The sequence below is a fragment of the Coffea arabica genome, chromosome 1c (assembly GCF_036785885.1).
Source record: "Coffea arabica cultivar ET-39 chromosome 1c, Coffea Arabica ET-39 HiFi, whole genome shotgun sequence".
Lineage (NCBI taxonomy): Eukaryota > Viridiplantae > Streptophyta > Magnoliopsida > Gentianales > Rubiaceae > Coffea > Coffea arabica.
Genome location: NC_092310.1, coordinates 42,586,986 through 42,659,074, shown reverse-complemented (window position 1 = coordinate 42,659,074; position 72,089 = coordinate 42,586,986). Strand labels below are relative to the sequence as shown.

Below are 72,089 nucleotides of genomic sequence, written 5' to 3'. Positions count from 1 at the left end.
CTCTCATCCTACTTGCTTTTACATGTAATTGATTTATATAGTTGTTAAAATATTTTCTTCCTTATATCTTCATTTTTGAGGGGATCATTAAAAAAAAGCTCCAATAACATTCCAGTACCAAGTAACTGGGAGTTTTCATCTAAAAATGTCGACCTTCACGTAAAAAAAGTATTTGGAATTAAGGAGAAATAAGTGAAGTGTCGAATAACCCGGGAATCTTCATCTAAAAATGTCGATTTTCATGTCAAAAGACACCTTCACTTTTTTAAGAATGAATAAAAGAAAAATAAAGTGAATAGTTTCCTCTTAAATCTCGTAAGTTAACATGTCATTTAAAAGGAAGAAACTCTAAAGTGACTATATAGGTTAGTTATTTGTGAGGGTAGATAAGAGAGAGATTGACTTTGTTAGGTTAAATTTTGGGTATAATTATCTTCTTTTGCATGATATGATGAGTATTGAGAAAAATATGAAAGCTTGCATAATGAAAGCTTGCCGAGTTGAGAGAAGGATTGAATTTCAAATTCACTTGATTCGTTTCACCTCTTAAATCATTATTGGATTATTTTTCTTATTGCTTGAGGACAAGTAATGATTTAAGTGTGGGGGAATTTGATAAGTTTTTATTATTAGTATTATTAAGTAGTATTTTGTGCTTATTTTTGGTACATATTAGGATGATTTAATATGTAACTTGTTGCCTAAACTTCTAAATTTTGTGAATTTCATTTGAACAACTTAATGTGCAAATGTTGGTCATAGTTGCAGGAATTGAGAAGAGTATCAAATGTTGAATCAAGTAGGACACACTTCAAATCCATTAGAGCTCGATTCAACGATACTTTGGAAAAGAAATTGGTTATTCAAGGTAATTATTCTTGGAGTAATGCATGAACTCAACTGAAAACATCTTGTTTTAAACCCTATAATTGAATTGGAGCAGAAAAGAAGGAAGAAAATGTAGCAAAGGAGAAAACACGACGTCGAATACGCGAGTTGAGGTCGCGTATTGAGTCCTATTTTTCTGCAACTTGTTCTGTTTTCACATTACTTTGTTTTCACATTATTTTCCAGCACAGAATTTCGGCTGCACATGCTTAAGAAACCCTAGAGAAGTGGAATAGAAGCTTTATGTCTTGTCATTGGACACTTTTTGACTCTCTTAACATTATATACGTAAGAATCATTAGACAAGATAATAGTTAGTCATTAGGAAGAGTTTTTATTAGATTTTAGCTTTAGAGTTTAGTGTTAGTCTTTTCTTGTTCTTCTTAACAAGAAAATTGTGAGAACAATTGGAGATTTTATTGTACAATTTATTTTTGTTGAAGAAGTAGAAGATCACTGGGAGCTTGTTCATCATTGACGGGTTTTTGATATGAGTACAAATTTAATTCCGAAATATATCCATTTTAATTGCAAGTATACAGATCAATTTAGAAGTTTAGGGCAAATATCGGGTTGTTCCACAGAGAGCAACTTTATAAGTACTAAGACTTTGCTTACTCTATTATTTAAACTAATAATTAATTAAAGCAAGAGAAATGATAATTACTACTATCTAACTAGTCTTAACTTGATAACTTGCAAGATAACAAGAGAGAAAATTCACTAAATACTTGAGTCTAGGGATGTAGATTCCATTTATAGCATCAAAGATACAAATAAATAGATTCACCTCTTGTTACAACTCTTGTTTAACTAGAGATTCATTTCCAATATTACTAATTCTCATTCTCATGATGAAATGGCCTAAACTAGACTAGTTTTCCCTATTCTCATGATGAAAAACTAGATCTACTCTTATTTTCTTCGTGAAATGCAAGGTTAATCCACTTAAGTGTATCTCTTTTCTCATGAGTCTACTACTTAAGATCTATTTATGTTGTTCCATCATTATTACCAACTTTTATTGAATAATAACAACTCTAAACTTGTTATTGGTGATCAAACAACAACAGGTAATAAGTATGCATAAATAGACAAGTTACTACAAGATGTAACAAGTGTAAATCATATTCATTTCATATCAAGTAGCCATAAGCTTTATCTACTCCCTAAATCTAGAAACTGAGCTACTCATATGATAAATGACAAGAAAGAACATAGCTTCATTGCATGAACAGATATTGAATCACAAGTAAAAGATAGATAAAGAAAGCTTAGCCAAGAAGTGAAGAAGCTCCCAATGATCTTCTATTTCTTCAACAAATTGAGTTGTACAATGAAGTCTCCAATTGTTCTTACAAAATTCTAGCTAGAGAGAACTAAACAAGGCTAAAGCTAATTCTAATGCTAAAATCTAATGAGAATGCTAAAATCTAATGAGAACCCCTCTAATGTCCTAATCTCTCCTTTTTTTTATGATTAGTACATCTCTAGTGTTAAGAGAGGTCAAAAAGTGATTTCTTAGACAAGACATAAAGCTCTTTTTCTCTTCCAAAAGGTCTCTTGAACATATGCAGCCGAAATTCTTGTCTGGAGTAGAATTGGAAAGTAGTGTGAAAACAGAGTAAGTGGCTGAGCAAGTTGTAGAATTCTGGCTGCAATACATGACCTTGGAATACGTGGCTTCAGCTTGCATATTCATGAGGTCACGTTTTCACTTCTGTGAATTTAGCACCAATTCAACTTATTTTTTTGATGATGGAGGCCAAACTAACTCTTGTAAAAAACATGAGAGTTGTAGTTCTTTGAGTTAGATTTCCAATGCTCCAAGAATCATCCAATTTGGAGCTCTGTGGACAGATAATTGACCAAAATACCCTCAACTAGTCAGAGTTCTGTTTCAGCTTTCGACCATGCAAATGCACTTCTATATTTTGACTTTTTGACAAGGAAAACGACTGAACTGGACTTCGATGTCTTCTTACCAAATGTAGATATATCTCTTAACTTCAAAATGGCTTAAGAATTATCTCAATCCATTGTGTATAGCTCAAGATATAGCCGAAATACCATAATGTGTCAAAGCTGGAAAACTTGCATTTCTTCCTTTCATTATTTTGCACTTCATGTCTTCTTTTTATCACTTCTAAACATCACCAATCATCCAATTATCTTCTCAATTCATGTCATTTGATGATAATCATTAAACCCACAAAAAATATGAAGTTTTCACCATTAAAATCTATAGAAATGCTATTTTTACCACTCAAACCACAAAATTTATATTTTCACTAAAACCCTAGTTAATTAGCTATAAAAGTGACTAAAACACACCAAAACTAACTAATAAAACACAATTAAAAATACTAAAATATATACTTATCAATCATCTTGGCTAAGCTATTTTTATCTATCTTTTGACTTGTGATTCAATATGTATTTAATCAATGAAACTATATTCTTTCTTGTTATATATCATATGAGTAACTAAATTTCTAGATCTAGGGAGTAGATAAAACTTATGGTTACTTGATATGAGTTGAATATGATTTAAACTTACTACCTCTTGTATTAACTTTTTCATTTATTCATTTATGCATACTTATCACTTGTTGTTGCTTGATCACCAATAGCAAATCATTAGTTGTTATTAGCCAATAAATGTTGGTAATAATGATGGAACAACATAAATGGAGCTTGTAGACACCAAATTTTAAATAATTTGTATGTTGCATCTAATTCATGATTTTGTTTTAGATTGTCTGCATTTTAGTTGTTATTTTTTTCATTTTACCTTTTTATTTGTCTCTTATTTGCTAATTATTTTTAGTCTTATTTGTCATATTAATTTTGTTCACGTTTTAGCTTTTAGTTTTAGTTTTAAGTTTTAACGTAATATTTGTGAGAAAGAAGAAAGAAAAAAGAAAGAAGAAAAGAAAAAGAAAATGGTTCACAAAATACGTTCATTTCTCTTAAATTCAATCTTTTTGCATTTTTGTTAATTTATTTTTGAAAAAAAAAATAAAAATAAAAAAAAAATAATAAATAATAAAATAATAAAAAATATACCGCAGCATGCACGCTGCAATTTTTTGCAGCGTGCAAAGCCAATCACAGAGGACAGCCACGGATGGCTGGATGGCAAGGGAAGGACAAGCCCTTCATCCTCACTATTGGGGTGAGGGTTTAGGAGATTGGGAAGTGGGTATAAAAGGTAAGAGAAGGCATCAGCCGAAAAGGAGGGGAGTTTTTGGTTGACGGCTAAAAAACCAGAGAGAGCCGAGAGAGTTTTCTAGGAGGAGAGAAGGGTGACGAGAGGAGGATTCTGGGAAGGAAAGAAAGATAGAAGGGACGGTTAAAAGAGGGTTGAGAGGAGCAAAGTAACGGCGGCAGAAAAATTGGGGAAAAGAGAAGAGAGTAAAGTTGTCGGCGGGCATTTCAAAAGAACAAACCTGTGGGGATTGAGAGTGGGGCTAGAAGGATTGAGAGTCAAAGGGGGAGGGCTGAGTGAAAAGCTGAGATTAGAGAAAGACTTGGGTTGGAGGAAACTGCAAAGGAGTTCTCGGCTGTGTGAGTGAAGGAACCAGAGGAGGAAGAACGTCGGCAACTGGGAAGATTCAGCTTCTTGGGCTGTGCAAGGACACTTTGTTCATCATCCAAAATTCTGTTTTTTCCTCTGGAAAAGGATAAAGGTAATGCCTTTCGCTTGTCTTCTGCCGTTAGATTGTAAGATCATGTCTGAAATGTTGAAGCTTTGCTGCGATGCTGGTTGTGTTTTGCCGTGAGTTTTGCTTTCTTTGTCTGCATTTCTGTGATTGGCCATATGATTAGGTCCTCTGGATTTGAAGCAATATGATTGTGGATGGGCTGTTGTGAAGCTTGTCTGGATTTTCTTTTCCATCTTCGCATGAGCAGATTGGGTTTGGGATTGAAATAATTGCAGAAAATGGCTAAAAGTTTACATCTTTTGTTGCAGAAATGCTTTGCAAGCTTTGCATGAAGTTGTTTAAACTGTTCAGATTTTTCAAGTTTATTATCCGACTTTGGGTGTTTCAATCTACGAGGTTCATGTAGCAAAGTGAGAGGATTGTATGGGGGTTTTGTTTGGGTTTTGATGGCGTTTGAAAGCTGGGTTCTGTAAAGTTCCAATTGCAGAAAGCCTGCTGCATTTTTTCCCCTGTTTCTTTCTTTTGCTGCTTAGTTTCTTTATCCCTGATGGACAACTCCAATTCTTTGCTTCAATCCGCAACGAAGTTGTGTGTTTAGTTGATACTTGAGAGTTAAAATTCTGGTGTTTGGTGGACTGGTTTGCACGGTAAAATGGAAGGGAAAGGTGTGGCTGGTATATTGTAGCAAGGATGTTTGGCTGGAAATTGCATGAGCACAAGCTTCGTACCTTTGCATGGATTGCATGAAAAACAATTAAAAATTGCCTTTGGCCCCCCAAGTCTCCCCTTAAGCCACTAAGGCCCAGAAACTTTGAAAATTTAATCAATTGGGTCCCTTGGATTTCGCAGCAATGTACTATGGCCCGATTACTTGACTTATTTGATCAATCTTGTTACTCTATAGTCTTCATTGCTGCTGGTATGTTTTGGTTAGACTCTTGCAAGTTTTTTTTTAGGATGAGATCAAAGGGTTTCAAGAACTTTATGGGATAATTTGGGCTTTGTGTGGATTTTAGATGTTTTGATGATTCAATCGATAGTTGGGGGCTTTATTTCATGAATATGGAAATTTTAGGCATTTAAATGCTTCTAATTGTTCAATTCCATGTTTATGTGTTTGATTGCTTGACCCTTGCTTTGTTTTTGGACCTTTAAAGTTCTTAAATGTTCGATTTACTCGAATGTTTGGATAAGGGTTATGTTTGAGTCCTTAGTAGATGCTTTACTTGGAAATTGAATAGGTCATGCCTTCTCCTTGATCTTTAAGTACCTTTGACTACACTTAAGTGGTGATTGAGGAAGTTTCTTTTTGACGGTTTGATGGATGTCATTTGATTTATTTACACTTTTATCATTAAATTGGTGCCTTAATCTTTTGCTTTGAATGGTTTTAGCACATGTTATCCCGTTAGTTGGTGACTTAGCCCATTTTGAGTCTCGTCCATTTAACACTACAAGAGGGAGCGGTATAATTCCTTTTATCTTTTTTGTTTCTCTTATGTGACTCAACGTGCTAAGTGAATTGCATGTCTACTTTGCTTTCCTAGCTTTTCTTTAATTCCTTTTACTTATGTCATTTACTTTTTGTTTTCATTAAGTTATTCTTTTAATGGGGTATGTGTACACCTCTTGGCTTGTAATAGATAGGGCTTTGGCGAGCAATTTGGTCCATTTTTCCCTTCCCCTTTTGTTTTAGTTAGTGAATGTAATAAGTTCATTAGTTTGGTTGCATGCCTATGTGTTACGTGTTACTTGCTTTATTAGGTTTTGCATCTAGTCAAGCATGTTAAGTGCTACGTGCTACGTGTTTATGAGTGTTTGGGATGTCTACTAGCTTTCCGTAGTATAGATGAATGGAATGGATGAATGTACGTTTCCACTAGTCCAACGCTAGTCGGAATTCATAGAATGGGCTAGTCCAATGCTAGACCCTTAGGGATTTCTCCTCGTTAGTACATGTTTGCATGTTCATTACATGTCATGCATTCTTTTTAGTTTTATCATTTTTGCATGCTCCTCGATTCCCCTTTCCCCTCACTTTAGGTCTTACATCTCATGCTAGTTAGGGTACATTTGCCTGAAGAGTCCCCTTCTGATAAGGGAAACGAGCGAGTGTGGCTACTCGATAGCCTTAGCACGCTAGTTTTGCTTTCTAATCAAAGGGAAAATCGAAGTCGAAAAAGTTAGGAGTCATTCCCATACCCGACCTGATGCATTCCTTTAGGTTCATTCATTCTCATTTATCACTTACTCATTTTTTAATTCACATTTCCTCATCACTTTTCCTTTCCTTATTGTTCATTTTGATTTCTACTTCACAAAATTGCACTTAATTACACCTATATGCACTTATCACTATATTTCATACACTTGCACACAAACACTTGGATTTTTCATACAATTTCACACTTGCACCTTTTCATACACTTGCACACTTACACTTTAGCCATCATTTGCATTAATCGACCTCTATAAGGTTTTCCTTTATTGGCCGCCACAATTCATGTGGTTGGGACCAAAAACCTTACAAGAGACATTTTAGAATTTAGGTTTGCATTTTTTCTTTCTTTTGCATTCATGTAGTGCATCCAAATGTAATAAATTCTTTGGTTAAAATAAGAAAAACTTTGATTAAATCACGCAACTAGCCTTGGCTAGGTCGAAGGGGTGCCTTGGATTTTATCCTTACCTTCCCCTTCGTCAAATGGACTCCCGAACCTTTTTTTTGGTTTACGTGGACTAGGAGTCGTTTAAAAGGGGTTTCTTACAACTTTTTTTCTAAAAAATCCATTTTTAGGTGACTTGGTACACCTTAACTCATTACCAAGTGGCGACTCCCATTTTTTCAAAAACCCTTTTTAAACTATAATTTTGGATCAAATCGTCGCATTTTCAAACCCCCATTTAGACCCATTTTTCTTTTAAATCACGATTCATTTTCCAATCACAAAATACATTTTTTAAACCATTTATTTATTTATCAAAAAATGGGGCGCGGCAGTTGGCGACTCCACTGGGGACATTCGAGAGTCCGAGCAAATTTGATTTAATCAATTTTTTTCTTCTTTTAATCTTTTCATATATCACATTTGGGTGTTTAGGATTGCATTTTTCCTTTTATTAGGATTTTTGCATTTCACGCGTATCCAACTACTCCCTCGCTCACGAATGTATGTTTGATTGATTGGATGTATGTTTACTTGTTTATCTCGCGCTTGCATTGCATTTGGGAGGGGGTGTGTATATCACCTTTAGAGCCTCGCGTTGATTCTCAATCCTTTCCCTCAAAATAGGGAGCACTTCATACGTGCACGTTTATTTATTGTTATCCCATTTTTATTTTATTTTCGTGGGCGTTTCCCACACCGCCTTGTAGGACTAGGATCGATCGCCTTGGGTAGGCGGATGGTGTGCGCTGCGCCCATAGCGCTACCTAAGGGATCACTCGAGCCACCAACCAAGGGCCTTGGGAGTGATGACCCTTTGCCTTTGGGTCTGAAGGCTTGGGGACCTTTTAAACCTTATCGAGTCTAGTCGCATTAGTGAACCCCAGCCTCATGCATCCATGTTAGAATTTTCCTAGGTTAGAGTCAGCCTCACCCTCTTTTAAGCACAATTAGGCACGAGGGAAGGGGTTCCACCCCTTTTATTGGCTTTTATTGTATTTCTTTTCTTAATTACTCCCAATATGTTATGTGTACTATCAATTGCACTAACCATTCTTTTGTTTTCTTGGATTGCATTCATGTGCCTTAGCAATAAGAGGACTTTTTGGCACTCTTTTAGTGACTTACCCACTAAATAACTCGCATGTTTAAATTTCAGTTATTGCACTTAATTTTCAATAAGTACATTTCACTTTAGACCTCTTCCCCCCGATGCATTATTTATGCCCTTTAGGCCATATTTGTTGCATATTTACATTGCTTTAATAACTGGCATCATGCATTAAACCTTAGAAAGGGAATGCCATTTAGGGGATCCCGTATCAGGAATAAGCCACCTTGTGTCTCGGATATTTAATCCAAGGAGACTTGCACGTTTACATTTTGTACCATCCAAAGGGGTAGTGCACAAGGTAAGGTAGGATCCGATCGTTTTCATAGAGTAATCTTTGGAATATGAGCATCTAATAATCACTTTTTGGCCATTTTATCAAAGTTGGTAAAAATTCCTTGCGTAAATGACATTAATTTGAAGAAATTCACAAATAATGCCTCTTATTGAGACAATAAATAAATTGAGGCCAAATCGTGATTTTAGAAGGCTCATAGACTATTTTTTTGAAGCCACCAATGGCCGGACGATTCAATCGGTCCATTTTTTCAATTCATAATCAATTTTGAATAAACCATTCATTTGACCAATTTACCCTTTTTAGGGTCACCTGGTCGATTTTGAATAAACCGTCAATTCATTTGACCAATTTACCCTTTTTAGGGTCATTTGACCAATTTACCCTTTTTTAGGGTCACCTGGTTGATTTTGAATAAACCGTCAATTCATTTGACCAATTAACCCTTTTTAGGGTCACCTGGTCGATTTTGAATAAATCGTCAATTCATTTGACCAATTTACCCTTTTTAGGGTTATCCGATCAATTTTTGAATAAATCATCAATTCATTTGACCAATTTACCCTTTTTAGGGTCATCCGGTCGATTTTCGAATAAATCATTAATTCAATTTCATTCGTTTGGCCAATTTACCCATTTTTAAAGCAGCCGAGCCGATTTTGAATAAATCAAATCTCGCTCAATCTATTTGAGCAATTTATCCTTCTAGGGCGATCTGGTCAATTTTGAATAAATTTTTTATTTTCATTCAATTCATTTGACCAATTTTATTTTTTAGGATAATCTGGTCCATTTTGAATAAATTTCTCAATTTCATTCGATCAAGTTCCTTTTTAGGATGATTCGGTCAATTTCGAGTAAGTTTTTAAATTTCACTCAATTCGTTTGACCCGTTTCCCTTTTTAGGGTAATCCGGTCGATTTTTAATAAATTGTCAATTTCATTTGACCAATTAGGATTTCAATGTCGAATTTCAAAATGGAAAACCTAGTCGATTCTGGGAAAAACATCCATGGCATCCAGCCATTTGATCAGTTGGGGTTTTGACCCGTGCTTCACTAAGAAAATTTTTGTCAACGAATTCCAATCTCTTCGATAGGAAGTTCGTCAAGGTCAAACTCGTGCGTTTTTTGTAAATATCGATCAAAAGTGATCAGTTCATTCGGACATTGTCCTTATTTTGACAAATGTCTCTCGTCATTCCAATTGACCAAATTTTTCAAAGAATTATTTTTTACTCAATGAGTTGATCGGATCCATCAGGTATAGTATAGTGCCTACCCTAGAGGATTGCATTTTCATGCTAGGCCTACCCTTGGCACAAAAAGGGTCCCCCTATAGGACATGCATATCGATTTTATATTCTTTCTTACTAACTCAGGGTATTTTTCTTTTGTTTCCCCCCTCCCCTGCATTCGTAAAAATACTTCAATAAAGGAAAATATTTTTCTATATCTGATGACACTTCTGATCTAATAAAGTGTCAAAACTGCAAGTGTTATTTAATTTTTGGGCAGATCCTACAATGAAAACACAAATGATTTATCTGGAAGCTTTACGCTAAAGCCTCTGAGAGATGTTGTAATTGTTTTCCAAAGGAAAATTCTGTTTATTTGATTTGTTAATAAATTTTGTTCCAAAAGAAAAGGAGACAAAAAGTGTATATGCGGAACTTTTGACAAGTTTCTCTCTTCTCATTTGTATCATAATTGAACGAGAAATTTTGTTTCAAATTGTTTTTCAGCAATAAAATTTTTTGGACAATTATTGTTTTGTGTATATTCATGTACATTTCATTCTTTATTCTTACTCATTGGAGATTTCATGATGAATTTTGAGAAATAAAACCAAATTGAGATTTTTTCAACCTCCAGCCTGAAAATTCACAAGTATATGCTTCCTAAAATCCTTACACTAGATTGGTGATCCGAGTTATACAATAAAAGTGTTCAAAAAATTGAAAAGAGGTCACTCAAAAGGCCCCATGAGATATCTTTTCTCCTTTACTTAACCCCAAAATAAAATCAGTCGCATTGATTGATAAATTACAAATTGGGGCCATCCTTGCTTGAAAAATGCCTATTGGTTTAACCAGATTTAATTCACATCTAAGTGAAAGCAAAAATGTGCATTATTCTTGTTTGTTTTGAAAATTTGGAATGATACTTCGAGCATTCTTTTCTCTACCTATACACATTTTATCATTTGCTCTCCCATTTGAGCCTTTGAAAGAATAATTTCGTTTCAAACAAGAGCCCTAATGATCACTACCCTATATTGGAAAATTTTGAAATATCAAAAAGGGAATGAATTTTCAATAACCATTTTGTTACTTTGGTTGTCATGAAGTGTAAGAATGATGCTTTGGCCATCATTTCTTCAATCTAAACACCATTTATCCCTTGTGTCCCCTTTTGAGCCAAAATTTGTAGGTTCTTTTCAAATGCACATATGATCGCACCCCACATTGGGAAAGGAGATTGGGGAATTTTGAAAAAGAAAAAAAAGAAAAGGGAAAAGCAAAAATGCTAGAATAAAGAGGGAATCACAAGTTGGAGAAATTTGAATCTATCTGGGCTTCAATTTTGGAAAAAGGGAAAAAGGAAGGGTTTTGTTCGACGAACCACTTATGGAGAGTCTTCCTCAGTCAATTAATTCGAATACATGCCAGAAATTTCCCATTAATGAAAGTTTCCTTTCAGAGTTATTGTAAGGAACGGAATACAAGTCAGGCCATCTTCTTTTCCAATCAAACATTCTATCCCTAGTTATCCCTTTTGAGCCATCAGAATAAAATATTTCATTTGGCAAACCCCTGAGAATCGTAAACCCCACACTGGGGCAAGTTTGACTTGAGAAGGAAAATTTCAAGAAGTAAAAAGTGAAAAACCACCAAATCAAAAGACAAAAGAAGAAATGAGAACCTCAGTTCACAAATAAACTGGGACAAATTTTGTGAAAGTTCAAAAGAATGGCAAAAGGCTGAAAAAGTCAAAAGAAGAAAGAAAATGAAAGAGAAAAAGCCTCAATTGAGCATAAACTGGGGCAAATTCTGATTTAACCCTAAAATAGGGTTGGCGCAACAATGCGATCTCAGATTCTTTAAACCACTGGTGAAATCTGCCTTCAAGCCTTAACTTTTCTAAAACACCATACCAGACCCCATTACAAAAGTCGAAAGTCCTGACTTCTGTTCTTTGCAATGGCCCTGTCAAGAAAATTTCTGATGCCGGAAAATTTTAGCTGTATTTCTGAATTGTTTGGGTATGGGGTTGACGCTACTCACCATGTGAAAATCCACCAAGTTGAGGGAAAGGGAAAAGAGGCAAAAAGCAAAGCAAGAAAAGTAAATGCAAGGAAAATGCAGAAAAATTCGACGCTGAAGTCCCTGGGGAATGATGAGAAAATCCAAACAAAGTCTGAAGTCTTTTGAGTTCAAAATAGGGGCAATTTTGGGAAAATGCGATCTTCGGTGCAATGTCCTTGAAAATCTTATTTTTTAACTATCGTTTCCAAGCTACATTACAAGCTCATAAAGTCCATCGTTGACTTATTCCTTCATGACAATCCAAAGTGAGGATCATGCTCATAAGAAATTCATCAAATCATTTGTGATCATAAGGGTATAACCCGTTTTCACATGTTTAGCTATCACTTCTGTCCATAAGTTGCATGCCTAGAAAGCTTGTATGTTGACTAAGTTTTCTTGAAAAATAAGGGTGACAAACTCTTTGCTTTCACTAAAATGTGACATTGAAGGGATTACATACAATTGGGGCACAAAAAATGAGACAGATTCTGACCTCCCATTTCCTTAGCCATTTCAAAAATAAAGTCACTTGATTGGTTCTGAAAAATGAGCTAACAAGGAATGATGATCCATTACCCAAAGCATTGATGCTAAAGTGGGGAAGAAATCTTTCGTAATTTGGCATTATTTTGAGAAATTCATCATGAAATGTGCTATATGAGTTTAAGCAAGACATTCAATTTTCTTCACATGATATGTTAGGAAAAGCAATTGCTTGCTTTGATTCAAATAAATGAAGGGTCATTCAAACAAATTTTTTGCAATTAAATAGGCCCACACTGGGGCAAATTTTCATTTGAGAGATTTTGCAAAATAGCCCACACTGGGGCAAAAATTTTTTGTAATACATTTGAGGATGTCAAACCAATCACGCTGTTTCTTTCCAAATAAGAAATTTGAATGCATGACACGCTTTGATGAACCCCTTGTACAGGTATTCATGGTTCAAAATGACGAAAAGTATCCAGTGAGGCGGAAGGCCGATACTGCAAAGAGAAGCAAGAAGAAGGAGGGAAAAATGGACCCTACACTGGGGCAAATTATTTTGAAAAAGATTCTCTCGAAAAATCAGAAAAATTCAAAAAAAAAAAGAAAAAGAAGAAAAATTCAAAAGTCAAAAATCAAGTTCAAATTCTTGTTTCTTGGAAAATCAAATTTAATTGCTTGTTTTCTTGACAAATCAAATTCAATTTCTTGTTCACAATATCAAGTTGGGCCTGGATTTCGTGCCGCCAACATTCCAAAAATCCTGTTGGGCCTGGATTTTGTGCCGCCAACGTTCCAAACATCAAGTTGGGCCTGGATTTCGTGCCGCCAACATTCCAAAAATCACGTTGGGCTTGGATTTGGTGCCACCAACATTCCAAACATCACGTTGGGCCTGAGTTTCGTGCCGCCAACATTCCAAAAGTCAAGTTGGGCCTGGACTTTGTGCCGCCAACATTCCAAACATCAAGTTGGGCCTGGATTTTGTGCCGGTGCCGCCAACATTCCAAAAGTCAAGTTGGGCCTGGATTTTGTGCCGCCAACGTTCCAAACATCAAGTTGGGCCTGGATTTCGTGCCGCCAACCTCACAAACATAAAGTTGGGCCTGGATTTCGTGCCGCCAACCTCACAAGGATCACGTTGGGCCTGGATTTCGTGCCGTCAACATTCCAAACATCACGTTGGGCCTGAGTTTCGTGCCGCCAACATTCCAAAAGTCAAGTTGGGCCTGGACTTTGTGCCGCCAACATTCCAAATATCCCGTTGGGCCTGAGTTTCGTGCCGCCAACATTCCAAAAGTCAAGTTGGGCCTGGACTTTGTGCCGCCAACATTCCAAACATCACGTTGGGCCTGGACTTTGTGCCGCCAACATTCCAAAAGTCAAGTTGGGCCTGGACTTTGTGCCGCCAACATTCCAAATATCCCGTGGGTCTATTCCGATTTTACATTTCTATTCGGGTCTATCCCGCGGGTCTATCCCAATTTTACATTTCTGTTCGGGTCTATCCCGTGGATCTATCCCAATTTTATATTTCTGTTCGGGTCTATCCCGCGGGTCTATCCCAATTTTACATTTCTGTCCGGGTCTATCCCGTGGGTCTATCCCAATTTTATATTTCTGTCCGGGTCTATCCCAATTTTACATTTCTGTCCGGGTCTATCCCGTGGGTCTATCCCAATTTTACATTTCTGTCCGGGTCTATCCCGTAGGTCTATCCCAATTTTAAATTCCTGTTCGGGTCAGTCCCGATTTCCATTTCCTGTCAGGGGTCAGTCCCCATCGTTTGAGTAATTCGTAGCCGAATAACGCAGGTAAGTATTTGGTGTCTACTTCTTTGTCTCAAGTTTTTTCAAAACTCAGACAAAGAGGGGCAAACTGTAGACACCAAATTTTAAATAATTTGTATGTTGCATCTAATTCATGATTTTGTTTTAGATTGTCTGCATTTTAGTTGTTATTTTTTTTCATTTTACCTTTTTATTTGTCTCTTATTTGCTAATTATTTTTAGTCTTATTTGTCATATTAATTTTGTTCACGTTTTAGCTTTTAGTTTTAGTTTTAAGTTTTAACGTAATATTTGTGAGAAAGAAGAAAGAAAAAAGAAAGAAGAAAAGAAAAAGAAAATGGTTCACAAAATACGTTCATTTCTCTTAAATTCAATCTTTTTGCATTTTTGTTAATTTATTTTTGAAAAAAATAAATAAAAATAATAAAAAATAATAAAAAATAAATAAAAAAATAAAAAATATACCGCAGCATGCACGCTGCAATTTTTTGCAGCGTGCAAAGCCAATCACAGAGGACAGCCACGGATGGCTGGATGGCAAGGGAAGGACAAGCCCTTCATCCTCACCATTGGGGTGAGGGTTTAGGAGATTGGGAAGTGGGTATAAAAGGTAAGAGAAGGCATCAGCCGAAAAGGAGGGGAGTTTTTGGTTGACGGCTAAAAAACCAGAGAGAGCCGAGAGAGTTTTCTAGGAGGAGAGAAGGGTGACGAGAGGAGGATTCTGGGAAGGAAAGAAAGATAGAAGGGACGGTTAAAAGAGGGTTGAGAGGAGCAAAGTAACGGCGGCAGAAAAATTGGGGAAAAGAGAAGAGAGTAAAGTTGTCGGCGGGCATTTCAAAAGAACAAACCTGTGGGGATTGAGAGTGGGGCTAGAAGGATTGAGAGTCAAAGGGGGAGGGCTGAGTGAAAAGCTGAGATTAGAGAAAGACTTGGGTTGGAGGAAACTGCAAAGGAGTTCTCGGCTGTGTGAGTGAAGGAACTAGAGGAGGAAGAACGTCGGCAACTGGGAAGATTCAGCTTCTTGGGCTGTGCAAGGACACTTTGTTCATCATCCAAAATTCTGTTTTTTCCTCTGGAAAAGGATAAAGGTAATGCCTTTCGCTTGTCTTCTGCCGTTAGATTGTAAGATCATGTCTGAAATGTTGAAGCTTTGCTGCGATGCTGGTTGTGTTTTGCCGTGAGTTTTGCTTTCTTTGTCTGCATTTCTGTGATTGGCCATATGATTAGGTCCTCTGGATTTGAAGCAATATGATTGTGGATGGGCTGTTGTGAAGCTTGTCTGGATTTTCTTTTCCATCTTCGCATGAGCAGATTGGGTTTGGGATTGAAATAATTGCAGAAAATGGCTAAAAGTTTACATCTTTTGTTGCAGAAATGCTTTGCAAGCTTTGCATGAAGTTGTTTAAACTGTTCAGATTTTTCAAGTTTATTATCCGACTTTGGGTGTTTCAATCTACGAGGTTCATGTAGCAAAGTGAGAGGATTGTATGGGGGTTTTGTTTGGGTTTTGATGGCGTTTGAAAGCTGGGTTCTGTAAAGTTCCAATTGCAGAAAGCCTGCTGCATTTTTTCCCCTGTTTCTTTCTTTTGCTGCTTAGTTTCTTTATCCCTGATGGACAACTCCAATTCTTTGCTTCAATCCGCAACGAAGTTGTGTGTTTAGTTGATACTTGAGAGTTAAAATTCTGGTGTTTGGTGGACTGGTTTGCACGGTAAAATGGAAGGGAAAGGTGTGGCTGGTATATTGTAGCAAGGATGTTTGGCTGGAAATTGCATGAGCACAAGCTTCGTACCTTTGCATGGATTGCATGAAAAACAATTAAAAATTGCCTTTGGCCCCCCAAGTCTCCCCTTAAGCCACTAAGGCCCAGAAACTTTGAAAATTTAATCAATTGGGTCCCTTGGATTTCGCAGCAATGTACTATGGCCCGATTACTTGACTTATTTGATCAATCTTGTTACTCTATAGTCTTCATTGCTGCTGGTATGTTTTGGTTAGACTCTTGCAAGTTTTTTTTTAGGATGAGATCAAAGGGTTTCAAGAATTTTATGGGATAATTTGGGCTTTGTGTGGATTTTAGATGTTTTGATGATTCAATCGATAGTTGGGGGCTTTATTTCATGAATATGGAAATTTTAGGCATTTAAATGCTTCTAATTGTTCAATTCCATGTTTATGTGTTTGATTGCTTGACCCTTGCTTTGTTTTTGGACCTTTAAAGTTCTTAAATGTTCGATTTACTCGAATGTTTGGATAAGGGTTATGTTTGAGTCCTTAGTAGATGCTTTACTTGGAAATTGAATAGGTCATGCCTTCTCCTTGATCTTTAAGTACCTTTGACTACACTTAAGTGGTGATTGAGGAAGTTTCTTTTTGACGGTTTGATGGATGTCATTTGATTTATTTACACTTTTATCATTAAATTGGTGCCTTAATCTTTTGCTTTGAATGGTTTTAGCACATGTTATCCCGTTAGTTGGTGACTTAGCCCATTTTGAGTCTCGTCCATTTAACACTACAAGAGGGAGCGGTATAATTCCTTTTATCTTTTTTGTTTCTCTTATGTGACTCAACGTGCTAAGTGAATTGCATGTCTACTTTGCTTTCCTAGCTTTTCTTTAATTCCTTTTACTTATGTCATTTACTTTTTGTTTTCATTAAGTTATTCTTTTAATGGGGTATGTGTACACCTCTTGGCTTGTAATAGATAGGGTTTGGCGAGCAATTTGGTCCATTTTCCCCTTCCCCTTTTGTTTTAGTTAGTGAATGTAATAAGTTCATTAGCTTGGTTGCATGCCTATGTGTTACGTGTTACTTGCTTTATTAGGTTTGCATCTAGTCAAGCATGTTAAGTGCTACGTGCTACGTGTTTATGAGTGTTTGGCATGTCTACTAGCTTTCCGTAGTGTAGATGAATGGAATGGATGAATGTACGTTTCCACTAGTCCAACGCTAGTCGGAATTCATAGAATGGGCTAGTCCAATGCTAGACCCTTAGGGATTTCCCCTCGTTAGTACATGTTTGCATGTTCATTACATGTCATGCATTCTTTTTAGTTTTATCATTTTTGCATGCTCCTCGATTCCCCTTTCCCCTCACTTTAGGTCGTACATCTCATGCTAGTTAGGGTACATTTGCCTGAAGAGTCCCCTTCTGATAAGGGAAACGAGCGAGCGTGGCTACTCGATAGCCTTAGCACGCTAGTTTTGCTTTCTAATCAAAGGGAAAATCGAAGTCGAAAAAGTTAGGAGTCATTCCCATACCCGACCTGATGCATTTCTTTAGGTTCATTCATTCTCATTTATCACTTACTCATTTTTTTATTCACATTTCCTCATCACTTTTCCTTTCCTTATTGTTCATTTTGATTTCTACTTCACAAAATTGCACTTAATTACACCTATATGCACTTATCACTATATTTCATACACTTGGATTTTTCATACAATTTCACACTTGCACCTTTTCATACACTTGAACACTTACACTTTAGCCATCATTTGCATTAATCGACCTCTATAAGGTTTTCCTTTATTGGCCGCCACAATTCATGTGGTTGGGACCATAAACCTTGCAAGAGACATTTTAGAATTTAGGTTTGCATTTTTTCTTTCTTTTGCATTCATGTAGTGCATCCAAATGTAATAAATTCTTTGGTTAAAATAAGAAAAACTTTGATTAAATCACGCAACTAGCCTTGGCTAGGTCGAAGGGGTGCCTTGGATTTTATCCTTGCCTTCCCCTTCGTCAAATGAACTCCCGAACCTTTTTTTTGGTTTACGTGGACTAGGAGTCGTTTAAAAGGGGTTTCTTATAACTTTTTTTCTAAAAAATCCATTTTTAGGTGACTTGGTACACCTTAACTCATTACCAAGTGGCAACTCCCATTTTTTCAAAAACCCTTTTTAAACTATAATTTTGGGTCAAATCGTCGCATTTTCAAACCCCCATTTAGACCCATTTTTCTTTTAAATCACGATTCATTTTCCAATCACAAAATACATTTTTTAAACCATTTATTTATTTATCAAAAAATGGGGCGCGACAGAGCTTAAGTAGTAGACTCATAGGAATAGAGGTACATTTAAGTGGATTAACTTTGCATTTTATAAAAAACACAAGAGTAGATCTAGTTATTCACCATGAGAATAAGGAAAACTAGTCTAGACTAAACCATTTCATTATTAGAATGAGTTTTGGTAACATTGGAAATGAATCCTAAATTGAACAAGAGTAATAATAAGAGGTAAATCTATTCACTTGTATCTTTTGTGCCATAAGTGGACTCTACATCCCTAAAGTCAAGTATTTAATGAAATTTCTTCATTGTGTCTTGCAAGTTAATTAGTTCGATAACTTAAGCTGTAAGTAATTGCTATTTCTCTTGCTTTTATTGGTAGTTAGTCTAAATAATAAAGTAAGTAAGGTCTTAGTACTTGTAAAAGTTACTTTTTGTGGGATCGACTCGATATATACCCTAAACTACTATTTGACGTGTATACTTGCAGTCAAATGGGTATATTTTGAAATTAAACTTGTACTCATATCTAGAACCCATCAATGCTAATTTTCATTTTGGAATTATATTTATACTTTTTGAACTAGTGTTAAATTTCAATTTTCATTGCAAAGTTAACACTTTAAAATTATCACAATTAATGGCCGATTAATCATGATTAGAAAAGCAAAAGTGATAAATTATTTGCTCAAAATAACATCATCAATTAACCAAATAAATATCATTAATAAGATATAGAAAGTTGATCCATAAATCTACTTCGTCCAATTGCAAGACCTACTTTGTCCAATTTTTGTCACTCTGTCTCCACACTTGCCTCTGCTGCTCCTCCATTGCTGCTGTAATCACCTTTATTCCTCTCATCCTTACTTTTTGGGCTCTCTTCTTCAGCTCTTCCGGTTTCCCCAAATTTCAGACACATTTAGGGCTTGTGAAAGGTAACTTTATCTTTGAAATTTTTTCAATTAATCATTGGTTATGGGCTCTATTACATAGCTTTGTTTCATTGGAAAATATGCTTTGACTGATTGAATAACCTTAACAACTCTATATAAAGGAGCAATTCCAAGAGAGTAATTCTCTTCCTTTTTTCATAACTTGATTATTTTTTTTTCTTTTCATCTTTTGCAATTCTGCTTGTTTTTTCGTGAAAAAGGCTTCAATGTTTCTGAATTCTTGATGTGCTCTGTTGACGTCGGGGCCTATTTTGCGCTACAAATTTTTGCAATCAGTGCTAATAAAAAATCTTGCGCCATTACTCCTTTCATGACTTCCACAATGAAAGGAATAGCAGTTTCTTCCTTGTTGAAAAGCCAAGGAAAATTTTTACAGAAAACTAGTGCAGAAAGCCTAGAGTAGTAGTAACGGATAAGATTGATTTTTTGCCCTATGTGCAGCATGCGTGTAAACTTTGAAATCCAACTCGTCATTAAGAAACGAACTGTGAACTTGGGATGAATAGTCTTTAAAATACACAAATATTGGCTTGCTATCTTTTCTGCTGCATTTCCTTACGTTGTGTTCAGTAAGTTGCTACTTTACATGATCGCTAATTCATGACTGTTGGTGTTTTAATTTACATATAGACTTAACTATTACCTCCTAGTTAATGAAAAAAGTTGTATAAAGAGTTTGACTGTTGTATGTTTGTCCATTTTTAAATTTTCTGAGACAATATTTGGAGAATACTTGCTTTTATGTTAATTGAGTTTGCAGTTCTAGTGGTTTACTGTTTGTGACTAAGTAGCTACGGAATTGCGGCCGGTTACCAGTGTCGCTGATGGTGGAGGCGGTGGCTCGACCCTCTGCCGAGGGTGGGCAACCTTCGGAGTCGCCGGCCTTTCGCACGAAGACATTCTCCGATCTGTTCTCTTCTCCCCAGCAACGGGTTTCAATCACAGCGACGGTATTGACCCATCGTGGGAAGCCAGCGGTGTCCTTCTCTTCCACTGCCATTGAGGCTGTCGCGTTACCTTTCCGGTTTGCACTGGTAGGCAAGTTTTCCCGGGCCAGACCTCGCATGGAGGATGTCAGGAAATTCTTTTGCTCGCTGGACTTGAAAGACTCCTTCTCCGTGGGTTTGTTGGATGCGCGGCACGTTTTGATTAAGCTACACAATGAATCAGATTTTTTGCGAGTTTGGACGCGCAATGTGTGGTATGTGTTTGGAAGCCCAGTGAGGGTGTTCAAGTGGTCCTCTAACTTCCATGTTGATAGGGAGTTTTCTTTGGTACCCCTCTGGTTCAGTCTTCCAAAGCTCCCAGTGCACTTGTTTGATAAGCAATGTCTGTTCCAGATCGTGTCATGCCTGGGGCGTCCACTCTTCATTTATTCGGCAACTTCGGCGTTAACCAGACCCAGTGTGGCTAGGGTCTGTGTTGAGGTTGATCTTCTGAAGGAACTGCCACCATGGGTCTGGATTCAGATGGGGGAGGGGCATGGCTTCTGGCAGCCGCTCGACCCAGAGGGCACTCCGAAATATTGCGATCACTGCTATCGGCAAGGCCATGACCAGACAGAGTGCCGCATCAAGCACCCAGAATTGCGCCCAAAAATTTCTCATGGAGAGGAGAAGATGGTGCCAAGTAAGGACACTATGCTGGCTCCTGGTGCAGCGGGGAAGGCTTCAGCTCTGGCAGGAGGTCAAGGAGATGCCGTACAATTGGGGATTGAGGTCGTTGGGGTAGGGGGCAGTTCAGCCTGGGGTCGGCAGCGGTGGGAGGAGCTGCTGTCGCTGCTGTGCACGGGCAGACTCCGCGACCTGCTGCAGCTGGGGTGCAAGAGCAGGCTGGGCCTATTGCCGCTAGTGTGCTGGAGCAGGCTGCGCGACCTGCTGTTGCTGCTGCGCCTGGACAGGCTGAGGCCCAGGTACGACTCCCATTTTTGGAGAGTGCTCAGGAGGGGATCCCTGCTGGGTTGGAATCTCTTGCTGCGGCGGGAGAGTTTGGCTCTGTCGAGGGGACAACAGAGCAGTCCGCTTCTCTACTTGCATTGGAGGTGGGTGTGTCATCTTCACCAACCATTGGTGAGGTAGCTCCTAAGCCTGGATTGGGGGTCGGTGACGAGCTTGGCGATGGCCCAGAGCCGGGTGAGGTACCAGGGGAGGATAGGAGTTTGGTGCAGCTGCCCGTTTCAGCAGGAAACCTCTCATCGTGAGGTCTATCTTCTATTGAGGTGGTACTGCCAAGGATCTCAAACGATGCCCCGGGTGTACGGGATGATTCACTTCAGGTGGTCCAAAAGCACAAGGACTATCGCTCAATAGCCCCGACAGATAGAACTCTCCGCTCTTCAGTACCCAAATCGCAAAATTCCTTTCAAGCATTGTCTGATGATTAGCTCACTCTTCTGGAATATAAGAGGTTTGTCCAAACCTTCTCATATTAGACGTCTTCGTAAAATTATCTCACAAAATCACATTCAGCTCTTGGTAGTTTGTGAAACTCGAGTAAATTTTTCGCTCTCGGAAGGCTTTAGACAAAAGCTCCGTTTTGACACTGTAGTTAGTAATACTTTTGGCTCCTTATGGTTGTTTTATAATGACCCGTTTAAGTTGGTAATGGTGGGTGAGGGGGCGCAGCATGCCTCGTTTCTCATTTACCATAATTGTCTGCCCATAACTGTGACTATCTCCGTCGTTCATGCATGGTGCACGAGGGAGGAGAGAAGGGCACTGTGGAGTGGCCTGCTGCGGGACAAACCCTTGCATGGGCCGTGGCTAGTTGGAGGGGACTTTAACGTTGTGGTTGAGGCGGGGGAAAAGAAAAGAGGGTTGCCTTTCTGTTTATTAGAGGCGCTTGACTTTTTGGACTTCATGTCCTCCGCGGAGCTGTTTGATGCTGGTTTCTCGGGCTCCTCGTTTATGTGGTGTAATAATCGCTTGGGTCGGGCAAGAATTTGGAAACGGCTGGACCGGCTTTTACTTAATGCCTCATGCTATGATGTTGGTCTTGCAGTGTCGGTCTCCCATCTAGCTAGGGACCCGTCTGATCACTCTCGCCTCTTGCTCTCTGTCAAGACACTGGAGGAGGGGAAGCCCCGCCCCTTTCGATTTATAAATGCGTGGACCACCCATGCTAGATTTAGGGATGTTGTTCAGTCCTCTTGGCAGCAAGGATGTTCCGGCTCTCCCTTCCAAATAGTTTGTTCTAAGTTGTCCCGCCTAAAAGCGGATATCAAAGGCTGGAATAAATGATGTTTCGAGAACATTTTTGGTAATTCAAGGCGGGCAGAGGAGGCCGTACTTGAAGCAGAGAAGCGGGTGGAAGAGGATGGGTCAAGTGATGCCCAGGAGTCATTACAACGTGCCAATGTTGAGTGGCGGCGTTGTTTGCTGGTGGAGGAGAATTTTTGGAGGCAAACAGCAAAGGTCCTATGGCTAGGCTTGGGGGACAAGAACACTAAGTTCTTCCACTCGGCAGTTAAGCAGAGGAGACTACAATCTTTTGTTCATTGGATCCAGGATGATCAAGGCAACTGGATTGCTTCTGAGAAGGGCATTGGTGCGCTTCTGAGAAGGGCATTGGTGCTGTGGCTGTTCGTTATTTCTCATCTCTTCTTGGGATTTATCATCCATTATCCCCAGACTAATTCAAGACTCCGACAATGAGTTATTGGAGGGGTTCCTTCGATGGAGGAGGTGCGCCGGGTGATTTTTGCTATGGATAGGGATAGTGTTGCGGGACCTGATGGGTACCCGGGCAAGTTTTTCACATTTGCTTGGGACATCATTGCCCAGGACATTTATAATATTGTTGTTAGTTTCTTTTGTGGAGAGGAGGTGCCGCGGAGGGTCACAACAACATTTATTGTGTTAATTCCAAAGGTGCTGAACCCAGCCTCCTTTGCACAGTTTCGGCCTATAAGCCTGTGCAACTTCCTCAACAAAATGCTTTCCCGAATTCTTGCAAAGAAGTTAGCTCCACTGCTGCCCCGTATTATCTCTCCTAATCAAAGTGGATTTGCCCGTGGACGTCAAATCTCCGATAACTATTTACTTGCTCAAGAGGTGATCTCGGGGATTGGAAGGAAAAATAGGGGGGAAATGTAGCACTGAAATTGGACATGACAAAGGCCTATGACAGGGCCTCATGGGCCTTCTTGGTCAATGTATTACGTACATTTGGCTTTGGCGAAAGGTGGATTGATATGGTTTGGCGTCTGATTTCCAATCCATGGTTCTCGGTTCTCCTTAACGGGATGCCTCATGGCTTTTTCCCTGCTTCGCGATGGCTCCGGCAGGGGGACCCGCTCTCCCCTTCCTTGTTTATTTTAGGAGCAGAGGTCCTATCTCGTATGTTAAACCAGCTGTTGCATCGCCCTGGGTTTTGTGGGTTCAAGGTTCCTAGGGCTTGTCCTTCTATTACTCATCTGGGTTTTGCGGATGATATCCTTATCTTTTCTAATGCGTCCACGTCTTCCTTGAAGATGCTTATGGAGACGTTGGCATGGTATGAAGGGGTCTCAGGGCAGAGTATAAATATCGTAAAGAGTGGCTTTATGGTTCACACGACGTTGCCTCGGGCAGGAGAGCTCTAATCCAGCGTATTACGGGCTTCTCGCAAAGGGAGTTTCCGGTTTGCTACCTTGGTTGTCCGCTATTTGTGGGAAGGCAGAAGAAAGAGTTCTTTCAGGACTTGAGCAATGCGGTGTACTCTAAGATCAGCTCTTGGAAGAATCGACTGCTATCTCCGGGAAGTAAGGTGGTTCTTATCAAACATGTGCTGTCCTCGATCCCTCTTCATTTATTGGCCATGGCTCACCCTCCGAAGTCGACGTTGGGCTCACTCGAGAGGCTCTTTGCCAACTTCCTTTGGGGAGCCGTTGAGGGTATAGCTAGGCACCACTGGATTCGCTGGAGAGACCTTTGCGCTGCTAAGAAGGAGGGTGGGGTAGGGTTCCGGTCCTTGTCCGACGTGGCTAGGGCTCTCTCGGTGAAGTTGTGGTGGAGGTTTCGACAGAAGTCGTCCCTGTGGGCTATCTTCATGATGGCGAAGTATGTCACTCATGCTCACCCAGGGATGGTTGGTGGCTCAGTGGAGGCTTCAGTCACGTGGCGCAGGATGCTCCAGGTGCGGGAATTGGCTGAGCGGCACATCACCTTTGTTATTCGATCGGGGAACTCTCACTTCTGGTTTGATAACTGGCTAGGTTCTGGGCCGCTGTCCTCGCGATTGGGAAGTGTGTCGGATCATAGGATAGCCGATTTCTTGTTAGATGGACGATGGAACTACCAACTACTGGCGGAATGGGTGCCTGCTGATATAGTAGCCGAGATCACCCGATTTACCCTTCCGCGGATTGAGGTGGGGGGAGGACGGTATGGTATGGGCCCCTTCACAGTCTGGGGTTTTCACGGTGCGCACGGCTTTTGAGTTGGTGCGCTGTCATAGGCCGCGATCATTTATCTTCTCTCGGGTATGGCATCCGATTGTCCCGGTTAAAATTTCATTCTTTATGCTTCGACTACTGCGAGATCGATTGCCACTGGACTCTACGATAAGTAAATTTGGTATCTCGAGTCCCTCAAAGTGCTTTTGTTGTACGGAGGCTAGGGTTGAGACTCTAGACCATCTATTTTGTGGGGGTGAGGTTGCTGGAGCGGTTTGGCAATTTTTTAGCGCTCCTGCGGGGGTTTTGTATGTCGGTGCCTCACTACGAGGGTACATGGCTAGTTGGTGGTTTACTCCAGGTACGAATGAGTTCCTACAGTTTGCCCATTTGGTTGTCCTGTCTTTGATCTGCTGGAATATTTGGAAGGCTAGGAACAAAGCGTGATTCGAAGGGGTCGCTTACTCTCCACATGCTATTCGGGGATTTATTTTCGACGATGTACGGAATCTCTTCTATCTGAAGTATCCGGGTTCCTCCTGGGCTCTCCCTACATGGCAAGCTTTCTACGAGTCCCTCGGCTCTCGTTGCGGTCACGAGTCTTTCAGAATGGTTAAGTGGTTGAGGCCGGCAATGGGGGAGCTGAAACTCAACACAGATGGTTGCTCCAGGGGCAACCCGGGCCGGGCAGGAGGTGGCGGTGTCTTACGTGATGGTGAGGGTAAGCTCTTGTTCACTTTTTCCACTTTTACTGGGAGCTGTTCCAGCATCCAGGCTGAGGCAAGGGCTCTTCTCTTTGGGGTTCAATTGTGCATTGCCCGTGGCCATGTGAGAGTGCACGTGGAGGTGGACTCTCTAGTTCTCATTCATATCGTTCAGCAGATAGTCCAATGCCCGTGGAGTTTTGATATGGAGGTCCGATCCCTCCTGCAGCTGCTGCCCCATGTCGTTAGCATTACTCATTGCTTCCGAGAGGCTAATCAAGTGGCTGATATTTTATCTAATGTTGGCTGTGACGAAGGCTATGACAGAACCTATCACCATCTTTCGGAGCTCCCTACTCATGCCCGAGGAGCATTTAGGTTAGACAGGCTTGGTCTTCCTTCCCTTCGAAAATGCTAGGTCCACCCTAGTCTGAACTCATGCGTTGCCCTCCTGAGAGGTACGGGCTATGCCCCCCTCTGGCACTGGCTATTTGTTTGAAGGAATAAAATCAGTAGTGTGTTCTTGAGAAAAAAAAAAGAAAAAAAGATTATATTTAAAAAAAAAAGGTTTACTGTTTGTGAATATTATAGTTGACCTTGCTTTTGTAAATCTTCATTAAAAATTGTCCAAATTGTACTGGTAGTGATTTTTCTGTAGTCCTAAATATGGTAAGGATTCTAATCAAGCAATGTTTTGTTGGATACTGGAAAGCTACACAAAAGATGCGACAATTTAATGTAGTTCACATGATGATGGGTTAAAAAAATTCTTAGTTTTCTTTAAAATGGTTGCAAATGAAAGAATATACACAATGATGTATAATTACATCATCGACAAGAAGCAAAAATGATGCAAGGTTGCTACAAATAATTATCTACACCCAAAGTCTCTCGGTGCTTGTGGTAATGTCCATATAGCATCCAAGTATCACTGACAGAAGATTTGGTTTTCACTAAAATCCACGGAACAACAACAGCTTTTCCTGTTTTTCACTTAGCCTGAAACAGGTAAGTGTAATGAAAAATTTTATCATCGTTTGAACCCTTGCGAGCAATTATTGGGTAAGTCTAGTAAGTAACTTTTGACTAATGAAAATGCTCCAAACTGTGGGCTTTATTCAATCAGTGTTGTCTCTCCTTAAACCAATGAAATTGATTTGAACTTTTCTGGACTCTGCTTGAACTAAAATAGTAAATACTACTGTCTGAAAACTTTGTAGAATACTAGAGATTTTTTGTCATTTAATTTTGCTTCTGCTTGACTAATTGGACGTTAGTAAGTATAGAAATTTAGATAAATATGTGTTGGTGACATGTTTGACATAACGACAATTTGGTTTGCTGTCAATTAGGACTAATCTTCAAAGCACACTATTGACTGCTTGGCTAGTCTTGCCTACTCGATGTATGTTAATTGAACGGACGTCCAAAAATTAAAGACCTAACAAATACACTAGAAACTCAAGCATAACATTGAATTTAGATGAATGATTATTTAGTCTGATGAGATTTTTTTAATCTTTTCAAATGGGTATTTGTTTCTAAATTGGCATGAGGATTGTTTTTATCGAATGGGATTTTCAATTCATGTGAAGGATATCTACGTCTACAGGAGATAAGAATTTAGGACCTTGGCTTTTATTGATTGGAGTATCCATTCTTCTTCATACTATTCATGATGCTAATAAAGGTTAGCTGATTTGAATGTTTGAGATATTTGGGTTGCTTGCAACAATCTCTGAAATGGAATGGAAAGTTAAAATTAATGTAGACTAATTGAAAACATCAGCAGGGTGAAAGAAAGCTTGAGAAAATAGAGGGGGAAATAGGAATTCCAATAAAACAGAAGTACATAGGTAGATGTAGTAAAAATTAATCATTTTGTTTGTGGGATTATTGATTCTTGGTATTTGAACTTTTCCCATGGCACTGATAACTAGGACAAATTTAAAACTGAGAATAAGGTGAAAAAAAAACCAGAGAGGTAAATGATTTTATTGCCGTCGAACCGCTGAGATTCAAAGCATTTCCTGTTTTTGTTGTGTATGTACATCAGCTTTGGACTTATTACCACACACTTCAGAGGCTTAAGGTGAATAGTTAAGTTCCAGCATTTTAATTCGCTTTTGGGTTGATGCATAAAAACTATATTGTTGTTACTATTAAGTTTAGAATTGATTAAATGGTGCAAATTAATTGATTTTTACATGCTTTTCATGTTTGTTTTTTCGTATGATGAGTGCTAATTGAATCTTGGCTCTGCTTGCTTTGATTAAAATAATATAGAGTTGTCAGTCCAAATTTACTTTTGTGTTACATTTCACCTGTTTTATTCTGCTAAATACTTACACTTGAGGAATCTTTGATAATTTGCAGTAATTTTTCACTGAATGTTGAATAATACGAATGCGAGATGTTTCTAAAATGAATTGGTTATGTGCTTTTTGTATCATTTATTTTCTTGGGAAGACTACATATCTATCTAGATTCATGGTTAAACTTTTGCTTTCCCGTTACTAATACCACTTCAAATTAATAGAAATAATGAAGTTTAAGTGCTGATATTACAATTTTGAAGTTTTGAAGTTGTACCAATGTTTGTTTATTCAATTTGTTCCTTTTTTTCTTGTAAAAATTAGTGAATAATGAAACTGAAAATTGTTTCTAAAGAACAAAGTACAAAGCACCTCCTTCCCAAAAACCACCATCTTGAGACCATGTTTGCTTAAAGTTGAAAGCTTGCCTATATGCTTGTCATTTTTGGAGCTATTGTTCCATTTCTGAAGAACATGTCACATGATGATGTTGGAGTGTTCATCTAACTTGTGATTGGCTGTTTGATATCCTACTCTGATGTAGGTCGCATTCTAAAATCCTCTTACTTGACCCCTGAGACCTGTTCTCCCCAAGCCTGTGGCTTTTCTGTATTAAATGTGTATAGTCCTGCCCAAATCAATATGATTGAAATTAGCTCAATTTGTTAAGTGTCTGGATACCTTGCCTTTCTAGAAGACTATTAGTCTAGATAGATTCTTACTAGAAGTCCTTTGAATGGATAGTGTACATAACTACCATGACATCATTATATTTTTGCACACTTGTGGTCAAAGCATGCATTATTTATTTACAAATATTTAGAATACCTTGAACACCAATCTTCTTATGCACTGTAAGCTAGTATATTGGTTTTCTACTAATTATTGAACCAAGAAAAGTGTCTATGGCAACCTGATTTGGTAGGACAGTAGATAGAAGATGAGAATATCCATGTTTATGAAAGATGTGTCATTCCTTGGAAAATTCACTCCTTGCTAACATTAAAGCTAGAAGTCAGCATAAGTTCTTCATTTAACATATGTATGAATTTTTCTAGTGCATTTTTGCCTTTCATTTTTAGTTCTATAATGCTATAGCTGTTGAATCTGTTCTTAAGAACATGACATTGTGATGTTTTTCTAGTGCATATTTGCCTCAAATATGGCATCTGAAGCAACATCTCAGTCAAAAGGGAAAGGCAAAGGGTATTTCACTTGGACTCCTGAAATGGATCCGCAATGAGCACCTGTTTTATTGACCAAATGAACCAAGGAAACAAATTAGATGGTAATTAATGTGCACGGAAGACAAGAGCCTACACTATAGTAATGAATGCTTTATTCGATAAGCTCAATATATCTGTGACAAAGGCTAATATTATGTCTCGTTTCAAGACATGGGAGAAACACTATGACATCCTATCCCCACTGCTCCAGTCATGTAACTCTGGGTCTGCAATAATATGGGACTACCCTAGAGGTAGAATTGAGGTTCGTGATGAGAATGTATGGAATGCTCGAGTAAGTGAGAATCCAAAAATTCTTATAGAAAAAAATTGTGGTTGACAATTGGGAGGATATCTGTACATTGTTTTTACAAGATCGTGCAAATGGAGAGGGTGCCTAAACTGCTTTTGAGGCTAATGCTGAAATTGAAGTTGAAGAGTCTTCTAATGTAGAGAAATTGGTTGGCGGGATAAAATCCAACCTCAACAGGAATCATTTGAGATTCATTCACAATCTTTAGAAGATGAAGTTATGAATGCATTGCTAGCTCGACAATGGTCAAAATCAAAAGCTTCATCTTCAACAAATGATCCTGGCACGAATAAGAAACTAACAAGCTCTCAAGCACTTCACAAGGTGTTAGGACAAATGGCAGATTCACTTGATAAGTACTTAAATTCAGAATGCTCAAAAGGTACAACTAAAATGGTGGAAGACAAGTTATCTAAACTTGAATTGGATAGATTTCAATTGTTGAAGGGTATTGATTTACTTATGAATGATAGGACAAAGTATGACATTTTTTTTCGGCCTCTGAGATAACTTAAAAAAGGATTGGCTATTGATGCACATTGGTAATTGATTTTATTTGGCAATCTCCAGTTGAAATTGTTTATTGATAAGTGCATATTATATATGATTATTAATAGCATTTTGTGTGTATGTTTCTACAAATTAGGATTTTATGATGCAACTTGCTCCCTAACCTTCTAAATTTTGTGAATTTCATTTGAACAATTTAATGTGTAAATGTTGGTCATATTTGCAGGAATTGAGAATAGTTATCAAATGTTGGATCAAGTAGGATACATTTCAACTTCCTTAGAGTTTGATTCAACAATACTTTGGAAAGGAAATTGGTTATTCAAGGCAATTATTCTTGGAGCAATACATGAACAACAACATGAATATTTTACATGAGGAATTAGAGATGAATTGGAGCAGAAAAGAAGCAAGAAAACACAGTAAAAGAGAAAACACGACCCTTGAATACACGAGCTAAGGTCGCGTATTGTGCCCAGGATTTCTGCAACTTGTTCTACAACTTGCTCTGTTTTAACACTACTTTTTAGCTTAGTTTTAGACAAGAATTTCAGCTGCACATACTCAAGAAATCCTAGGAGAGTGGAATGGAAGCTTTATGTCTTGTCATTAGACACTTTTTGACTATCTTAACATTATATATGTAAGAATCATTAGAGAAGAGGGAAGTTAGTCATTAGAAAGAGTTTTTTTTTTATCAAATTTTAGCTCTAGAGTTTAGTGTTAGTCTTTTCTTGTTCTTTCTAACAAGAAACTTGTGAAAACAATTGAAGACTTCATTATACAACTCATTTTTGTTGAAGAAATAAAAGATCATTGGGAGCTTGCTCATCATCTTGGCTAAGTTTTCTATTATCTATCTTTTTATTTGTGATTCAATATGTGTTTATATAATGAAACTATGTACTTTCTCGCTATATATCATATGAGTAGCTAAATTTCTAGATCTAGGGAGTAGATGAACCTTATGACTACTTGATATGAGTTGAATATGATTTATACTTGCTACCTCTTGTATTAACTTGTTCATTTATGCATGCTTATTGCTTCTTGTTGTTTGATCTCTAGTAGCAAGTCTTTAGTTGTTATTATTCAATGAAAATTGGTAATAATGATGGAACAACATAAATGGAGCTTAAGGAGTAGACTCATGAGAATAGAGGTACACTTAAGTGAATTATCTTTGCATTTCATGAAGAACAAAGAGTAGATCTAGTGATTCACCATGAGAATAGGGAAAACTAGACTATTCTAAACCACTACATCATGAAAATGAGTTTTAGTAAATATGGAAATGAATCTCTAATTAAACAAGAGGTAAATCTATTCATTCGTATCTTTGATGCCATAAGTGGACTCTATTTCCCTAGATTCAAATGTTTAGTGATATTTCTCCATTGTTTACTTGCAAGTTATTTAGTTAATTTAATTAGATAGTTATTATTGTCATTTTCATTACTTTTATTGATAGATAGTCAAAATAATAGAGCAAGTTAAGGACCCAGTACTTGTAAAATTCGCTCCATGTGGAATAAACCCGATATATGTCTAAACTACTAGTTGACCTGTATACTTGCAATCAAATGGATATATTTTAGAATTGAACTTGTACTCATATTTAAAACCCGTCAAGCTTTTGGCGACGTTGCCGGGGAGTGGCAATATTAGGACCAAATAAGCTTTATTAATTTAGACATTTTCGTTTAATTGTAGTTAAAATTTAGACATTTGTATAGATTTTTTTCGGTTACTATATAGTGTAAAAATACTAATTTTGTAATATTCCTTTTGTTTATAGTGTATGCACCGAACTTTATGGGTAGTCATACCTTTTAATCCGAAAATTGAAAGGATCCTACGTAGACAAAGAAGGCATATGCTACAACAAGAGGAAGAAGAAGTTCAACACATAGAGGGAATCGCTATAGAGTTGCTTTTTGAAGAAGAATGGTAGAAAACAAAGCAAATAGGCGAGCTCTTAGAAATTTTGCTATACTAGAGACACAAGGATTACAAACGAGCATAGTACGGTCAACGGTAAACACTAACAATTTTGAGATTAAATCATCACTCATTCAAATGGTTCAATAATCTCAATTTAAAGGTAATGTTGTAGAGGATCCAAATGCATATTTAACCATATTTTTGGAGATATGTGATAAAATGAACGGAGTTAGTGATGATGCTATAAGGCTAAGGCTGTTTCCATTTTCTTTAAGAGATAAAACTAAAATTTGGCTACATTTTCATACTCCTAATACTTTCACTACTTGGGATGATTTATCTAGAGCATTTTTGAATAAATATTTTTCACCAGGTAAAACGACTAAATTTAGAATGGACATTACTAATTTTAGTCAGTAAGATGGTGAATCATTATATGAAGCGTGCAAAAGATTTATAAATTTGCTGCAGAAATGTCCTCACCATGGACTTCCCGATTGACTAATTTTACAAACTTTCTATAATGGTTTATTTTTCTCTACTAAAACTACTATTGATGCAGCCACAAGTGGAGATTTAATGGGTAAATCACCCCAAGAAATTCAAAACTTGATAGAGGAGATGGCGGCAAACAATCATCAACGGGTAAATGAGCAAGGTAATTCTAGGCACCAAGCAGGTATGATCGAAATGAACACTCTCAATATGCTAAGTGCCCAAATAAATAATATGGTGAAATTACTACATAGACAAGCAGGTGTTGGTCCGAATTCTTCTTCATCTAATGTATATGTGGCTTGTTATTCTATATGTGACGGTGAACATGATACTAACGAGTGTATTGATTTTGAGCAGGCTCAATTTGTTAACAATTACAATAGAAATGTCCAAAATAATCCCTATTCGAATACATTCAATCCGGAGTGGAGAAATCATCCAAATTTTGGATGAAAAGATCAAAATATCCCTCAAAGGCTGACTAATCCACCAAGATTCCAACCAAGACAAATATAAGCGGACACTAAATCGGGTTGGGAGATTGCGGTGGAGAAACTTGCCAAGGTCATTCAGAGAGATTTGAACAAATAGAGGGGAGATTGGACCAATTGACTGGGATTTATAGAAATGTAGAGGTCCAAATTGGTCAAATTGCCAATTCGATCAATAATACGAATCAAGGAGAATTGCCTAGTAAAATGGAGATGAATCCGAGGGAACATGTTAAAACCATTACTCTTCATTGTGGTAAACAACTAGAGAATTCTTTAGTGATTGAAAATAGAAGGAAAAGTGAGAATGAGAAACAAGAAGATGAGAGAATGGACTAAGAGGTAAGTGTAGGGGAATGTAGTAGAGAAAAACTAAGAGAAGATCAACTTTCATCCTCCACTACCATTCCAATACCTCCGACGGTTCCATTTTCTCAAAAAACTCAAGCCAAATAAGCTTGACAAAGATTTTGAAAATTTTATTAAAATTTTTAAACAATTACATATTAACATCCCCTTTGCCGATACTATTTTGTAGATTCCTTCATATGCTAAGTTTCTCAAGGGAGATCATGATTCACAAGAGGAAATTGGAGGATTACGAAACAATAGTGTTAACGAAAGAATGCAGCGCCATTACACAAAACAAGTTGCTGTCAAAATTGAAGGATCCTGGCAGTCTATACCATATACTATCGGTAACATTGAATTCTCTAAGGCATTATATGACCTTGGTGCTGGTGTATCATTAATTCCTTTAACGGTGGTCAAACAATTAGGTTTGTACGAGTTAAAATGCACTAATATTACTCTGCAGTTAGCTGATCAATCTATTAGATATTCATTGGGAGTTTTGGAAAATGTGTTGATTAAATTTAAAAAATTTATCATTCCTGTGAATTTTGTGGTATTAGATATGGAAGAAATATATTTATACACATTATTCTTGGTAGGGTATTTTTAGCAACTGCTAGTACAATTATTGATGTCAAAAATGTCAAACTTAAGTTTCAAGTAGGTGAAAAAGAGCTAAAATTTAATTTGAATGAAATAGAAAAGTACCCTTCTTTTACTGATCATGCTTGTTCCATAAGTACTATTAAGAAACTAACCCAAAGGTTGAGTTGAGTTAACTGTGACTTCGATCCTCTTGAGCTTTGTTTGATGAGTATAGGGATGCAAGAGAAAGATTGTGAAGAAATTAAAGAATTGACCAAGCATTTGGATTCTCAAACACCTTATAAGAGATATAATGTTCATGAAAAGGGCTCCCACCTCCTTCAGAAATTAAACCTCCAAAATTAAATCTCAAACCGCTTCCAAATCATCTAAGGTATGAGTTTCTTGGAGAAAATAGCACTCTACCAATGATTATAAGTACTCACCTAGACGAGAAACAATATATGAAATTGCTTAGAGTTCTAAGGAAGCACAAGAAGGCAATTGAATGAACAATCTCAAACATCAAGGGTATCAGTCCTTCCATGTACATGCATCGCATTCTATTAGAAGACAACTGCAAATCGGTGGTGAAAATGCAAAGGAGGGTCAATCAAAATATGAAAGAGATGGTAAGAAATGAAATTTTTAGGTGGCTCGATACAGGTATAATCTTTCTTATCTCTGTTAGTATTTGGATTAGCTCAATTTATGTTGTCCCTAAAAAGGGTGAAATCACACTAATAATGGGCAAAAATGATAAAATTATTCCATTTCGACTTGTAGTCGGATGGAGAGTGTACATTGATTATCAAAAATTAAATGCAGTCACTGGAAAAGACCATTTTCCCTTACCTTTTCTTGATCAACTATTGGAGCAAATAACCGGTTATGAATTTTACTGTTTTCTTGATGGTTCTTCAGGTTATAACCAAATAACTATAGTTCTAAAGGATCAAGAGAAGACCACATTTACTTATCTCTACGGCATCTTTGCATTTAGAAGGATGCCGTTTGGCTTATGTAACGCCCCAACTATATTTCAATGTTGCATGATGGCTATATTTTCTGATTATATTGAGAAAATTATGGAGATCTTTATGGATGATTTTTCAATATTTGGTTCATCTTTTAACCATTGTCTACATGACTTAGATTTGATTTTGCTGCGATGTGAGGATACAAATCTTGCACTAAACTGGGAGAAATATCATTTTATGGTTCGCAAAGGAATCGTCTTAGGGCATAAGATTTTCTTTAAGGGAATTGAGGTGGATAAAACAAAAATAGAAATCATCGAATGAATGCCACCTCAAAACAATGTCAAGGGGATAAGAAACTTTTTGGGACACACAGGCTTTTATAGACGTTTTATTAAAAATTTTTCTAAAATAGCAAAGCCATTGTGTGATTTATTATGTAAAAATATCATTTTTCATTTTGATGACAAGTGCTTAATTGCCTTTGATAGGTCGAAGAAGGAATTGAATTTCGCACCAATTATAACTTCATTGGATTGGTTGCTACCATTTGAATTGATGTGTGATGCAAGTGACTCAGCAGTTGGAGCAGTTTTAGGGCAAAAGAAGGAAGGAAGGATGCATATCATCTATTATGCGAGCAAATTGCTAAATGAGGTGCAAATCAATTATGCAACCACGAAGAAAGAGCTATTGGCAGTCGAATTTGCTTTAGATAAATTTAGATCCTATTTAGTAGGATCTAAAGTCATCATTTATACAGACCATTCTACTCTTAAATATTTGCTCTATAAAAAAGATCCTAAATCTCGTCTAATCCGGTAGATTCTTTTGTTGTAGGAATTTAACGCTGAAATAAAGGATAAAAAGGGATCAGAGAACCTTGTGGCGAATCACCTTTCGAGACTAGAGTATATTCTTACAAATGATCAAATTCCAATGAAAGAGAATTTTTTGGATGAATTTGTCCTTGCAATTATCAATTCTCCATGGTGTGTGAATTTTGCCAATTATTTGGCAAGTGGAATAATGCCAAAGGGTTTTAATTTTCACCAAAAGAAAATTTTTTTGCATGATATCAAAAGTTACTTTTGGGAGGAACCGTTACTTTATAAGCATTGTGCTGATGGTATGATACGTAGATGTATTCCCGAAAATGAGGTACGTGATTTTTTATATCATTATCATAACTTAGATATAGGTGGTAATTTTAGTACTTCGAAGACCGTAACTAAGGTGCGGCAATCGGGATTTTATTGGCTGACCATGTACCAAAAGTTAGGGAATACATTAAAAGCTGTAATGCTCGTTAAAGAACCGGAAATATTTTTAGAAAAATGAAATGCCTTTAACTACCTTCTTAGAGAATGAGTTATTTGATGTATGGGGTATGAATTTTGTGGGACCATTTCCTAATTCATTTAATAATAAAGTACATTTTTATAGGAGTAGACTATGTTTCTAAATGGGTAGAGGCAATTGTTTCACCTTCTAATGATACTAGGTGGTATTTCGGTTTCTTAAGAAGAACATTTTTAATAGATTTGACACTTCGAGAGCCATAGTAAGTGATGAAAGAAAGCATTTTTATAATAAACAACTTGATTTCTTATTACTTAAATATGGTTGTAGGCACAAGACATCATTCCCATACCATCCTCAAGCAAATAGACAAGCGAGTTAGTAAATCGGGAAATCAAACTCATCTTGGAGAAAACAGTGAACAAATCAAGAAAATTTGGGCAAGAAAACTCGATGATGCATTTTGGACTTATCGGACGACATTTAAGACACATTTGACGATATCACTGTATCGATTAGTTTATGAAAAAATTTGTCATTTACTTGTCGAAATTAAACATAAGGCATATTAGGTTATTAAAACAATTAACATGGATTTTAATCTTGCGGGTAGAAGAAGGTTGAATTGAGCGAATTAGAGGAACACCGACTATGTGCTTATGAGAATGTCCAAATTTATAAAGATAAGGTCAAATAGTGGCATGGTAAACATATTATTCCGAAACAATTTGAGGTAGGGTAGGAAGTGCTTTTATACAACTCACACCTTAGATTGTTTCCAAAAATACTTAAATGAGATGATTGAGATCATTTAAAATCACTCAAGTCTTTCTTTATGGAGCAGTAGAGGTGGTCAATGCAAGAAATGAGCGGTTCAAGGTCAATGAACAAATATTAAAACCCTACTTGGTGGGTGAAATCATCCCTAAGGAACTTATATGTCCTTTGGGTGGTTCTTCTTCAACCTAAGGAGCCGATATTTTTTAGTCGAGCCAACGACTATAAACAAAAGCCCTAATTGGGAGGTAACCCAATGTTTTTGTTATATATATTAATTCAATGTGATTTTATGTTTAAAGTATGTATTTAACTTAGTTTGTTGTTTTTGTTTTGTAGGAATTTAAAAATGGAAGCAAAGATGACCAATTGAGGTAAAAAAGGCGAAATTCAATCAAGGAACTCAACCTCTCAATTTGAGCAAATGTTATTTTTGATTCGTTAAAAAGGGATAAAATATATGTTTTGATCATTTTACATGTGCATGCATTGATAATTTCGACAAAAGAATGATCTAAGATGCATTTTGAGTAATTGGAGTGGCATGTGAAATTTTTGAAAAGTTGCAAAATTCTGTAGAAAAAATGCAGAATTGCAAACGCGCCTTGAATACATGACCTGAGGTCACATTTTCAAGACTCAGCTATTCAATTCTGCGCTTTTAACGCAGAATATGCAGGTATCAAAAAAACGCGACTTCAAGTTGCATATTCAATTCTCGCATATTGCCTACTATAAGAATTACACTGAATACATGACCATAAGCAAAAGTGACTTCAGGTTGCATTTTCTTGAAGTCATGTATTGCTTCCTTTTTTGTTAAAAACCAGAAAACACAAGATTCATTTCCAGTTTCTTCTTCCTCTCTTCCCCTGGCATTTACACATACACATACACACAAATCACAAACACTCTCTTTTACTCTATTTTCTTGTTAAAATTCACCAACCCAACATTATTCAACCCTCTTAGAACAACTTTAATTGATTGAAATCTAAGAAAAACATCCAAAATTTTGATTTTTAAGAAATTAAGGGTTAGGGTTCTTAGTTCTACAATTTTGCAATTGGAGGTCAATTGGAGTGTTTTTTTATAGGGCTTTTTGTATATTCTTCATCATCAAACATCCTTTTTTGTGATTGAGGTAAGAATCTTCATTGAAATTTAGAAGTTGGTAATTTTCAAATTCTTGAATTTTCTGACATCTCATAATTTTGAATTTTTGATGACTTTTTTGGATGTTATGGCCTTTATTCTACTTATTGAGATTATTTAAGTATGATTACATGTTGTAATGTAGCAATTGGACGTCTATATGATTGTTGAATTTTTAAGTTGCTATATTGGGATATAATTAGAAAATTAGCCTAGAATGATATTGGGATATTGTCGTTGATGTTTTTGGTTAAGAAATTATTGGTTGATGATAGTTTAGCATGTACATTGTGGATTAGGAGTAATTTTGATGGATTTTGCGATTTTTGGGATGATTTTTGCCTAATTATGTTTATTGCTAAATGTCGATTATTGTTGCTAATTTATATTTGCTATGAACATGATTGTTGCTAAAAGTCACTATTTTGATCCTATTTGATGCCAATGTTAATAATTTGGTGATTTTGAAAATTTTTTGAAAATTTTCATGTCATGTCTTATATGTCATAATATTGTATATTTTGATAATTTTCATTAATTATTTATGACATTAAGATGTATATGTGTGCTTAATTGAGCCAATTTTGATCTCTATCATTGAAAGAAGACTCTACAAAATCCCTACAGTTACTATAATTGGAAAGATTTTTCTTTAGGTATTTTATAAGAGCTCTTTCTCGTATAATATGTAATGTGTGCACCTTTCACCATAGTATAAGAAGTTAATTGTATTTTTCTTTATTAGATACCATGGTGAGAGGAAAATGACTAGTGGTTCGTGAACCCTCTTTTTCTAGTAGTGAAGAAAACGAGGAGATAGAGGTGAGCGAGAAAGTTGAGAAAAGTGAAGAAAAAGAAAGATCACATTCGCTTCAACTTGCGCCATAGCGTTAACGGGGGAGCAGTCACGACAAGCTCAGCCAGAGGTTTATGATAGTGTCAAATTTTCAATTCAGAAGAATCAAGAATGGCACGAGGCACATGCTAATTTAGAGTTTTTTTTTTTGAAAAGCATGTGAGCTCAGAGATTGAGTCAGTGTACCGCATCTCTGAGGCGTTTGACCAACTTGGTTGGGTGCCTATTCTTAACTTGCTGACTCACTATTACCCTGACTTAGTGCATGAGTTATACACCAACATTGCTAACAAGATGAGTCACAGTGGAGAGTTGGTTGACTCGTGGGTGCGTGGGATTCGAATTTACTTGAGTCGTGATCTCCTAGCACAAATATTGGGGTGCACAAACATTGGCCCAGTGGATGATTCGAAGAAAGGGTTTGTTGCTCCCAACAAGAAGTGGGATCCATCACACATCATGTCTCAATTTGGTTTTGAGTATCAACCATTCAGGTTTTCAAGGAAGGAGATGACAGTAGCAAGCATTTTCGACGCTCGCCATCGCTTCATTATATACATGATGGTGCACAATGTGGTCCCGAAGAAGACTTATAACAGCGAGGTCCAGAAAAGTGGTATTTATTTCCTAGACTATATGTTTCACAATCGAAACTTTTGTATGCTCATATTCCCCTTCCGAAAATCATCATAAGTTACATTCGGTCAACAGCAAGAAGACACACAACGTCATTTAAGTTAGCATTTCCTCAGCTACTATCTTTGGTGTTCGAAAGGTAGGAAGTCAATTTGGCTAAAGCCACACGGGACATTGTTTGCCCTAGCACAGAGTTATCCATCTCTTCACTTTGTAGCATGGGCATTGATGTGGCTCTTATTCTTCAGCCAATTCAAGAGCGGTGATCGAAGGCACAACATGGTCACGATGAAACTGAACTCTCTACCGCTGCTCCACCTCCTCCACCACCTCAATCCCATTGGCAGAGGCTTTTTAGTTATTTGGATACCATTGACAATCAGTTGGGGTCAATGGACATTCACCTAATGCGCATTGAAGACCATTTGGGCATACTTCCACCTCCTACTGGTAACGATGATAAAGATGATTGAAGTGTGTCGGATTCCTCATGCATAGTTTTTGTTTCCCTTTTGGGCATACCTCCACTTTGTTTTTGTTTCCATTTTACTTATTTTTCGTAGTTTTTCTTTTATCTTTTCTTTGTAGAATGTTTAACTTGCACTTATCGTTTTGCACTTCGAAACTTGTGGCAATTTTTAGTAGATAATAACTGTAGATTAGTCGATGGCTCGTGACTCAAGATTGAACTAGACTGCAGCCATCGAAATGGGGAGTAACTTGTTCTTATTTTGTTATTTTTTCCCTACACATTGAGGACAATGTGTATGTTAAGTGTGGGGGAGGAAATGGTGTGATATGTTGTTACTTTTATTCTTTTATTGCTTTGAATATTGGGACTTGTTGTTGGGAATTATTGCTTATGTTGGAATTGTTGATATTTGGGTCTGTTGGCAGGGAGCTTTTGTCTAGTTTTAAGAGAAAACTTTGTAAAAATTTTTCATCAAAGTTTTTCCAAAACTTTGTCAAAATTTTAGCCCCAAAATTTTCAAATCTACTTCACTTAAGTCCACAAATGCGTGAAGTTTAAGGTCTCTTTTGTTTCAAATTCTCCTATATGAATGAAATGAAGTGAGTAATTTGACAATTCAATGTTCACTCAACTTGGAAGCAATTATTATGTGATTAGGATTATTACATGTGAGAAAGTATATCTTGTAAAATGGGAAAAATTATTCCTATCATTTTGCGGGATAAATGAAATCTCTCATCTTTCTTACTTTTACATGTAAGTGATTTATATAGTTACTAAGGGCATTTCATTCCTAATGTCATATTATTGAAGAGAGCTAAAACAAAAATAAGAGAGCATCTCCAATAACATTCTAGTATTGAGTAATCGGGAGTTTTCATCTAAAAATATCACTTACTTTTACATGTAAGTGATTTATATAGTTACTAAGGGCATTTCATTCCTAATGTCATATTATTGAAGAGAGCTAAAAGAAAAATAAGAGAGCATCTCCAATAACATTCCAGTATTGAGTAATCAGGAGTTTTCATCTAAAAATATCGACTTTCGCGTAAAAAAGTATTTGAATTAAGGAGTAATAAGTGAAAGTGTCGAGTAATCGGGAGCTTTCATCTAAAAATATCGACTTTCGCATCAAAAGACATTTTCACAAGTTAAGAGTAAATAAAGGAAAAAGAAAGTGAATACTTCCCTCTAAAGGTTTGTATAGCTATAATTTCTATTTGAAGGAAGAAACTCTAAGGTGACTATATAGGTTGGTTATTTGTGGAAGTAGGTGAGATAGAGAGATTGACTTTGTTATATTGAATTTTGGGTATAATTGTCTCTCTTTTACATGATATAATGAATATTGTGGGTGATATAAAAGATTACATAATAAAGGCTTGCCGAGATGAGAGAGATTGAATTTTGAGTTCACTTGAATTGTTTCAGTTCTTAAATCATTCCCAGACTATTTTTCTTATTACTTGAGGACAAGCAATGATTTAAGTGTGGTGGAATTTGAGAAGTGCATATTATATATGGTTATTAGTAGCATTTTTTTGTCTATTTTTGGTACAAATTAAGATGATTTATGATGTAACTTGCTCTCTAAACTTCTAAATTTTGTGAATTTTATTTGAGCAACTTAATGTGCAAATATTGGTTATATATGCAAGAATTGAGAATAGTTATCAAATGTTGGATCAAGTAGGATACACCTCAACTTCATTAGAGCCAATGATACTTTGGAAATGAAATTGGTTATTCAAGATTGTTGACCTTGGTTGATCAGTCCTTGGTTTTGATGATTAACAAACCAAAATGTAGATTTGGACTAATGTTTTTATGTGAGAAATTTGTTAGAACAGGTCATTGATCTAAAAGAGAATCGAAAAGATTTGAATCAAAGAGAAGTTAAGAATTTTGAAGGTTCGGACGTAGAGGATCGGACGCTCGATAGAGGATCGGACGTCCGACAAACGACGATACTCTTCGGACACTTGGATCGGACGCTCATTCATTGCTTCGGCCGTCCGACACAAAAAGAATGAAAGTTGAACATTCTGACAGGGTTCGGACGCAGAACAAATGGTTCGGACGTCCGATAGGTGGTTCGGACGCATGGTTCGGACGCAGAGCAAATGGTTCGGACGTCCGACAGGCCAACGGCTAGTTTCGACAGCATTTAATATTTGACCGTTGGAGAGCCTTTTGGAGTCATTTCTTACCTTCTATAAATACCCCAAAGCACAAGAAAACACAGACTTTTTGCCAACACTATATACAAGCTTACAAGTGAGATCTTTGAGTAGAAATATTCTTTGTTGGTTGTATAAGGGGTTGGGAAAGTTGGGTTGTGAGGTTGCTCAAGTGAAGGTTACTCTCTAGGAGAAGTAAAACCTTGGTGAAGGTGAACCTATCACTTGGAGTGGTAAAACCTTGATAAAGGTTGCCTCACTTGTATAAAGTAGTTCTTAATTGAGTGGGTAAGCTTTCAATTGTAGCTAGTTGAGGGTTTACTTGGAGAGTAGTAAAATTCCTTTGCTCAACCAAAGTATGTTTGGGGTGAGGAAGGAGTGAGCCTTCACTTGTTCAAGTTGGTTAGCACTACCATCAATTGAAGAAGCTATTTGGTGGATTCAACTCCAAGTTTGGAAGAAGCTTGGGAGTTTGATTGGTTTGAATTTCTCTTACTTTATTGTTACTCTATTTTTGTGCTTTAAAATTGCTTATATTCTTTGTCATTGTATTTACTTGACTACTTGTCTGGTTAAGTATTTTGGTTGTATTTGGTTGCATCGGGGCTTACAAAGATAATTATTGGTGAAGCAATGCATGAACAACAACATGAGTATTTTGCATGAGGAATTAGAGATGTATTGGAGCAGAAAAGAGGAAAAAAAATGTAGTAAAAGAGAAAATGCGACCCTTGAATATGCGAGTTGAGGTCGCGTATTGTGCCCAAAATTTTTGCAACTTGTTCTATAACTTCTTATGTTTTCACACTATTTTCCAACTCAGTTCTAAACAAGAATTTCGGTTGCACATGCTCAAGAAATCCTAGGGAAGTGGAATGGAAGTTTTACGTTTTGTCATTACAATTTTTGTGTCTCTTAATATTATATATGTAAGAATCATTAGAGAAGAGGGAAGTTAGTCATTAGGAAGATTTTTTATCAGATTTTAGCTCTACAGCTTAGTGTTAGTCTTTTCTTGTGCTTTCTAACAAGAAACTTGTGTGAACAATTGGAGACATCATCGTACAACTCATTTTTGTTGAAAAAATAGAAGATCATTAGGAGCTTGTTCATCATCTTGTCTAAACTTTCTTTATCTATCTTTTTACTTGTGATTCAATATGTATTTTTGCAATGCAGCTACTTACTTTCTTGCTATATATCATATGAGTAGTTAAATTTCTAGATTTAGGGAGTAAAAGAACCGTATGACTACTTGATATGAGTTGAATATGATTTACACTGGCTACGTCTTGTATTAACTTGTTCATTTATGCATTCTTATCACTTGTTGTTGCTTGATCTCCAATAGCAAGTCTTTAGTTGTTATTATTTAATAAAAATTGATAATAATGATAGAACAACATAAATGGAGTTTAAGGAGTAGACTTTTGATAATAGAGATACACTTAAGTGGATTATCTTTGCATTTCATGAAGAACAAACAGTAGATCTAGTGATTCATCATGAGAATAGGGAAAACTAGACTATTCTAAGACACTACATCATGAGAATGAGTTTTGATAAATATGGAAATAAATCCCTAATTAAACAAGAGTAGTAATAAGAAGTAAATCTATTCGTTTGTATCTTTGATACCATAAGTGGACTCGATTTCCCTAGATTCAAGTGTTTAGTGATATTTCTCCCTAGATTCAAGTGTTTAGTGATTTTTCTCCATTGTCTGCTCTAAGTTATCTAGTTAATTTAATTAGATAGTTAGTATTGTCATTTTCAATGCTTTTATTGATAGATAGTCTAAATAATAGAGTAAGTTAAGGATGTGTACTTGTAAAAGTTACTCCCCGTGGAATTGACTCGATATATGTCATAAACTATTAGTTGACCTGTATACTTGCAGTCAAACAGGTGTATTTGAAATTAAACTTGTACTCATATTTAAAACCTGTCATTTATGTAGAAGAGGGAGAAGAAGTTGAGCAAACTGCTGGAAGCCCAAGTAGAGGAAGTAGAAGCTGTTACAACTCCATTGTGTATCCATGAATGTTGCTGGTGCATCTGCTGATTATATTTGTGCAAGAAGGGAAGTAATTTGCCTTTTCCTTTAATGTTGCTGGATCATGGATGGCTATGCTGCTGAATTTCCTATACAACTGACGAATGAGTTGCCAATATTTGAAAAGAAAAAATTAGAAACTTTTTAGCAAGTACTAATTAGTAGTAGTTTCTTCTTCCTTTTCTTTTTCTCAAATAATTAGTAATTAATAGTTTCTCTTCTCTTTTTCTGTTTCCAATTCGATGAGATTACCTTTGTCATTCTTTCTTCTTTTTCGTTTCTAATTTGACTAGATATTATCGAAGTGGTGATTTTTTTCCCTCTTGCGGTGTTTGACTTTTTTCTTTGGAAACTTTCATGTTTTTTCTCTACATCACATTCCTTTTAGTGTCTTCCAAAACTCAAAACTCACGCACAAATTGCGATTACCGATTAGGGTGTGATAAAATACCTAATATCGTACCTTCAATTTTATGATCTTTCCATATCATTGTTGAGGTTGACTAGATACTTTTCTTTTTTTTTTTTCCTTTCCTTTTTGTTTGTTGCTGGAATTTGTTGTGGAATTTAAGAGCCTAGATCATAACTTATTCACGCACTCACAAGAAATAAACAAGACAAGGAACTGCATGTAAGTAATTCCACAGAAAAGAAACAAAAAACTTACAAGGCCGGCATGACAGGGCAATATTCTATTACATATTTTGCTAAAAAAAAGGAAGTAATTTGTTTTTTTCTTTAAATCTTTTTCTTTTAAATCTTTAGTAAAAATTAGCTAAATGTAAAAAAAAAAAAAGAAATTATTATATTGAAAAAAAAGAAAAATTTAATGTAAGCAAATGTTTCATGAAAACAATTTTAATTCATAATGAATTCTTCTTTCATACAAACAAAGAATTTGAAATTCCAAATAAATTCCGTATCAATTCCATGCATTTCCCAAACAAAAGAATTGCAATGATTTGGAATTCTAATTGTATAGAACCAAACGCACCCTAATAACTGTATTTGGACTTGGGTGAATCATGAGACCTCTGACCAGTTACCTCATAATATTCAGTTTTCTTCAAATGAATTGAATGAGGATCTACATATGAAATTTATAGTTGGAGATAATATTTATAACTTTAGGTTCTTCTTCAAACCTTAATGTGAAATATTGTTAGTTGAGGAAATTTAATGGACATTCCACTGAAACACGGAAGGCATAGGAAGGGATGGCTACAAATAATTTACCAAGGACCGGTCCTACCATTCTGTTGAAACACAATAATTTAGGATGGACTGGTCTCAGAATTCTGTTGGAAGCACAATACTTTAGGATGGACTGGTCCCAAAATTCTATCGAGACAATGTAAGAATCGTCACATTCAGGGCATACGATCATGTTAGTGCCAATAAGAATAGTCACATTGGGGGTACAATGATGTTAGTGTCAATTTGAGTCACCATTTGAAGGAGAAAAAGAAAGGAAAAATGTGCATAACTTTTTCTTCTTTTTTTTTTTTTTTGGAAAAATGTGCATAACTAAAATCTAACTTGTTTGTCTGAGTCTCTTATTCTTTAACAAAAGAATCTAATAGCTCACTTTAAGAAAATCATGCAATTAGTTCATCATCATTGAATTTGATTACCAAGAGGATCATATACATGCTGTATTCCAGGCAATAGTGATTCCTAAACATGTCCAAAAACATTCTAAACCCTGACTTAGAGTACTAAATTAAAATCGTGCTCCTTTTGTTCGATGCTTTAAGTAACCAGCATAATTGGACATGTGCCACACGTTGTATGTGTTACCTTTTGTGCTACATAGTTACAAAGTTTTTACTCGTGATTACTAAAAATAATAAAGATATTAAGTATATAAGTGTTGTATTAAGAGCAATCTTCTCCTTTAATAAAACATATATAAAACTTTTAAAGGTCTGTCTAATGGGTGCCCATAGAGCACTCGTTAAAATATATTTCAGATGTTATATTTTTGAAAATATAAAATTAATTAGGGAAAGTAAATAAATAAAAATGAGGGTAGACAAAATTAATTAGGAAAAGTATATACATGAAAGGGAGGATAATAGTTGATAGTACGTATATATATATATATATATATATATATATATATATATATATATATGATAGATTAAGTGAATGTTAGATGTGTTAACAAATGCCCTAAGAGCACCCGTTAGAAAAACTCAGCTTTTAATTGTAAGACTTATACAAACACTAATCGATTTTGAACCTCATTGAAAACCATAGAATATCAATATCGAACTAATTAAAATCAAGAAGATAAACTACTCACATCAAACTCTCCAAAAAAACTCCTCCAAAAATTTAATGGAACCTTGATAGTCTTGACAACTATTTATTGAGTTGGGTACATCCATGTACTGAATACTCAAACTAAAAGTATTTAGAAGAAAAAGAAGGATAAGATTCTATTCAAGCAAAAAGAAGAAAAGCTCCATGTTACCAAATTCAAACCCATTAATATAGTTTTGGAGTCTCTTAATTGTTTAATTAAAGAATCTAATATCCATCCAAAAAGTAAATTAGCATTTGACCACACAATTTGGTTACCAAGAGAACCTTCTAAATATTGTGTTCGATGCAATAGTTATTATTATGCACAACTAAGAAAATCCCAGTGAATTGCAATTTTTTCGTTCCATTAAAACTTGATCATAATTGGATTGATATCTTTATTTTGACATACAATAATTATTTAGAAAGCTGTTTCGAGCAAGCTGTTGGCAAATTCCAGAGATTTAAAAAGCATAACTATTTGGTCTGCCCCCTAGACCAAACTTCTTAGCTATTTTAATCAAATTGTTGGTGAGTTCTTGAGGTTTAGAAAACATAACCATATGGTCTGCCCCCTGGATTTCCATCACCACATCTGGAGGAGTTCTCGCTATCATAAACTTTTGCATACAAGGAGTAATTGCCCTATCCGACGTGCCCTTAATATATGCTCGTGGAACTGATGCATATCTCTCTTCTGTAACTAAAATTTGTCTGTATGACAACTCCCCATAGAAGAGCCGAGTTGTTCTTACAGAATAATTTGCAAGTTTCAGAGCCTGTTGAAATTATTAGGCATTACATTGCAGTGGAAGAAAAATTTTAAATTGACCTCAAAGGAATACTTTGTAAAAGGGAAGAACAATAATGATATTACCTTTTTGCATCATTTAAATGAACAGACCAAACCGTACATATTTAGTGCAGATTCTTAAAATTAATCAAATGTTACTTGTTATTTTGCAACATTAAAATACATATTTGTATGTTGGGCTTCTTCTGTTCCTAATGAATTATTTGCTAAGTGGAAAGGGTTTTGTTAACTTCCAAGCAAAATGTATTTTCAAAAGCACATACAGGCAAATTTCTTAGTGCAACTATATGTCCCATTCCTTTAAGTTTCATAAAGAAGTCAACGAAAAATGCTTGAAGGAGCTTTTTACTATTAAAAAATTTAAAGCCAATTAGAACATCATGATACGACTTCTTTAGAGCATGATCCTATTTTCATTTCCTTTTGCTTTATGCACAAGCTGCAACTAATAACGAATAGCTTCTCCTTTTCTTTTCTTTTTTTTTTTCAATAATAATCAATAGCTTCAATCCACACAATGTCCCTAGTATGATAACTACTTTCTTTGTCTAATGAACCAACGAGGAATAAAAAGTTAGAGAAATCATTATTTTCTCAAAGGTAAATAGTTGTTTTTCATAACTTATTTATCTGAACTTTATGTTTTACAATCGCAGAAGTTCTGTAAAAGACTAAAAAAAGTCCCAAGATAATTTCTCCATTAGACCGGATTGAAAGCTGAACGAAACGGGATTCGATAAATGACTTTGTCATGAAGTCCCTTAATACGTTTGTAAGCACAAATTTTGTTGCCTAAAATAAAAGACAAGAAAATTCGCACAAATATCAAATTGATTAAATTAAATAACAAGCGGGTTACAATCTCTGAAAATTCTTGAATCAAAGAATTTAATCCCCTGATTCTTTTCTTCGAATAGCTTCAATTGAAGGGCCGAAAAGACTTGTTCTTCAATCGAAAGGGTGTTTCCTACAATTTCGGCATAGAAAACGATTGATTTGATGATGGCGTCAAACACTTGGAACTTCAAGTCTTCAACACCGATAGCAGGAGGATTTGTTTGACGTGACTTGGACTTGGATTTGAGGAAGAAAGCTCTTGAGAGAATTTGACAGAGTTTCTCCGAATGTTAGGGATTTTTCTCATGTCTTTGCCTTGAGGGAAGACCTCTATTTATAACCAAAATATGTAGGTTAGGTCTTCAAGAAAACCCCCAGAATCTTCCTGCATTTTGGATCATTTGTTACTCAAGAAATCCATTTAACTTGGGCTTAAATAATGGGCCAATCCAGATAGTCCATTGTGAATTAATAAATCAATTAATTCACTTCAACTTAAATGGGCATTACAAATTTAATTTGATTTAATAGCTCATTTAATATTGGCCCAATCTGCAAGTCCAAAACATAATGGACTTCTATAATTTAATTTAATTTAACCAAGACCAATTAATTTAAATAACTCTTGATTAAATAAATTTTCTTTGTCTACAAATACCCCCACTTCAAGATTCAATTGAGAATTGAAATTGAGCCTTGAAGTATTTGATGATTTTTCTTTTTAAATATAAAAGAAAGGCCAGGACCATTCCCTTTATATGAGGGGTTCACTGGGTGATTAATTTAATATGAGGTCTACGGCTAAATGAAGTGCACAGGATCATTTCCTTTAGCACTACAATGAAATCTCTGCTCTTATTGCAACGTAGCTTCCAACTTGTAGTTGGGAAATCTTCTATGACCATTGCACCGTCCAAATATCTTTAATAATCAAAGCATGACCACCTATTTGTTCGGTAGAACTTTCCATTTAATAATCACCATGAAACTTTCGCTTTAGAAAACGGAAACGCAGTGCTAAGATTAGGAAATATCCTCGCACCTCCGCACTCAAGACTATATGCGGCAAATACTAAATCGAGCCGGTAGCTTTGAGTAACTTCCAAATTCATGACACTTCTATGGTCAGCCTCCACAACTGAACCAAGTTGATTTGGGCATTCCCGTAGCTTCAACATTTTAAGAGATCGCAAGACCACTTCCCTTTTGACTTGCGATTGACTTCAAAACGGGCAATACATATTTGGAGAAGGTTATTAGTTTCCTTAGTCTCCAAATACTAAGGTTTCCAAAACCAATGTCCATGTGCATAATTAGAACCTTGCTGAAGATGTTACCAACTTGCTTCATAATAAATTGTCAATGAGACCACCACAAGTTACTAGAAATCACATGGGATACTTCCTCAATCGAATACCATATGAACATACTGCCAAAATTTTCATAAGACTTTCGAATGAGGAACTGATTTCCAGTTTTTGAAATTAATCTTAGGAACCAAATTCATGTGATTCCAAAAAGTTAAATGGTAATCACTGAATTTAGTAGCTGCCCGAAATTTAAGACTTCTTAAAATGATTCATCCAAACACCTTATAAAACCGCACAAGACATGTTTTTTTCTTGAAGCTGTGACAAACATCTTTACTGAAGACTACCACAATATTTGAGGAAAAAACCTGTTTCACACGTGCACCCTGAAGGTCTCTACTGCCTTTTGAAAACTACATGTTGGTCGAGCAATAGATGTCCAGCACATTTCATTGAGATCTGTCAAAACTTGACTTATTTCCACCTTGGAAAGAGAAAAAAAAATGTTTTCTTTTTTTTTCTTTTTTTTTTTGAAATTTTTTTTTTTGGTGGTTACTCTTTTCTCTTACCATGGCATGCTTCCAAATCTTTGTCTTGCATGTCTTTCTTATGAAACAAGGCAAAATTTGTCGTTGATGATTTTTTTTTCACTTTTTTTTGACTTTGTGTGACACGAAGGGAATATCACCGCCCCAATGACTAAATAATGTCGTACTTCACATTAAAGATGAGCATGACCCCCTAGAAGAGCTTGTCCTGCCATTGCATGCCACACATCACTCCTTTTTTATTATTATTTTTTTTATTTTCTCTCTTGAAAAAGGACGACCTCAAAGAGTTTGTTTTTTTTTTTTCAGGTTGCATCTCGTGCTCATACCTTTCATTTGAAGCAAATTGGTGCTCTGATTTTGTCTACAATTTTAGGGCCACAGCTCTTGGAATTCACAACACCAAGGTAATTTGCAAATTCCATGACCTTACCTCTTGTCAATGCCAGAACCTCTTTTTTTTTTTTTTTGCGTGATGTGAAAGGAGGATCCCCGACACATCCTGTATGGTGGACATTTAATTTGAAGAAGGCGCAACTGCAAACTCCCATGAGAACCATGCTATGGCTTGAGGAGTACATGAAGAAGATGACAACCAAAATTTGAAGAAGGTGCAACCGCAAACTCCCACGAAAGCCTATTATGGCTTGAGGAGTACAAAAGAGATGGAGCAGCCAAAATTTGAAGAGAGCGCCACCGCAAACTCCCACAAGAGCCATATTATGGCTTGAAGAGTACATAAAGAATGAGACATGATTACCCACTTCAATAAAAATTCACCCAAAATTCAAGAAGCCTTTTACTATCTTCGATCATGCCATTTTAACCAAACTTTCTTTTTTCTTGCTTTTATTGCAGATTAGTCTTGATGCAATGGTTGTGTTTAAGGAAGTCACATTCTCAAATGAAAAGTATCTCCTTATCGTTGACAGCAATGGTGATTCCGGTGACAAAGGAACGAAATTATTGGTGCATCCTCCTATACAAGGAACTTACTTTGGTAAGTGGCCTTCTCATCAGTACCCAGAATTGAAGGACTGGTCACTTGAACTTTCCCAAGATGACGGCACGAAAGTCTACTTCTTGAGATCCCTTATTCATAGTAAGGAGCCAAGGTCAACTCTCTTTCAAACCCTTGGCAGGCGGATGATAGACGAAGATGCACATTGGGGTCCTTTCTTGAGACTCAATGGTCCATTCAGTTACATCGAAAATTACTGGGAGTGGTTAGAGAATATTCTCGGCAGGAACAAACAAGTATCCGTAAAAATTACTTGTTTGACGCCTTATATGCTTCACTTTTTACATATGATAGGAATCCCCATGTACTTAGGGCATTCTGCGAGACGTGATGCCCGGACACTAATACCTTGCATACATCTGTTGGGAAATTGTCTCTTTCACTTTGGAACCTGCACAAGTTAGGGGGACTTCCAATCATCAGGGGTATCTATGAAAAGGTAATCTCATGCGCGAAGGAGCTAACTGGAGTAAATAAAAAGAAATTAAGATATATTCCACAAAGTTGTGAGTATTTGTTCGCAGCCTTACATCATCTTCAACATGGAGAATCCAACAAAGTTGGAATTTCTATTGCCCAATGGATTAAGTTCTGGTTTAAAAGCAAAACCAGGTACTCAAAACCAAAGCAGAGAAGGATAAAGAGGACATCTCGTGCTCAAACGACCCAAAATTTGGATGGCGAAATTGGACAACCACGCAAATTTTCAAGTCAAGACAATGGCGTATTTGATACCATTGGAGTTAAACTTCATTTGTGGGAAGAGACCTATTTTGCAGCATTTATATCTTACTGGCTTTGTGTCTTTGCTTTACCAGATGAGGACCTTCATTATATTAGACCATCTACTTTCAAAATGGCTAGTATGATGGCTGCTGGTCGTAAGACTTGTCTTGTTGTTCCTGTCATGCTAAACATATACCGTGGGTTTGATAAAATTTAAAATTTCAAACTCACCTACCCCAGGGTGTGCACGTGCAGCTTTTCCGGTGCACTACGTATATACTTGGTTAGCCAGTTATTTTTCTACCCATTATTCGATTTCAAATGCCATGCCTGGACCCATCATGACCAACTATTTTGGAGAGGGTGGCGCACGATATTTTGATGAAAATAGTGCTCGCGACCTCATTCATCAGGGAGACAAAGCAACTTGGGGAATCACTCCTCTTGTGAAGAACCGCAATGAACTTTTTATTGACAATGGCAAATTAGCGAATCTCGAACTAAGTTATTTTGTAAGCGCCTGTTCAAATTACTTAGTTTTGCATGCTGAAGGGGATTTTCTTGTTTAGCCATATAGTTTATATAGATTTGCGCGGCAATTCGGGTTTTATCAAGTTCCTCCACAAAAACTCGAGGCAGATGTTCGTTCCACAAATTATGACTTGAGTCGAAAACTCTGGCGTACTGCCATTCGCAGTAAAATAGAGTCAAAGATACTTTTTCCTAACTATCCCTTGAATTCTAGCAAGCACACATCTTCAGGCTTTCAAACATAGTGGTCTATGGTGCATGATGATCATCTCCTCAAAGGGCGTGATGCTTTAATTAAGAGTGTCCAATTGAATGGGGAGTAGAAGAAAGGGAAGGAACTTGCAAACCTGAAAAATCCTTCCAATGTTGGCAATTGTCCTGAGATGAAGCAAAAGACTGTGAGAAGTGAGAAGGAAATTGTGAAGAGTTCAAACAACAAGGCTACTATCCCTGAGGACCTTACTCCTAATGAAGAATTTTCGAAGGGTACTTCATTTCATCTTCTTTCAAATATTGTAAAGGCTATTGATCATGATTCTTGCAATTCACGTGAGAAGAAGAGAAGCGAGCCTTTTAATAAGGAGGATGAGCAATCCACCAGCACGGACCAGCATTGGAAGCGCAAAAAGTCCAAGGTAATGACTCTCCCCTTGGATGATATTGGTTTAGATTCTAAAAAACTCTTTAAAGATATTCCGGATATATCTATGCCTGATATAAGCCGTGCCAATATTGTAAGGACCTTTATTGTCTTCTTTAATTTAGCATTTGAAATTTGCCTGTTAATTTCATATTTATGATTTGTCTCACAACGTTTTTCCTACAGTTGGATGATCAAGACTTGATCTTCATTGATGATGGAGAACCAAGTCAAGTATCAGTTGAAGGACCTATTGCATTTGAACTTTTGACCAAACAAGTTGTCAGTTCTACTCAGAAAAAGGGTGCTAGTGATAATTCCAAAAAGGCAGTAGAGGATGGAAATGTGATTCATCAAATCACGCCACAGAAGGCGGAATATATGACTCCATCGACCAAAAGGAAACTCAAAATTTTCGATCCACTATCGTGGCCAAAGTGCTGAATTTTACCTCCAAAGTGTGATCTCAACATGCCGTCGAGATTATATCCAAATGTTGTGGAATAACTTGATAGTGATGATATCTCAAACAGCCTTGGAGCGCATGCCTGCTCTTGAAATGAAAGCCAACAAAATCATGAAGGAAATGCAAAGTTTCAATGCCACGGATATCTCAAATTTGCAAGGTTTTTCAAAGGCTTTCTTTGTAAATGCAACTCGTTACGTCGCAGTGAAATCTTCTCTCTCAAATAAAATTTCAACTGAATCATATGATGAGTTGCTTTCTACAGCCACCTAACATCTTAGAGATGCTCAGAGTAAGGAGAAAGAACAAGCGGAAAAGATCTCAACGCACATGTTGAAACTTAAATTGATTGATTGTGAGGAAGTAGAATTGAGAAAGCGACTTGAGTTCTTGGTTACTCACAGGAAGGAGATAATTTCACTATTACAAGAAGAGTAAGATGAGCTTACCCAAGTGCAAGGCGTGATGGTCGACTTACAAAATGAAATTCAAAAGATTGAGAATTCCCAGCATCTACTTGCTGAGGAGAGTCAAACTTTGGATAAGATGCAAGCATTACTTGAAAACAACTGAAAGGAGCTGCCGTCATTTGAATTCTAGAATAGTTGCAATCTTTTACTTTGTTTTAAATTTCATCTTTATTAATTGCTCAAAGCATGTAGCTATGAGTACAAGCACTTCATAATGAAACTTGATTTTTTTTTTCTTTTCATCACATTCTTGCAGACGTCCTCGTCTTTTACTTACTCTTTCGATAGCTATCATTTTAGGCTATCAACTGTAGTATGAACAATTCCATTTTTACACAATTTTGATCACACTTGAAAAGGTAATTATCCAAATAATTTGATAATCTGAATAATACACTTTCAAGTATATGTCACAAAATAATTCGAACTGTTCTAAAGATGAACGTTCTCCTTTTTTTTATCAAAAGAATCATCCGGGCAAAGACTTTAATTTTATAGGGTTGTAACTGAACTTAGAAGATACCTTCTAAACTGTCTACGTATCCCAAAAGGGAATCAAGTCACATGTAGTTCCTACCGTTTACAGTTTAAACTTTTGCGGGTCAGGAGTATCCTTTTGTTTACCACCTCAGATTTGGTAGAGTGTTTCAACAGTTTAATCACGTGCTACACTATTGGTGATTGTTGTCCACAGTTTTAACTCATATGGGTCTGGAGCAATATGCAGTTTAGACTCATGCATCATGGAGTGCTTCATTTTTTTTATGGCATATATAACTTCATGAATTTTTCATTTATGGGACCAACTTTTACGCCATCTTTGTCCACCTGTTTGTACGCGCCATTCGTGTAGACTTCTCGAACAACGTATGGCACATCCCATTTAGAGACGAATTTGTCTTTAGTGCGATGAGTCATAACTATTAGCTTTCGAACAGCAAGTACCATGTCCCCGACTTGAAAGGAGCGACGCCGAACTTTCTTATTAAAAGTTCTAGAGAGACGGATTTGATAGCATTCCAGATTTTGTTGGACCTCTAATCTCTTTTCATCTAAATCTTCCAATTCTTTAAGGCGCAGGCGAGCATTTTCTTCCTCCGTGAGCCCTTCTTGGATAGCAATTCTCAAAGAAGGAATTTATTACTCAAGGGGTAGAACAGCTTCTATACCATAGACTAAGGCATTTTGTGTGGCTTGCATTGGAAATCGATATGTGGTACAATAAGCCCAAAGAGTTTCGTCTATCCTTTCATGCCAATTCTTTTTTTATTTAGCCACCACTTTCTTCAACAAGTTACATAAAGTTTTGTTGAATACCTCTGCAAGGCTATTGGCGGGGGCATTATACATGGAGGACTTGCGTTGTTTAAGATTAAATTTTTCACACAACTTATCCATCAAGCTATTGGAGAAGGATTTTCTGTTATCAATGATAATGTATCGGGGAACTCCATAACTGTAAATAATATTCACACGAATAAAATTCACCACATCTTCCTTTCTAATTTGTTTGAGCGGTATGGTTTCAACCCATTTAAAAAAGTAGTCGGTCGCAACCAATATATATAAATGTTGACCGGACGAATTTGGTAATGGCCCCACAACATCAAGACCCCAAGCATCGAAAGGCCAAGAAGCAACGGTCGAGTGTAACGGCTCAGGTGGTTGATAAATGTAATTTGCATGAAACTGACAAGCTTGACATCTTTGAGCATATTCTAAGCAATTTTTGACTATAGTAGGCCAATAATAACCCATCATTTTAATTTGAAAATGTAAGTTGGGACCGAATTGATGAGTTCCATATATTTCAGAATGTGACTCGTGCATCGCTCGATATGCCTCATCTTCGCTCAAACAGCACAACAGTACACCTTCAAATGATTTTCGATACAGTGTATCCTTGTACAAGATAAAACGAGGGATACGATGACGGATGTCAGTTCTCCTACGTTGCTCCTCAGGTAATTTTTGATACTTGAGATAATCAACGAGGGGTTGTCTCCAATTTTTTTTGTCAATTTCATAGGTTGAGACCACATGAGCATTACTTCCTTCTATATCTTAATCATCAATTAGTGATGGAACTATCCACTTTTGGCATACACGAATTTGTATCTCATGATTCGGCATGGTAAGTGAAGAGGCTAGCACAGCTAATGCATCAACTTGCTTATTTTCCCTTCTTAGAACATGCTTAATACTTGCACCTCCAAGCCGTCTCATAAGTCACGTTGCATATTTGTGATACGAAATTAACTCGGACTTTTTGACTTCATAACTTCCCAAGAGTTGGTTAACCACTAATTGAGAATCACCATAGATTTGAATGTCCAACTGTTCCATGTCAACAGCTATTTCAAGTCCGAGTATGAGAGCTTGGTACTCAGTAACATTGTTTGAACAATATTGATTTAAAGTAAAAGAATATAATAATATCCCTCCATTAGGAGTCACGAATATAATTCCCGCTCCAACTCCATGACGATGAGCCGCACCATCAAAATACATCTTCCATGGTGGGCGAATCTCAACAAGAAGTACATTCTCATCTGGTAGGTCACCACTTAACTCCCATTCAGCAGGTATCGGGTGATCAACAAAAAATCTGCCAGAACTTGTCCTTTCACAGCCTTTTGAGGTACATAAATAATTTCAAACTGCTGTAGTTAAAGATACCATCTAACTAGACGGTCGGATAGTACTGGTCTGCTCATCACATATTTTATGGGATTCGCCCTAGAAATGAGTCTCACGTTATGTGCTTGAAAGTACTATTTTAACTTATGTATTGCAAAAATAAGAGCTAGACACAACTTTTCAATCGGTGAATAGTTTAGTTCGTTGGGGGTCATCATTCTGTTTAAATAATAAAGGGCAACTTCTTTTCCTTCATTATTTTCTTGTGCAAGCAATGCCCCCACTGAGCATTCTTAGGTAGCAATATAAAGAAGTAATGGCTTTTCATATATAGGTGCAGCAAAAATAGGTGCATTCATAATTAATGCATTACTACATGCATTATCCCATTGAAATGACACATCTTTCTTCATCAAGCGACTGCATGGTTGACACCTTCCTGCTAAATTTGAGATAAATCTCCGTAGATAAGCTAATCGCCCTTGAAAACTTTTCAATTCATGAATGTCACGAGGTTCAGGCATCTTCAATATAGTATCAATTTTGGTCTGATCAATTTCAATACCTCGATGGAACCACAAAACCAAGAAATTTTCCCTACGTGACACTTGAGAGGGTTCATTTTGAGTTGATACATTCTCAACCGATCAAATACTTGTCTCAAGTTCTCAAAGTGATTACTTCTTTTCTTTGATTTAACAACTAAATCATCCACATAACACTCGATATTTTTATGAAACATGTCATCAAAGATGCTTTGCATTGCTCTTTGATATGTGGCTCCAACATTTTTGAGATCAAAGGGCATTATTTTATAACAATAAATACCCTTAGGAGTACGAAATGCAGTGAGCTCTTCATCCTCAGGTGCCAATCGAATTTGATTATATCCAAAAGAGCCATCCATAAACGACAGAACTTCATGCTCAGTAGTTGCATCAATCATGAGCTCAGTGATTGGTAAAGGAAAGCTATTTGAATGGATGAATGGAAGCTATTATTATATGCAAACTCCACCAATGTCAAATACTTACTCCAACTTTCTCCGAAATCCAAAATACAGGTTCTCAACATGTCCTCAAGGGTCTGAATTGTCCTTTTCGACTGTCCGTCAGTCTGGGGGTGGTATGTAGTGCTAAAACTCAACTTAGTTCCTAGCATTTCTTGCATTTTCTGCCAGAACCAAGAAACAAACCAAGGGTCTCGGTCAGATACAATACTTATAAGCATCTCATGTACCCTTATAATCTCATCCAAATATAACTTTGCTAACTTCTCCAACGGGTACTTCATACTAATCGGCAGAAAATAAGTAGATTTGGTCAATCTATCTACTATCACCCAAACGGCGTCGTGACCTCTTTGTGTCCTTGGTAATCCAGATACAAAATCTATGATGATATTTTTCTATTTCCACTTGGGTATCTCTAAAGATTGTAGTAAACCAGATGGTTTCTGATACTCGGTTTTAACCTGCTGGCAAATCAAACAAATATGGACAAATCGAGCAATTTCCTTCTTCATCTCCCACTAGTACAGACTCTTCAAATTTTGGTACATTTTATTTCCTTCAGGGTGTACCGTATACCTAGATCGGTGCGCTTCTTCTAAAATTTTTCTTTTTAGCCCTTCATCCTTTGGTACCACTATGCGGTTTCGAAACCTTAGTACACCATTTATTCTTAAATTAAAATCTGACTTTTTCCCGTTATTAACTTTTTCCAACCACTTTTGCATCTCAGAATCCTTCTCTTGTGCCTCCTTGATATGATCCAACAAAACGGATTTCACGACAATATTCCCAAGAATCACTTTTCTCGGTTCGAGACAAGGGTTCCAAATACTAAACTCTTCCAACAAGTGCAATTTTTTAATTATCAATCCTGCTACTTGCACTTGGCGACTTAAACTATCGGCCACTACATCGGCACTTGTTTTCTAGGAGTTAAATCTATTTGGGATCACTTCATGGAACAATTTCAAATCAAATTTGTCCATACCTTCATGGAGTTTGTCTTCTAAGAGTTAAATCTATTTGTGATCACTTCATGGAACAATTTCAATTCAAATCTGTCCATTCCAATGGGGAATTAATTCAAACTCACCATGAATGGAGAATTTCAGATTTTGATTCTCATTTGCCACCTATGATTCATTCATCATCTTTACCTTCTTTTGAGCATAATTTCCATCCTAACACTTGTATTTCTTATGCAGATTTTGAATGAAAGTGTAAAAAGCCAGCAATGCTTTCTCAAGTTGAATCGATTGGTGGAAGGAATAATGAAGTGTCAAAGGGAGTTTTCGCATTTAAATCTTGTTCTATACCTTTTTACCATTTAGCTAATGATGTTCCATTGCTTCTTTATCCAATTTCTGATTTGTTTCAAGTTGAAGGTTAATTTGTTTTTGTAGGTTATAAAGCTGCCTAAAATTTTCCAACTTTGATTAAAGACTTGCAACCAGATTTCGTGCTTTTTCCAGTTAAAAATGGTGATCTTTCATGCTTATTCACACATCCAAAAGCTGGTGGCCAAGTGCTCAATTTGTCAACTTTAACTTGTGCTAGTTCGAGTAACCCTCATGAAGTGAAATTCAAATGTTCGCTGCCTCATATGTTGGAAGATGAGAACTTGTGTGTCAAGCAAGATCCCAAAGCTGTCTTTCACGAGTTGTTTAGTGCCTCCTCCATGCAACAAATTGCTCCCGTTTTGTCCTTGCAAGATGATCAAAATCAATGTCAACTAGTGATGGATTTTACACCTTTGCACAATCAAAGTCCCAATGTGCAAATCCATGACCAAAGGCTAACAAGAGAGCTTTGGAGTGCAACCTGGAATTTCCACAAGTTATACACAAGTTGGTTCCTGTCTTGGCAAATGTCTTTGTTCGAAAGCAACCTGAGGCTGACCAAACAACATATGGTTTGGCTCATGGTCCTTCATCTATTCCCAACGTTGTTGTCCTCTAAGCGCACCGTCGATTTGTGGACAAATCACTTTTAAGAGGAGGGGAATGATACAAACATGAAGAACCAGCTCCCTTCGAAATCTATAAAGATTATTCAAAGCTGAATTGGTGGTGTTACTTTACTACAACTTGTTGTCATTCATAAAGAGTAGAAGCAAGTTAGTTTAGTTAGTTGTTTTGTTAGTAAGTGATGTCGTTTATTGGTAGTGTTAAGTGAAGGGTTTAATTGTCAATTTAATTGCGGTTTTAGTGGTGTAATTATAGAGTTAATATTCAGCCAGCTTAGTCTTCAAAGGGGCCAAATCTTAGTTGGATTTTTAGTCCAAATCACATTAGGGTTTGAGTCATTGTAAGGCTATAAATAGCCTAGTTTTTCCAATGTTTATCATTATCGAGAATTTTTTAGAAATATGTGAGTTATCACTTTTTTCTTGCTCCAAGAGAACCCTTCTTGAATACTTGAGAGTTCTCTTGAGCTATTCAATTCAAACTTATCAATCAAGTATCCATCTTGGTTGTGGCGTTCTTCTACCAATACATTTGGTTCACTAAATTATTTGATTGTGGGTTGAGATTCGATTCAAGGTTCACAATCTTAGGGTTTAGAAAGGTCAAGTGTTATTCTGCAATCAACTTGATTTCTTCATCTAGATCCGGGCCGTGTGGGATATGAGTTCATACCTTCGGGCGGGCTTGTATATTTGTGTTTGCTTCTTTGTTTTTGGGTATCCATCCGTGGTTAAGTCATGGAAAAGTCGTTAAGGTTTCCAATTTCTAGCCTACTTAGGATTAGTAAATTCGTGACTTTTCTTTTCCCGTTGTGTGCAACTTTCGTTTGCTGTCCGATTTGTAGCATCTTTGGGAGTCTATTAAAGCTATTATTTCCAATCCTTAATTGCGTGGGAAAAAGGGAAATTTTCAGAAATTCTAGCTTCCAATTCTAGCCATAAGGAAATCTGCCCAACCGGAAGTTTCTTTTGGCCAAATCTCGATTCGAGGACCAATCGCTTTCAAGATGAGGGGAATGATACGAGTAGTAGGACCATCACTAGCTCGTGTCAAGATGATTGAGTGCCTTTTCAACCCAATCCATGATATTCAAGACTCCATTGGAATACATGAAGTCGTGGAGGGGATGAAGCGCCAGCTATGTGATCTTCGAGTTTTTAATTTCTTTTGTTTTGCTTGATTTTTTCTTGTTTAGCTGATTAGTTAGTCATTATTATGAATAAATATGGCCAGTTATGTGAGTTATTTGAGCCATTTAAAAGTAGTTAGAAAAATAAGTGACTAAATCCTTGTCCAAACTGGATTAGTTTTAGTATTTTAGGTTTAGATATAAATAAGCCTCTTCTATTCCATTGTAAGACAACTTTTTTTAGAGATGAATTAATAAAAGTGAGTTTTTCTCCTTTTATGGAGTTCCTTGATGGAACGCGAAGTCCTTCTTGAACTGTATCAAGCATTTAGTTTGGTAATCAAGGCAAGATGATCACATCATCTTGTTCTTTCAAACCAATAACCAATCTACTAGGTTTCTAGAAACAGGCTCTCTTTAGGCCTAGTAAGGTAGTTATTGTTCCATAACCTGGTTAAGATAGATCCTTCCACTGCCTGATTGATTCGACTTCTTCTCGAGCGGTCCTTGGAGAATCGAGTTCGTATCACTTTAATTATTAGTTGTATACTTTTAGCCCTCTAACCCCTTCTGTAAATTTCAACTATTACTCCTAATGAAATCTTCCTTAAAATGGCATGATTTTGATTATCTTCTCCAATCACATCTAATCACCACTACAACTATGACATGCCAATCATCAGCCATTGATCGTTATTGATCACTACTCTAGTGTTATCAAATTTAGATGAAATTACACTTTTAGATTGTTTTTTAGAAGATTCAAAATCTAGACTCAAATTTATATGAATATTGCAAGTTATGAATACATTTTTTCTTGTGTATTGTGCATGGTGTAGTGTTCGTTAGGTTTTATAGTTTGAATAGAAAAAATGATCAGAAGTATATGCTTTTAGGAGTTTGAGGGTTGAAAATATACAAATAATTGCTGCAAGACTAAAAGTGTACTGACCTAATAGTTTGAAGGGCAATCAGATAATTTGCTCTAAATCAATACACCTCTTAGATTTCAGTCACTTCCAATTTTATGAGATGTCCCAAGGGACCATCCGTGGTTACCTAAACAGTATACTTCTCATTTTGTTTCAGTCACGTTCCAATTTTGTGAGATGTCCCCGAAGGGCCAGTCATGGTGTTACACCACTTTCGTTTCGGTCATTCAAGTGTCCATAAGGAAACAGCTCAACAAGGATCTGTCTCCGGTGGGTAGTTTACAGAATTAGCTACAAAACGAAAGGCTATTGTGTGCAATGAGAGCTTGACAGCTACGCGTGCTGTGACATCAAGTGTATTTGTGGTGCAAAATGCAAAACAGTTGCAACAGAAGAGCCACATACGAGTTCGTCAAAGGGGTGGGACCGAAAAGCGTGAAGTAAGCAAAGAAATAATAAAGAGTGTGTTTAGATAGTAAATTATTTGAAATAATTTTGCAAAAAAAATTACTTTAATATTTTTTTGATGTGATGTATGTAAAATAAAAAAGTGATTGAAAAATGTGTTAATAATACAAGTAAGTTAGTGTGTGTAGATAAGGTGTAAATAATGTATATTCCAACAGAAAGCATCAAAAGTCAGGAGAGGGACATGAAATTGTGGAGATTACCTGGTTAAGTGTATCAATTTTTTTAAATTTAATTCTTTTTGTATTGTGATTACGACATTATTGATATTCTAAAATAATATGTCATTGTTATTGTATTTATTATTTTGAAAACTATTATTTTCGTTATTTTGTGTAGTTCATCTATGAAGTTCTTCATTATGTTAAAAATTATCATATATCCTTTACAGTATGTGAATAATGTATTCAATTTTGAATTGGATAAAAATTAGTTAATTAGGCAAGTTACATTTAACTAGTTCTGGTCTTTGACATAATGCATCGATTTGTTTTTTATTTTACAAAAAATGTACAAAACATGGAATTTCTTCAATTCAAACAAAAAATTTGTAAATTCTAACTAAATCCCCTTTGAATTCCAAGCATTTGCCAAACCATGGAATTCCAATTGGAGAAACACATAATAAACGTATTGCATTTTTTACCGAATTCAAATTGATTTTGGTAATTCAACTTTTCATACGGATGCAATGTACTATGTAGGATGATTTGGAAAGAGTTTTAACAAAATGGTAATAAATTCTTCCATTTAGGTGTACATCGATTTTGAATTCAACTAACTATATATCATTGCATGTAGAATATGTCTACTAAACTGTTATTGCATAGTATATACATTAATAATAATAAATTCTCTCTTTTTTTTTAAGTGGAAGGTCTTGAATCCAGAAACTTCTACTTACAATTTCTCATACCTTACCACCCAATCCAATCCTCTTCTTCCCAGAATTTTCTTATATATATATATATATGGTAATGAATTCTTCCATTTAGGTGTATATCAATTTTGAATTCAACTAACTACATATCATTGCATGCAGAATATGTCTACTAAACTGTTATTGCATAGTATATACATTAACAATAATAAATTCTCTCTCTTTTTTTTTAAGTGGAAGGTCTTGAATCCAGAAACTCCTACTTACAATTTCTCATACCTTATCACCCAATCCAATCCTCTTCTTCCCAGAATTTTCTTATATATATATAAGCACTAGCATAGTCCGAGTATTCTAATTTACGAGTATAAGGATACATACATCAATTATATTCTGGAAGACCCAAACGAATCACGCCTCTCACATCTTTGAAAAGCCAATCACTCTAATTAATCTATAATGCCATGCCCGCAGGATCTCCACTGCTAATTCCACCTCCTACTTGAACTTGGAAGGCCTGATAACAATCTCCTGAACCCAGTCCCTCATGCAAGTTGAATCAAACTAAAGCTTTAACTTCCGCTTAAAATGAGGCAATCTTCACGCAAAGCTGGGCTAGCGCACTAATTTCATTAACATCTTTGAGAAAATATCCAAGACCAATTCCAATGTATGGAGATTATGAAGTCCAGCAAGATTCTCTTAATTACCATGAGAGGAGTAGAATATTCCTCAGGAGCTGATTGTGGAATATAAAAGAAGTGCAACATCAGGCGCCTATTACCTGAACTATATTATTTAACCAATCCTTGAGCCACTATTCCGAGATATCTATTCCCTTTTTACCAGAATTAATCAACATTGAACTCCAAGAATGGAGGCATCTGAGACAAATAGTAGACCTATTTTCACCTGAAGAACTAAAATTTTGAAGGGACGGCATTTTTTAGTAATTACAACATACATGTTCAGCTGGAAAATAATAAAATCATATAGTATTATGTTAGTCAAACTTGTAAAGTTGTTTGTCTCAGTACAACTTCTATGTCTTGAATCCTAATAGAATTGGTGCTAGTAGAATTGCATCTTATACTTGAATCCTAGTAGAATTGGTGCTAGATCTGTAAGTTGAACAAGAGCAAGATTAGTGACCTTAATCAAAAAACAAGTCAATTTCGTCTAGAAAACGGCTTATTACATTTTTGTGTAGTGCTACTTTGGCTGTATTTTGTTTTGGTTTGACATGTGCAGAACAAATCAGTTAGGTTTCGCCTATGGATTCAAAGTTTTGATCCCAGTTCCAACAGGTTTATAGGATTAGTGACCTTATCTAAAAACAAGTCAATTCCGTCTAGAAAACGGCTTATTACATTTTTGTATAGTGCTACTTTCGCTGTATTTGTTTTGGTTTGACATATGCAGAACAAATCCAGTTAGGTTTCGCCTACGGATTCGAATTTTTTATCCAAGTTCCAACAGGTTTATAACACTTTCTCAATCCATATAATTACATAGCAACCTTGATAGTACTACGTAGTAATATTACATGCCCCACGGATTAGTTAAAACATTTTGTTTTGTTTTCTGAGCAAAAATGGCTGTCAAGGGCATGAGCATTGCTGCTGTTTTCTTTGTTATTGCATCTGCTTTGCTGCTTCTTTCTCCTTTACCATCCGCTGATGCTAGTCCTCTCCTGAGTGCCTGCCGTTTTGATCAAGTATACCAACTTGGGGACTCCGTATCAGACACTGGGAATTTGATCAGGGAATCTCCACTTGGAGTCGCTTTACCTTTCGCCAGAAACCCCTACGATCAGACCTTCTCCCACCGCAAAGCCACTGGCCGTTGCTCTAATGGACTTCTTATGATTGACTACATTGCCCAGGCGCTGGGTCTACCTCTCGTGAATCCGATCAAGGACACAAAGACAAATTTTGAGCATGGAGCAAATTTTGCCGTAGTCGGTGCTACGGCACTATCATCAGCTGCTCTCGCCAGTCATCATGTTAGAAATCCAGTCACCAACAGTTCCCTTGACGTGCAACTTCAGTGGATGAAAGATCACTTTCACAAATTTTGCCACAATGATTGTGAAAGGAAGCTTCAAAACGCTCTATTTATGGTGGGTGAAATCGGCGGCAACGATTATAATTATGCATTCCTTCAATACTTTGATGAGGCTAGAGATACACTTAGAATTCAAGACTTGGTACCTCTAGTTGTTGCCAAAATTAAGCATGCTGTTGAGAAAGTTATTTGTTTTGGAGCAAGGACAATAGTGGTTCCTGGAAACTTTCCGATGGGCTGTCTGCCAATTTATCTTACAAAGTTTGGGCTAGTAAGTGAAGTAGTTGACCAGAAGCATTGCATATGACTGTTAAATAGCTTTGCAACTTTCCACAATGATCACCTAAAGAAGGCGATTGCAGAGCTGCAAGAGGAGTACCTGATAGGATGCATTTTAGTGGGTATTTTTGGACATTATTGCACAATTAATTGACTAAATATTTTCCTTAATTGGGTGGATTCTACTGATATTTTGTTTTGGTGCTAATTGCAGGAATGGATGCTGAAAAGTGCTTAAATTCAACTTTTAGAAGATTCATCGGACGTGGGGCCCGTTTGAGGAGCTGAAGACATTTAATTGTAATAGATTTTACTTTATTTTTATTATTTTTGAGGGAGTCTGGTGGCAATTTTGAACAAGTAACAATTTTCGGCTATTGGGGATTATTATTTTATCTCTCGCGCGGCTTAGGTTAAGGGGAGTTTTTTTTCTTTGGCTCTAAAATGGAAAAAAAGAGCCGCAGCTTTGTAGAGAGAAAGGCAATAGGCAATAGCCACTTTTGTTGACTTTGGGATGCTTGTCCATTTTGATTAGCCTTGACCCATGAAATCAAGCAACCGAAACAAAATCTCTCGTATGTCTCTTTTGTGAGGAAAGAAAGAAAGCAAAGTGCAGCCGCCATTGTGGACTTTGTGGGTTTTCTCTTTACTCAATTTTGACCAAAAATTGGGAGACTATCCGACATATGCTTTAGAGGAAAATTGGCAGCAATAAGAAATCTCCTGGTGTTTCCTCTCGGTGTCGACCGAAGCAGGGGAAAAATAGATCTGAAAACTTTCACAAACTCCACACGCGCGGCCTGTCATCAAATCATGAGGAACTAAACCCCTAATTCTAGACAAGGGGGCAACTGATGAATTGGTTCAACTAATACTGTGAGATCTAAACCATTGTTAATTGTTCTCTTCATTTATTGATATTTACATATTCCTTGCTTTTAATCGCTATAGCCTTGTGTATGATTGGTTAGTGCGCAGTAATTAATTATCCACATAGGCTATTTTGCTATATAGGGGTAATTGAATCCGTAATTGTTCGTTATTTCTATCCCAGTAGCAACTGGCATAATTGGATTTGTGTCAGGGGAATATTTGATCTGGCTTGAATAAACCCTCGTAGCGTGTTTGTTAGTTAGGATTGGGCCTTTCTAATTAATAATGCAATCTAAAAATTAAATCCTATGGTCGCACCTAGGGTTGTTTTCGGGTTAGAGAAATAGCTAACGATCGTACCTTAGCTATCGACAAATTAAGGAAGGGTTGGTTGTTTATCGCGTGCATGACAACTATAACCAATCTATTAATAAATGCTGGGATTATTTTTGCATCAATGATCAGTGCATGAACCATTTCTAAAGTATACCCTTGGTTAGAGTTTCTCTTAGTTATTTCTTCTAATTAATTATTTTCTGCATTTAATTTGGTTAGTTGGCTTTTGATACCAAAACCCCCCTATTAATCTTGATTTGAAAAGAAACAAATATCTCTCCAGTCCCTGAGGAGACGATCCTGCTTACCACTGTCTACTAGTTAGGAAATTCAGTTAAATAATTAATTCAGGTATATCGGATTAAGCAAACTCTTCGGGAACATGGTGAATCAAGTAACCATTGCACACCTAGAGTCCCTGCTCCAGTACTCGAATTGATTACTGACTATTTCAGGTGGTAGTTAGGTTTTATTTATTATTATTGCACAGGTTCGGCACCTGTCAATTTTTGGTGCCGTTGCCGGGGACTGGCATCGGAATTATTTGTTTCTTTTTGAATTCAGTTTTTTTATTTAGTTTTTGTTATTTTATTTTTCTTGGTATTTTTGCTAATTTATGTCCCGTTCCTCTCGCACAGGTGAATTGATATACAATCCTGAGATTGAGAAGGCAACGCGTAGGCGAAAACAAGAAACCAAGAGACGAAAAGAAGGGCACTTATCTTTTGCAAACGAGTCAATAGAAAACGAATCTAGCATGGCCAATACCCAGACATTAAGGGAGCTGGCTACCCCAAACCTGATTCATCAGCCCTTGTGCATCACGTTCCCAACTCTGGCTGAAAATACCTCTTTCGAGCTGAAATCGGGGTTGATTCATCTCCTGCCTTCGTTCCATGGTCTTTCTGGTGAAAAACCCCACAAACATGTCAAGGAATTCGAAATAGTTTGCTCTAGCATGAAACCTCCTGGGGTCACTGAGGAGCAAATAAGGCTGAGAGCTTTCTCCTTCTCTCTCAAGGATGCAGCGAAGGATTGGCTATACTACCTACCTGCGGGTAGTATCACCACGTGGGCACAATTGAAAAAGAAATTTCTGGAGAAATTTTTCCCCGCATCCCGGGCTGCAAGTTTGAGGAAGGAAATTTGCAGCATCAAGCAGTACTCCGGGGAGTCATTGTACGATTTTTGGGAAAGGTTCAACAAGTTGTGCGCTAGATGCCCACAGCATCAGATTAGTGAACAACTGTTGATCCAGTACTTCTATGAGGGGCTCCAGTCAACTGACAGGAGTATTATTGACGCTGCGAGTGGAGGAACCCGGGCGAACAAGACACCGAGGGAGGCATGGGACCTGATTGAAGCCATGGCAGAGAACTCTCAGCAGTTCGGCTTCCGTGAGAGCAATCCTACCCGTAGAGTCAATGAGGTAGAGACGTCATCCATCCAGCAGCAACTGTCAGAGTTGACGTCTGCTGTTAGGCAATTGGCCATGAGAGACACACCGCGAGCAAAGGTGTGTGGAATCTGCACTAGCATGGACCACTGCACGGATACGTGCCCCATTCTGCAAGAGGACGGGGCGGAACAGGTAAATATGACCGGAGGCGTGCCCGCGCCCCGCAGGCAGTATGACCCGTATTCCAACACGTACAACTCGGGTTGGAGGGACCATCCCAATCTCAGTTATGGGAACAGGCAACAAAGTTCATTCCCGAATCGTCCACCAGGATTCCACCAGCCTTGGCAACCAAAATCTCAAACCTCTTCCTCCAATTCAGGAAGCTCCTTGGAGGACCTAGTCAAAAGCCTGACCTCGACTACTACTCAGCTTCATCAGGAGATCAGATCCTTGGCAGCAAATACCGCGCAGCTCCAGCAGGACACCAAAGCAGACAAGAAGGACCAAGAGACTCGAATAATCCAACTGGCAACTGCCATTAACCGCTTGGAGTCCCACGTTTATGAAAAACTGCCATCGCAATCCGAGGTAAATCTCAAGAATGTAAGTGCCATAACGCTGAGAAGTGACAAGGAACTGGAAGGGTCTACAGTGAAAAATTCAAAAAGCAAAAGTGAGGAGGAGATAGAAAAGGAAATTGAAGAGGAAGGACGTATCCGAGAAGATCCTAAGATAACCTTCACCTCTCCACCCACTACTACATCTAACTTACCTCCTTTTCCTTCCAGGTTGGCGAAGACAAGGGAAGTAGAAAAGGAAAATGAACTTTTAGATGTATTCAGGAAAGTAGAGATTAACATCCCTCTACTGGATGCAATCAAGCAGATACCGAAATATGCCAAATTTTTGAAGGACTTGTGCACCCACAAGAGGAAGCTACGGGGAGATGAACGAGTGGCAGTGGGAGAAAACGTGTCAGCCATGCTCCAAAGGAAACTCCCACCAAAATGTGGAGACCCAAGTATGTTCACCATTCCCTGCAAGATAGGAGGTACCTCGATTAGGAAGGCAATGTTGGATTTAGGGGCGTCAATCAATGTAATGCCTAAAACAATTTATACGTCCCTTAATCTTGGTCCATTAAAAGGCACAGACATTATAATCCAACTTGCAGATCGTACCAATGTTTACCCAGAAGGGTTAGTTGAAGATGTTTTGGTGCAGGTCAATGAGTTAGTTTTTCCTGCAGATTTCTATGTCCTGGACATGGGGGATGAAAGGGCACTAAATCCGTCTCCTATTTTGTTAGGTAGGCCATTTTTAAGCACTGTTAGGACAAAAATAGATGTAAATGAGGGTACTTTGTCAATGGAATTTGATGGAAAAATTATAAATTTTAATATTTTTGATACGATGAAGTACCCAGATGAGACTAACTCTGTTTATGCTTTAAGTGTTGTTGAGCCCCTTGTACATGAAATATTTGAATTGGATGGGGTTGATGCACTGGCAGTGGCATTGACCAAACATCTTGAGTTAGGAGCAACTCTTGATGTAGAAATAAGTGATGAGTTATACCACGCTGTTGGAGCACTGCATTCGCTCCCACCAATTTCTCCAAGATATGAGCTTACTTCTGTCTTTGTACCAGAAACTCAGGCAAAATTATTGCCTTCTATTGTGCAGGCACCTGAGTTGGAGCTCAAGCCCCTCCCGAAGCATTTGAAGTATGCATTTCTCGAAGACAATGAGACGTTACCAGTCATCATATCTGCTCACCTGTCACCAAGACAAGAAGATGACCTTGTTCGTCTTCTTCGAGACCATAAGGAAGCGATTGGGTGGAGCGTAGCAAATATCAAGGGAATTAGCCCCTCTTTATGCATGCATCGGATCCGGCTTGAGGAGGATGCAAAACCAGTGAGGCAGGCGCAACGGAGATTGAACCTACTGATGATGGAAGTGGTGAAGAAGGAGATATTTAAACTCCTAGAAGTGGGGATCATTTTCGCCATCTCAGATAGTCCTTGGGTGAGCCCAGTGCAAGTAGTCCCGAAAAAGGCAGGAGTAACAGTTGAAGAGAACCAAGAGGGTGAGATGGTCCCGGTGAGGAAACCCACAGGATGGCGCCAGTGCATTGACTATCGGCGTTTGAATGCTGTGACAAAGAAGGACCACTTCCCTCTACCTTTTATTGATCAGATGATAGAAAGGTTAGCTGGCCGTGTCTATTATTGTTTTCTTGATGGTTTCTCTGGTTATTTTCAGATCGCAATAGCACCAGAGGATCAGGAGAAAACTACCTTCACCTGCCCCTTTGGTACATTTGCCTACCGGAGAATGCCTTTCGGCCTCTACAACGCCCCAACAACTTTTCAGAGGTGTATGGTAAGTATATTCTCCAATTACGTAGAAAAGATTATTGAGGTGTTTATGGATGATTTTAGTGTTTATGGAGATAGTTTTGATGAATGCCTGGATAATTTAGTTTTAATTTTGAAGAGGTGCATTGAGGCAAATTTAGTGTTAAATTGGGAAAAGTGTTATTTCATGGTAGATCATGGCATTGTTTTAGGGCATGTAGTGTCGGCCAGAGGTATAGAGGTAGACAAGGTAAAAGTCGATATTATTTCTGCTTTACCTTACCCTGCAAGTGTGCGGGAGGTGCGTTCCTTTTTGGGTCATACAGGATTCTACAGGAGATTCATAAAAGATTTCTCAAAAATTGGAGCGCCCCTGTTCAAACTGTTGCAGAAAGATATGGCATTTGACTTCACCGAAGAGTGCAAGGTGGCACTTGACAGGTTGCGGGAGTCATTGACATCACCACCTGTTATCCAACCTCCAGACTGGAGCCTCCCATTTGAGATAATGTGTGACGCGAGTGATTATGCAGTGGGAGCGGTGCTGGGGCAACGGATAGGCAGAGCTGCACATGCAATCTACTATGCGTCAAAGGCGTTGAATGGAGCTCAACTCAACTACTCTACAACAGAGAAAGAATTGCTAGCTGTGGTTTTTGCATTAGAAAAATTTAGACCTTATTTGTTAGGTGCGAAAATAACAGTGTTTTCTGATCATGCAGCCTTGAGATATTTGATGACAAAAAATGATGCTAAACCAAGGCTTATCAGATGGATCATGCTTCTTCAAGAGTTCAACTTGAAGATTAAGGATAAAAGTGGGGTGGAAAATTTAGTCGCTGATCACTTGAGCCGCTTGCTTGCTCATAAGGAGGAGCCACCATTGAGTGAGGCATTTCCAGAGGAGCAACTACTTGCTATTAACTCGTCTGTACCCTGGTATGCCGATTTAGTAAATTTTTTAGTGACTAATCAACTGCCTGCAGGGTGGCCAAAGGCTAAGAGAGACAAGTTGAAAAGTGATGCTAAATATTACATTTGGGACGACCCGTACCTTTGGAGACAATGTTCGGATCAAGTGCTCAGGAGGTGTGTAAGTGCAGGTGAATTTCACTCTATTTTAAATTTCTGTCATTCGTTTGCGTGTGGAGGGCACTTTGGACCCAAGCAAACAGCTCGCAAGGTGTTAGAGAGTGATTTTTACTGGCCCACCCTTTTCAAAGATGCTTATATATTCTGTAAGTCCTGTGATAGGTGTCAAAGGGTGGGGAATATTTTTCCTATGGACCAAATGCTTCAAACCCCCATGTTGTTTGTTGAAATTTTTTATGTTTGGGGGATAGATTTTATGGGTCCTTTCCCCTCATCTTTTGGTTTCCTATACATTTTACTTGCTGTGGATTATGTCTCTAAATGGGTGGAAGCAAAAGCCACCCGTACTAATGATTCCAGAGTGATTGCAGAGTTTTTAAAATCTAATATCTTTGTCCGTTTTGGAATGCCAAGAGCTATGGTTAGTGATAGAGGGACACATTTCTGCAACAAGACTATCACGGCCTTGTTTCGAAAATACGGTGTACTGCACAAGGTATCCACACCGTATCACCCGCAGGCAAACAGTCAGGCCGAAGTGTCGAACAGGAAAATCAAGTCGATCTTGGAGAAGATGGTGCGTCCGGATAGGAAGGATTGAAGTTTAAAACTAGAAGACGCACTATGGGCGTACAGAACCGCGTATAAGACGCCGATTGGGATGTCTCCGTATAGACTTGTCTTCAGCAAGGCTTGCCATCTCCCCGTAGAGTTCGAACACAAGGCGTTTTGGGCAGTGAAGCAGTGTAACATGGCATTAGATGAAGCAGGGGTCCAAAGGAAATTGCAGCTACAAGAGTTAGAGGAGATAAAAAATGAAGCGTATGAGAATTCCACGATCTATAAGGAAAAGAGTAAAATCTTTCATGATCAACAGGTTTCCAGAAAATCTTTTGTAGTGGGGACAAAAGTCCTCTTGTATCACTCGAGGCTTAAATTTTTTCTCGCTAAGTTGCGTTCTCGTTGGATTGGTCCATTTGTCGTTTCTAATGTGTTTCATTATGGTGCAGTGGAGATCCAAAGTTTAAAAACGAAGAAAAAGTTCGTGATGAA

General features: G+C 37.1%; 2 protein-coding genes and 1 non-coding gene across 3 annotated transcripts; 1 reads left to right on the top strand and 2 right to left on the bottom strand.

Moving 5' to 3' along the window:
- The first annotated feature begins 21,795 nt into the window (after positions 1-21,795).
- Positions 21,796-22,845, top strand: LOC113739739 (uncharacterized). The gene is made up of 2 exons (XM_027267053.1): positions 21,796-22,334; positions 22,461-22,845. Exons 1-2 carry the CDS (start codon positions 21,796-21,798, stop codon positions 22,843-22,845), a joined length of 924 nt encoding a protein of 307 aa, XP_027122854.1.
- Positions 22,846-31,962: 9,117 nt separating this feature from the next.
- LOC113743782 (small nucleolar RNA R71) lies at positions 31,963-32,069 on the bottom strand. Its single transcript, XR_003461201.1, has one exon. It is a non-coding gene; the product is annotated as a small nucleolar RNA R71 (small nucleolar RNA).
- Positions 32,070-55,825: 23,756 nt separating this feature from the next.
- Positions 55,826-57,182, bottom strand: LOC140005341 (uncharacterized). Its single transcript, XM_072046198.1, has 2 exons — positions 57,065-57,182; positions 55,826-56,229 (listed from the first exon to the last, which is right to left on the bottom strand). Exons 1-2 carry the CDS (start codon positions 57,180-57,182, stop codon positions 55,826-55,828), a joined length of 522 nt encoding a protein of 173 aa, XP_071902299.1.
- Positions 57,183-72,089: the final 14,907 nt, after the last annotated feature.

Coding starts and splice junctions, on each gene's coding strand:
- LOC140005341 (XM_072046198.1), bottom strand. CDS start 57,182: ATGATTGATGCAACTACTGAGCATGAAGTTCTGTCGTTTATGGATGGC. Junction 56,230..57,064: donor TGCATTTCGTACTCCTAAGG/GTATTTATTGTT, acceptor GTACCTCAAAAG/GCTGTGAAAGGACAAGTTCT.
- LOC113739739 (XM_027267053.1), top strand. CDS start 21,796: ATGGTGGGTGAGGGGGCGCAGCATGCCTCGTTTCTCATTTACCATAAT. Junction 22,335..22,460: donor AGATTTAGGGATGTTGTTCA/GTCCTCTTGGCA, acceptor TGGTAATTCAAG/GCGGGCAGAGGAGGCCGTAC.